Source organism: Globicephala melas, chromosome 17 (genome assembly GCF_963455315.2).
Source record: "Globicephala melas chromosome 17, mGloMel1.2, whole genome shotgun sequence".
NCBI lineage: Eukaryota > Metazoa > Chordata > Mammalia > Artiodactyla > Delphinidae > Globicephala > Globicephala melas.
In genome coordinates this window covers 58,556,695-58,628,783 of record NC_083330.1, presented here as the reverse complement: position 1 = coordinate 58,628,783, position 72,089 = coordinate 58,556,695, and the positions used below count along the sequence as shown (strand labels likewise).

The 72,089-nt window shown below is 38.8% G+C and overlaps 1 protein-coding gene across 1 annotated transcript; it reads left to right on the top strand.

Moving 5' to 3' along the window:
- The first annotated feature begins 17,124 nt into the window (after positions 1 to 17,124).
- On the top strand, positions 17,125 to 45,307 carry RAD21 (RAD21 cohesin complex component). Its single transcript, XM_030875649.3, has 14 exons — positions 17,125 to 17,336; positions 24,337 to 24,511; positions 29,244 to 29,373; positions 30,943 to 31,042; positions 33,002 to 33,108; positions 33,399 to 33,605; positions 34,068 to 34,193; positions 34,528 to 34,650; positions 36,417 to 36,640; positions 37,856 to 38,015; positions 38,444 to 38,589; positions 41,325 to 41,474; positions 42,835 to 42,918; positions 43,604 to 45,307. The coding sequence occupies exons 2-14, from the start codon at positions 24,368 to 24,370 to the stop codon at positions 43,793 to 43,795; spliced, it is 1,893 nt and encodes a 630-aa protein (XP_030731509.1). The 5' UTR covers positions 17,125 to 17,336; positions 24,337 to 24,367; the 3' UTR covers positions 43,796 to 45,307.
- Positions 45,308 to 72,089: the final 26,782 nt, after the last annotated feature.

Below are 72,089 nucleotides of genomic sequence, written 5' to 3'. Positions count from 1 at the left end.
TATCCAAAATATACAAAGAACTTTAAACTCAACAATAAGAAAACTACTCAATTAGAAAATGAGCCAAAGACCTTAACAGATACCTCACCAAAGAAGATATAGAGATGGCAAATAAGCATATGAAAAAATGGTCCACATCATATGTCATCAGGAAGATGCAAATTAAAACACCAGTGAGACACCACTACACGCCTATTAGAATGGCCAAAATCTACAACATTGACCTCACCAAATGCTGGTTAAGATGTGGAGCAACAGGAACTTTCATTGCTGATAGGAATGAAAATGGTACACCCACTTTGGAAGACAGTTTGGCAACTTCTTACAAAACTAAACACATTCTACCATATGATCCAGAAATCCTACTCCCCTGGTATTTACTCAAAAGAGTTAAAAACATGTCTACACAAAAACTTGTACACATGTTAAACTAATGATTATTACCAATAATTATTTAACTGGAGTTGCAAATCATACTAAAATTTCCTCTAAGATTTAATTTTAAATTCTTTGTGTCTCCGTTCAGTGAGTCCTTTTTTTTTTTTTTTTTTTTTTTTTTTGCGGTACGCGGGCCTCTCACTGCCGTGGCTTCTCCCGTTGTGGAGCACAGGCTCCGGATGCGCAGGCTCAGCGGCCATGACTCACGGGCCCAGCCGCTCCGCGGCATGTGGGATCCTCCTGGACCGGGGCACGAACCCGCGTCCCCTTTATCGGCAGGAGGACTCTCAACCACTGCGCCACCAGGGAAGCCCCAGTGAGTCCTTTTGTTCCCAGATCCGTAGGTGGAGCTGTCTCTTCCAGATTTCAAGCTCAGATCAGTTTTTTAAGTTGTTTCACTCTTCTGATTCTAAGTCAGTGGTCCTCAATCTGGAGACTTTTTGGGTTGTCACATAAGGAGGAGGAGGAGGGAGATATTACTAGTAGACAGAGGCCAGAGATGCTGCTAAATATCCTGGATACCAGACAGCTGCCACAAATGGCACAATGATAATTATGCCAAGTTTGAGAAACCGTGCTCTAGCACCTTCTGTCTCTTAGACGTCTTTTGTGTAGTTTTCTCCTCAGCCCACCTTCCATGTGTTCCTCTAAATCCCTAGGGTAACACCTGATTATAATGGCAGTGCAATGGTTTTTACAATAAGATCAGTTGTGTCTCAGACAAAAACCAGTATTCTTAGAATATGCAAATTATTTGTGAGGGTGAAGTATTTTGTCAAAGGAAGGTAAATGTAAGTTGCTATCTCCCACAGAAATGAGTTTATTTTGTTCACTTTTAGCCTTCCTTTGAAAAGAAGTATTTGTCAAAGCCAGCCTACTCATTATTCTCCATCCTTAAGATGTGTTTCAGTGATGCATCTGACAACTTATACTCTTTTGGATGTAATAGTTGTACTATAATAAAGATGAAACCTATTGTAAGAATCTTCCAAAATGTAGAATTCAATCATGTAACTCATTAACGCTTCACACAAACATGTTGCATCAAAGACAGATACGTGTTTTTAAATTTTTTATGATGATAAAAATCTAAAAAATATAAAGAAACAGTGCCAAACTAGATATGACATCTTTAATAGCACAGAATATTATTTGAAAGCAGTAGCTTCAAATATATTAGTATTAATAGATCTGTTCTTTCATTTCAAGAAGCATGTATTAGTTTAAATTCTATTCAAGTCTTTGAATATCCTAGTTCAAAATATATACATGGTCTATATAGCAAACCAAGGAATAAATTACTTAAGAAACCTCTTAAGAAATTTGTACTTTGGAATAAGTGTAATCTCTGAAAGAGGGCTCATCCCCTAACTGACTCCACTTCAGCCAAGCGGATCTCCTTTCTGTTCCTTGAAACTTCCAGGGAACCTCTTGTCTCAGAGCCTTTGTACTTTCTGTTCCCTCTCCCAGACACTTCTTCCCTAGGGACTCACAGGGCTCATCCTCTGGTTTCCTTCAGATCTTCACATAAATAGCATTTTCTCAGGGAGACTTCCTTCACCCCCTCAATACTCTCTACTCCCATCCTGTACACTATTTTTCTCCATGGCAGTTGTCACCTTCTAATGTACTATATATTTTACTCATTTGTTGTAATAAGACTCAGCAAATATGTGTTGTGTTCATTTAGTAAATAAAAGGAAGGAAAGGTGGGGATGCCAATAACTTGGTTTTGCTGGAGTGGATTTAGTAGGCATGGTCTGTCTCTGGAGCTCTAATGCTGGTGAACACTTCTAACACGGGTCCATAGCTAAGGTAGTGTGATTCTGGAACAAAGTGTACCAACAGTGCCTTCCTGATTCCCCAGCTTCCTGACAGTTGCAGAGGTAGCCCTTTCTTTAGAAGGTAGCTCTCAGTTATTCTGGGAGTCTCTCCTGGAGACCCAGAGAGAGTCAGCTCTTCTTCACAATCTATCTTATTCATCTTAGTTTACCCAAATGTTTCCTATTATCTACAACTGAGCCCTGAATATACCCCCATTTTACATCAAGAAAACTGATCACCAGGAACACTAGATGACAGCAGTAAGTCAAGCCTGAGTTTATATGATCCCACAAACTAAATGAACAATTCTAGATTCCTCTTCCAATGACTCAGAAACACCTACACAGTTCTAGAAATTTCTCCTCCTAATCCCTCAGAAAGATAGATTTCTGGAACTGATGAAAAAATATATTCTTTCCAGCCCAACCCTCTGCCTGGAATAGTTTGCACCTGGTACGGATGACTGTTAAGACTGCTCCCAAGAGGCAAGAAAATCTTGCATCTCAGTATTTGAGCATTTTGCATAATATATTCTGTATGATATTTTTGTGCAATTTTCAAGATATGTTGTACCGGGAAACTCAAATTAAGTCACAAAAAATCGGCTGTTTGGTTATAAACCGTCCATTGTGGGCTTACAGTGCATATTATGGATTCAAATCTTCTTTCAACTAAAAATGGCTTGTTTTCCTTTTCTGATTACTCAGTTGATGACTTGTGTGATTTGGGACAATCAGAGCCTGAGAATCTGGCTGCTGCTTCCTGTCTTTTGCACATTCTGTTGAAGCAGCTAAACTCTGTGTCTAGTTGGTTTTGGGGGGGGTTTTTTTGTCCATCTGTGGAGTTTGTTTTTGAAACTGAAAACATTTTTCAAAGAGAAAACCATCTCAGAAAAACATCATAGAGGGAAAATCCTCTCCATTATTTGTATAATATTATATAGGCAAGCCAAGGACAGGCTGCTCCTCTGAAAAGACAAACCTGGTAAGAGGAGATTCCATAATATAGAAAGCAAATGAAGCTGAAGGGATCAGAGGATGAAAAGGACCAACATATTTTCAGGGGTATGAAAGTTAGTAATACAAAACTGTTAAATAACCTGTGAGTTAATTAATATTATATATATATATATATATACTTTTTTTCTTTATATATTGCAGTTTTAACACACTGTGTTTTTTTTCCCATTTATTTAAAGAGTTATTCCATGAGTTTTTAAGAATTGGTTCCCAGGGAATTCCTGGGTGGTCCAGTGGTTAGGACTTGGCGCTTTCACTGCCAAGGGCCCAGGTTCAATCCCTGGTTGGGGAATTAAGAACCCACAAGCCACATGGTGTGGCCAAAAAAAAAAAAAAGAATTGGGTCCCAAAACGTACAGAAGGAACGGTCCCTTCCAAAGTTGTAAGTTCGATCATGAGAAATTGTCAGTATTATTGAAAGTTATTTTTAAAAATAGAGTTTCTCTCTTGGTTGTCAAAGTCAATACATTTCCCACTACTCAGACGGAAATCAGACCTTTACCACAAAGAGAATGCTCTTTAAAAATGGCAGTCTCTTGGGCTTCCTTGGTGGCGCAGTGGTTGAGAGTCCGCCTGCCGATGCAGGGAACACGGGTTCGTGCCCCAGTCCGGGAAGATCCCACATGCCGCGGAGCAGCTGGGCCCGTGAGCCGTGGCCGCTGAGCCTGCGCGTCTAGAGCCTGTGCTCCTCAACGGGAGAGGCCACAACAGTGAGAGGCCCGCGTACCGCAGAAACAAAAACAAAAAAAAAATGGCGGTCTCATAGCGTCTAACATAATAGCTTATTAGGTTTAAAAGAGAGAAGAAGAGAGAAAGAGGGAAAGAGAGAGAATAAATACCTTGGCTACCATCAATAAAAATTATATCTCTAAAAAAGGTTTTATATTAGAGAATTCTGTCGCAAAACACCGTTAGATAAAATATTATCCTAAACATATGATATTGTAAGTATAAATAAATAGGGTAACTCCCAGAATGTATCAGGTGGACTCAGGGCAGAGGAACTACAGCGAGTGTGCAGGAGTTGGAGAAAGATTCTCCTTTGTGAAGAGTCAGGCATGAGCATTATGGAAAAGGAAACCCTAGGAAGGAGAAGTCTCATATTTGAGTCTGTAGGATTTGCTAAAGGGCCCGGAATATACATTTTTTTAATTAATCATTAAATTCCACAGCCTGACACATTGCCACGCACGATGGTTCAATAAATATTTGTCAAGCAGTTTGATACCACTGATGTCTGTTGAGCACGTACGTAGATGTCAACTCCTTTCTTGCTTCTTCTTGTCTTAAATGGTGAAATGATACCTAGAGCAACAGGCGTCATGTTCCAACCATAAAGCCAGTATTCCAAGGATGATAGGGCAGGACGATGTAAAAAATGTTGGTCTTTGAGGTTATCAAGGAGCTGTTTCCTCCAGATGTTTTGTTATGTGAGTACTTAAATGTTTTATTCCCCCTTTTTTTTTTCCTTTTGAGTGCAAATTTATATTTGGGGTTTTTTTCCTCTTTTTTATTGAAGTATAGTTGCTGTACAATATTACATGTTACAGGTGTACAATATAGTGATTCACAAATTTTAAGGGTTATACTTCCTTTATAGTTATTATAGTTTTATATTATAAAACTATAGTTTTATAGTTTATAGTTTATATATTATAAAATACTGACTCTATTCCCTATGTTGTACAATATATCCTTGTAGCTTATTTTATACCTAACAGTTTGTGCCCCTTAATTCCCTACCCTGTATTGCCCCTCCCCTCTTCCCTCTCCCCATTGGTAAGCACTAGTTTGTTCTCTGTATTTGTGAATCTGCTTCTTTTTTATTATATTCACTATTTTGTTGTATTTTTTAGATTCCACATATAAGTGATATCACACAGTATTTATCTTTCTCTGAGTTATTTCACTTAGCATAAAGTCCATCCATGTTGCTGCGAATGGCAAAATTACATTCTTTTTTATGGCTGAGTAGTGTTCCATTGTGTGTGTGTGTGTGTGTGTGTGTATGACATCTTTTTATCCATTCATCTGTTGATGGACACTTAGGTTGCTTCCATATCTTGGCAATTATAAATAGTGCTGCTATGAACATTGGGGTGCATATATCTTTTTGAAATACTGTTTTTGTTTTTTTTGGATGTATACCCAGGAGTGGAATTGCTGAGTCATATGGTAGTTCTATTTTTAGTCTTTTAAGAAACCTCCATACTGTTTTTCACAGTGGCTGCACCAATTTACATTCCTACCAACATCATACAAGTTTTCCTTCTCCACATTCTCACCAACATTTGTAATTTGTAGACTTTTTTATGATAGCCATTCTGACAGGGATGATTTGATATCTCATTGTGATTTTGATTTGTATTTCCCTGCTAATTAGCAATGTTGAGCACCTTTTCATGTGCCTGTTAGCCATCTGCATTTCTTCTTTGGAAAAATATCTATTCAGTCCTTCTGCCCAATTTTTAATTGGGTTGTTTGTTTTTTTGTTGTTGAGCTGTATGAGCTGTGGAGGTAAAAGACCTGTACTCAGAAAACTGTAAGACACTGATGAAAGAAATTGAAGACGATACAAATAGATGGAAAGATATACCATGCTCTTGCACTGGAAGAATCAGTATTATTCAAATGACCATACTACCCAAGGCAATCTACAGATTCAGTGCAATCCCTATCAAAATACTAATGGCATTTTTCATAGAACTAGAACAAATAATCTTAAAATTTGTATGGAAACACAGAAGACCCCGAATAGCCAAAACAATCTTGGGAAAGCAGAACAGATCTGAAGAAATCACACTTCCTGGCTTCAGACTATACTACAAAACTACAGCAATCAAAACAGTATGGTACTAGAACAAAAACAAACACATAGATCAATGAAACAGGATAGAGAGCCCCCCAAAATAAACCCACACACTTATGGTCAATTAATCTATGACGAAGGAGGCAAGAATACACAATGGAGAAAAGACAGTCTCTTCAACAAGTGATGCTGGGAAAATGGGACAGCTACATGTAAAAGAATGAAATTAGAACATTCTATACCACCATATACAAAAATAAATTCAAAATGGATTAAAGACCTAAGTGTAAGACCAGATACTATAAAACTCCTAGAGGAAAACATAGGCAGAACACTCTTTGACATAAATTGTAGCAATATTTTTTTGGATCCATCTCTTAAAGCAAAGGAAATAAAAACAAAAATAAACAAATTGGACCTAATTAAACTTAAAAGATTTTATGCAACAAAGGAAACCATCAGCAAAATGAAAAGACAAACTACTGAATGGGAGAAAATATTTGCAAATGATATGACCCATAAGGGATTAATATCCAACATAAATGTTGGATATTCTTTTTCCCTGAAACCACTGTTATTTATTACTTGTAGGAAAAAAAAAAAGGTTATTTATTACTTGCAGAAAAAAGCATTCTTCATTGATACACCCCTAAAAGGAAAACTGTATCTTTTTTCCAGGTCCTGAAAAATAGGCCTGGTCTGATTTCACAGCAGCACCCCCAGATAAACAAACAAACAAACAAAATCACCTGTTTGCTGATGACTGCAATTCTTCATGCAACAGAACACTTTATCTAGAACATGTGATATTGACTCATACTTAATTGTATAGCACCTGCTTTTGGCATTATCTTTGGGTCTGCTCCAAGAGAGAATTTCCTGTTTTAGGAACTTCTGGGCTTGCAAATTCAGATAACCCTCAACATATCTATTTTTCGGTTATTACAGGTTTCCTGGTTCAGCCATTGCTAAGCTTTTGTTCTCAAACTAATCACTCTGCTTCTTTGTATTACATAAATAACCACCTCTAAAACTTCCCCTCATAAACCATAAACCTGGGTTCTTCCCTCAAATAGTCATAGATCACCATCTGTGCCAGTTATCAATTTATTGTCTCTGAGCTCCAAGTTCACCTTTGTTTTGCTTTGTGATACAGGAGCTGGACCATGCAAATATTTTCTCTTGTCAGCTAGTGCAATGTTAGGCTTTGTCAGCAGGGGGCGTGGAACAGAAAGCAGCATATGGGACACCCAGTGGCACTCATGCACCAACAAGTTTAGCCAGCACCATGCAGAATCTCACTAGCAGCTCAGAAAGTGACTTACCAGTGAGCCTCACCAGCATCCCAGAGGGCTGATTCCCAACTAGTTTTACTAGGGCCCCAACAGGTGGTTTCCAGCCAGACCTGGCTGGTGGCACTTCAGCAAATTCTCTGTTACTAAGTAGGCCACAGCCACACCCTCTCCAACAGGGTCTGGATAGCAGTGTTGGCCTCCTTCCAAGTCTTTTCCTTCCATGGGTATGAGACTCAGCTGAAGAAGTAGTAGCTCCTCCCTACCTCTGCTATTCTTGTGTTCTGCTGAGTTCACTTTATTGCTAAGCTGTAATCTCCTGTTATTTAGTTAACTATTAATTATTTATCCCTTAATAGTTACTCCCTGCTATTAGTTCATTATTAGATAATAATTCTTTATATTGAAATGGTCCACTCAATTTATTGAGCTATTTATGTCTCCTGGCTAGACCCTGACTGACACATGTTCTTTAGGTCATTCATAGGAATTCTGTATGGGCTATCTTTATTTTACAAAAATGTCAGGAGTCTACTGACTTCCAAAATAAATCAGCCTATCAGTTGTAATGTTAAACATGTAAGGCCAAATTTCCGAGCCTGGTAATCCAGTACATTAAAATTAAATAGTATATGTTATTTTGCAAAGGTCCAGGAATCAGGAAAGATTCAAAGACATTGAATTTCTGTTGTGGTAGCCTTCCTTAAACCCACTAACATTTATTTTAATTGTAGTTCCAAGGTAATATTTCAAATAGTCTGAGAACGAAATTGCACATGTAAATACTTCAATGTTTAGGGAAGTATTTGGGTATTAGAAATGGACTCTGGTATTGCCTACAATTCAAGGATTTGAAATTTTTTATCTCTACTAATAATGAGCCTATAGGCAAACTAAATTTTTAAAAAGCTATACTTTCAACCCACACAATTGAATATCAGAACATTTGAGATTTTTAGGTTCTGTGCTATCCTTTGTCAAGAATGACCCAAGTAGAGAAAATATTTACAAATAATATACCTGATAAGAGTCATGTCCATAATATATTAAGAATTCATACAAGTCAACAACATAAGGTAAACAACCCAATTAAAAGTGGACAAAGTATTTGAATACACATTCTCCAAAGAGGAGACATAAATGGCCAACAAGCGTATGAAAAAATGCTCAATGCCATTAAAGAAATACAAATCAAAACCACAATGAGATACCATTTCACACCCACTTGGATGGATAGAATTAAGAAATAATAATAACAGAAAATAACTAGTCGTGGTGAGGATCTAGAGAACTTGGAACCCTCATACATTGCTGGTAGGAATACAAAATAGCACAGACACTGGATAAAGAGTTTGGCTATTACTCAGTAATTACCAAATGACTCAGTAATTACCAAATGACTCAGTAATTCCACTCCTAGGTAAAAACCCCAAAGAATTGAAAACAGGTGTTCAAACAAATATCAGTATGCATATGTTCATAGCAACACTATTCACAATAGCCAAAAGGTTGAAACAACCCAAATGTCCATCAACTGATGAATGGTTAAACAAAATGTGGTATATCCATACAATGGAATATTATATATCCAGAAAAAAGGAATGAAGTACAGCTATACACTACATTGTGGATGAACCTAGAAAACATTATGCTAAGTTAAAGAATTAGGTACAAAAGGTCACATATTGCATAATTCCATTTATATAAAATATCCAGGGCTTCCCTGGTGGCTCAGTGGTTGAGAGTCTGCCTGCCGATGCAGGGATCACGGGTTCGTGCCCCGTTCTGGGAAGATCCCACATGCTGCAGAGTGGCTGGGCCCATGAGCCATGGCCACTGAGCCTGTGCATCCGGAGCCTGTGCTCCGCAACGGGAGAGGCCACAACAGTGAGAGGCCCGCGTACCACAAAAAAAAAAAAAAAAAAAAAAAAAATCCAGAACAGGAAAATCCAGAGATTAGTGATGTCCAGGGGCTGCAGGGAGGATGGAATAGGGAGAGATAGCTGAATGGGTATAAGTTTTCCTTTTTGGGTGATAAGAATGTTCTAGAATTAGATAATAGTGATAGTTGCACAACACTGTAAATATACTAAATGCCACTGAACTGTATACTTTAAAGTGGTTAAAATGGTGATTTCTGTATTATATATATTTTACTGCAATGAAAAGATTATGGAAGGGAAGGAACTGGAGGTAGAAAACATGAACAATTCTTTAAAGAAATTTTGCTGTAAAGGGTAGTTGAGAAGTGGTGCCGTAGCTGGAAGGGGATGTAGAGAGAAAGGAAAGTTTTTAAAATATTGAAAATAGTGTTATGTAATAATTATCAAATAGGTCCTTGGTGAATGGTAATGTGGTGTATGGTTACCAGACAGACATAGAGGGTGGCAGCATTGGATTAATAGCCATTGATCTGTTAGAACCTAAACAGAAGATACCATGACCCACCTTCGCCTCTGATACTCATGGTCTCACTGTGCGAAAGAAATGAGTGATGACAGTCGGGAAGCAAGATAAAATATGGAAGACCATAGAGACTAACTGATGTGTTGCTTAAAATATTAGATTTCACCTCAGTTTGTCTTTCCAAGTGTGGCTAAAGGTCACTGATTTTGTGCTACCAGTAAGATGTATGAATGAGAAATCCCATTTCCAATTGATTAATCATTGCCAAATAGAACAGATTGCCAAATAGAACAGATAGAACTTGGAGAATTGGATGGTTACATATAAATATACTTTATAAATTCCAAATGTTCTAGAATAAATGCTGGTTAAAAAAACGTTCTGTGAATCTTTGGAAATTTGCTTATTTAAGATTAAAATTAGGGCTTCCCTGGTGGCGCAGTGGTTGAGAGTCCGCCTGCCGATGCAGGGGACACGGGTTCGTGCCCCGGTCCGGGAAGATCCCACGTGCCGCGGAGCGGCTGGGCCCGTGAGCCATGGCCGCTGAGCCTGCGTGTCCACAGCCTGTGCTCCGCAATGGGAGAGGCCACAACGGTGAGAGGCCCGCGTACCGCAAAAAAAAAAAAAAAAAAAAAAAGATTAAAATTATTCTTCATGTCTTGATTTCATTAAAAAAAATTCTTTTATGTTTTCTTTTGGAAAATTTCAAACATATGCAGAGGTAGAGAGAGTGATTTCCTCATGTACACTTCACCCACCTTCAACAATTGTCAACTCACTGCTAATCCTGTTTCTATCCCCTCACCCACTCCTCTTTCCACTTCTTGAGGATTATTTTATAATACATCCCAAACATCTTATGTTTTAACCTGTGAATATTTTAGTATGAATCTCTAAAGGATAGTGGCACTCTTTTAAAATATAACCACAATACCATTTCACACCTAAAATAAACAATTCCTTGGTATCATCTTTTTGAACCCTACCTTCCATTAGCTAGTGGATAAAGAGTTTGTCCAGTTGGAAAACGCTGCTCTTTTTAAGAAATCTAGGAATGCCCACATAACACTGAGCAAGACATATTAACCTGGCCACACCTAGATGCATAGGAGGTTGGTAAATGTCATCTTTTAGCTGGGTGCCATATGCCAATCTAAAGAATAAGGGAAAGATATTGGGAAGTAATACACAGTTTTTGTCATGGAACTCAATATAGAATAAAGATCAACAGTAAAGGAGAAAATCAGCAGATCTCAGGAGAAATGAATGGGGAATAAGGAAAATAAGTATGTCATTAGATATCCAAATATCACTAATAGTAACTACAATAATATTAAAAGAATAACTACTATTTACTGAGCTCAAACAATGTGCCAAGCACCATTCTAGATGGTCTAGATATGTCATCTCATGTAATGAGCACCACAGCCGCGAAGGTGTAGATATAAGTAGCCTGATTTTACAGATGAAAAAACTGAGCCTCATGAAGTTAAGCAACTTACTCAAGGTCACACAGCTACTAAATGGAAAGAGCCATGATGCAAACCCAGGTCTACCTGGTTCCAAAGTCTGTTCTCTAAAAATCCTTTCCGCTTGCTGTGGTCCACGTACCAACAGCTTCTGAATTACCTGGAAGCTTGCTAAAGGAAGGGAAAAAAAAAAAAAAGCAAATTCTTGGGCCCCATCCCAAGCAGCTGAATGCAAATCTGCAATTTAACAGAATACCGGGATGAGTTTTAAACCCATTAAAAGTGGAAAATCACTCTCTTCCACCCTACTATGAATATATCAGGCCTCACTGATAATAAAACATCAACTCTAGTCTTAGGGAAAGAATTTTGATCTATTTTGTTACAGTGTGAGTTTCTATAATAATATTAATTCCTCACTTACAGTTAGCAGATAGGGGAATGATTTCCAAATGACACAGAAGTTACATTAGGTCAGATGTGATTTCTTTTTTCCCTAACACATTAATTTTTTGCCCCCATCAAGTTAATGCAAAGCCCATTAACACGGGACTGTACATGATGCCCATTTCCTTCCACTCAGCTCTTGGCTCCATTGAGCCCCGCACTGTGTCTTTCAAGTGCTTACTGCAGGAGTTTCCCTTATCTCATAACCTAGCAGCTTCTACCTTTCTTTACACCTTTTCCATCAAGCTACTTCCACCTACTTTTTTTCGTGGGCCTCTCACTGTTGTGGCCTCTCCAGTTGCGGAGCACAGGCTCCGGACGCGCAGGCTCAGCAGCCATGGCTCACGGGCCCAGCCGCTCCACGGCATGTGGGATCTTCCCGGACCGGGGCACGAACCCGTGTCCCCTGCATCGGCAGGCAGACTCTCAACCACTGCGCCACCAGGGAAGCCCTCACCTAATTTTTATACTGTATCTACTATATTACTTCCTTGATTAGTGGTAATTTAACATCTTTGAAGTTTGCAAGGATTTTTTAATTAAGATGTTACCATTTTTGTTCTCTGCATTGGTTTTAAGAGCTCTACCCCAGCCCTATTTTCCTGCAGTTTGCCCTACTATTTTTAGTAAGCAATTTGCAGGATGAAAAGAACAATGTATATTATGTTATAACAAAAACACCGGCATTCTGGAATGACTGGAGGGGTTCAGAGGAAACACTATCCATCTGCTTTTGGGTAAGCACCCATTATTGTCAAAGATGTCTCTTTTTTTTTTTTTTTTTTTTTTGCGGTACGTGGGCCTCTCACCGTTGTGGCCTCTCCCGTTGCGGAGCACAGGCTCCGGACGCGCAGGCTCAGCGGCCGTGGCACACGGACCCAGCCGCTCCGTGGCATGTGGGATCTTCCCGGACAGGGGCACAAACCCATGTCCCCTGCATCGGCAGGCGGACTCTCAACCACCGCGCCACCAGGGAAGCCCAAAGATGCCTCATTATTACAGAAGAGATCATGGGCTTAAAAGTAGAGGAAATGCATCAAAACAGTCAAGGACAAAAACGTCCAGCTAAGGAGTTAAAAGTGCTCCCAGCATGGAAATGTTGTTAGCATAATGAAATTTTCTAAGAAAAGTCAAAGTGATTATCATAGACCCTGACCCAGCTTCTGCCTCTGCAGCTTCCACTGGCCTCAACCTCAGTCATTGACAAATTCACATTCCCATGAGGCCCAGAGAACTGCACATCCCTGAGGCCACTCCTGGCCCCTAGTAATTTTTCTTTGCTGACACCTACCTGTCTGAACAGACCGTGCAGCCTTGACAGGGATGTTTGCAGCCCCTCTCCAGAGCAGAATCCTGATTCAAAATGACATGCCTCAAGCTGAGCATGTGACTATGAATGAAATCTACCATTTCTATGTTTTATAAAACCCTCTCTCACACATGCCGTTATCACTAACTTATTTAATATCTAGAATATTAAGAATTGAATACCAATGTTTTGTCTTTAATCCCGCCGCTTCTTAAATATAATGCATCTGATTATAACATTTTTGACTATGACTGTTGTCCTTAAAATGTGTTCCCTTTTTGATCAAAATATTACCATCCTTTTTAGGGATAAAAAAAATATTGTTGACAGTAGAAGAAAAGCAAGAATCTACAATTTTTTTCAGTCATTTTCTGTCCATTTTTCTCTATTTAGCCCACAATCTGAAAGGGGCTAGTCACTCTTTCTGGACTTTAATGAACTTTAGAAACCACAGGCAACAAATATTTTATACTTTGATTTTTCTTTATTTAAATAATTTTTAAATTCTGGTGCAACATACTTAATACTCATCCATTATTAATATTGAAATACTCCTGAAAATCTATCCATTTGCCTTATTCCTCTCTTAATCTAACCCCTCCTACTTACGATATATTTTTTAATGTCATAGAGCATTATGTTTTGAAAGTTTAGCAATTCAGAGAAACAAATCTATGAAATTGTGTTTAAACCTTAACTCTGTTACTATGTGTTGATCATCTATTTCTGTAACAGTTTTTATCTCATGAAAAGTCTCAGTTGTGTGAATGTGTGTGTGTGTTCCTGAAATAATAAGCCATAGAACACAGCTGCTTTATAAACATGCTTAAGACAGAGGCAGCATCCAGTTCTTCAGACAGTGATTATCCCAAATCATACAAGTCATTAACTGAGGAAGCAGGAAAGGAAAGCAGAGTATTCCAACTGGAGGAAGATTAGATCTGCAATTTAAATCTGTCCTGCCATGGTTTTAGTCAAACAAATTCACAATATTAAAATTGCAAATTTTACATTGCAAAATTGCACACTCACCAAATAAGTATTTCCAGGTAAAGGAGATATTAACTGCAGCTAAGTTCTGTAGCAAGAAAAATTAACTAGCTCAACGTTGTGTGTAAGGAAATGAATGAATATGTTGATAGGATGGGACTTCAAGCCAGAACAGAATATATACCTTGTTCAAAAGAATCAAATCCACAGATTTAGGGAATTAGGGTTATATGTGAAGAAAATATTAAAGAAATCCATGAAAGGGAAAGTGGGCTCCAGTGGAGAGCTACTGGGTAAGAATAAATGGTTCAAGAGAAAAGAAGTGATAGTGCCTTGGGAGTTCAGTACTGGAGAGAAAGAGACATTACAATTGTAATCAAATAAGGATTACAAAATGGGCACAGAGCAAAGTATAGTTAAGAGGGGCATTTAGAGTATTAGGTATTTGCTGATGTTCTTAAAAGCTGAATATTTGATAAATGTTTGCCATACCTTGCCAGCTATTTCATTACTCAGAAGCTAGAAGGTTCAAGAGTAATAGTCACAATTTATTGAGTAATTACTCAGTTTCAGCCACTATGCTAAGTATTTCATATATATGATCTTATTTAATTCTTTCATCAGTCATAAAGAGTATGGCCTCCATTTTTGTAGATAAAGAAATCAAAACCCAGAGAAGTATAATAAATTGCATATGGTAAAACAGCTGGGAAGTAGAAGAGATGGATTTGAACCCAAAGCCCATATTCATAACCATCCTTCAAAGATAGAGGGAAAAAAGTCTTAGATAAAAAAATAAGCTGTTGATTTAAACGTTAGATTTGTTATTAGAAATTAGTAAAACAGAATTGTTTTTATTCAAATTAAGAGGAAATGTATGTGGTCCCACTGACAAAAACTCTAAAAACTAATGTAATATAAGAAAGACAGGAAGTGGCAATGCATATTCATCTGAACATATTTTGAAATGGAGACAGATTTAAACTGAAATTTAATATTAACAATGAAGAAGGATTCACCATGCAATGTAGTCTTATCCATGTAATCCTTAACCTGACTCAAGACTCTTCCCAGGCGATTAGTTTTAGATCACTTTGTAGCTGATACGCTTAAATTATTTCGAAGTGTTGAAGTAAATCGTTCACTGGCAGAAATTGAATTTTTCTGTTGTAAAGAGTTTGTTAATGAGTGAGTCTGTGTTTTTGTTTGGTTGGTTGGTTGGTTGGGTTTTTGTTTGTTTGTTTTTTGGGGGGTGGGTTTTTGGTTTTGGTTTTGTTTTTTGGAGATGATGACACAATTGCCAGAGTTGAGTTTATGAAAAGCCACACCAGCAGGAAGGATTTAAATGTTTTAAACATTTAATCTGTATTGGTTGAGGGAAGTCACAATGAAAATAATAAAAGTGCTTGCACCCCTTCCCTACTTAGCTTGGGATTTCAACAACTATCCTTAATGGCAGCCTCTTAAAGTCCCCATTAAAAAAACAAAGGGGGCTTCCCTGGTGGCGCAGTGGTTGAGAGTCCGCCTGCCGATGCAGGGGACACGGGTTCGTGCCCCGGTCCGGGAAGATCCCACATGCCGTGGAGCGGCTAGGCCCGTGAGCCATGGCTGCTGAGCCTGCGCGTCCGGAGCCTGTGCTCCGCAACTGGAGAGGCCACAACAGTGACAGGCCCGCGTACCGCAAAAAAAAAAAAAAAAAAAAACACAAAGAAAAGAACAAATAAACAAACAAAAAATTGCCCAATTAAAATAGGATAGTCACTTGATGAAGCTTTGAGTTCCAGCTGCCATGACCACTTGGCTAACGGACTCCAGCCTGTGAGTTAAACCCTGCCCCAAGCAAAAATCAGGTGACACAGAATAAGTGGAGCACAAGGCTGCCCACTTTCTTATCCACCTGTTGCTACAACATAGGAAGGTTAAAAGTGAGTTGTGTTGTATAGTGTTAAAACCCTCGAAGGGTCCAGGGCAGTTGAAAAACTAGCATACACCTGGGCTGGATTAAAACTGCTAGGTGTCCACATCAAACGATGGTAATCTTATCCTCTACTCTGGCTAGGAGCATTTTGTCTAGCTCAGGGTGCCATTCTTAAGGGGAAAAAAAAAATTTATAGGGGAGAATAATTGTGATAATGACAATGAAGATAGTAATAAAAATAACTTAGATTACTTGTAACATGCCATGCACCATTCCAAATGCTTCTACACGTATTCATGAATCCTCACAACAATCCTCAGGTGAGAAACCGAAAGCACAGAGAGGCTGTTACTCATGGTCATAAAGGCAGAAATTGGCAGGGCCGTTTTGTAAAGCCCTTAAGTTTGGGGCGGGATGGGGACCTTTTTTTTTTTTACATTAGTAGTGTTATCCTAAATATCAATAATACAGAGGATCAGGGAAGACTCTCTTGTGGAAGTGACTTTTGAGCTAAGAGTGTAAGATTAAGAATTAGACAAAAGGAGACGGGATGGAAATGCAAGACTATTCTAAGCACAGAGAACAGTGAGTGCAAAACTCTTGAGCTCTCTTGGTTTGATGACTGGAGCACAGTGAGGAAGAGAGAGGCAAAAGGGTCAGGAGACAGGGGCTGGATCATTGTATCATCTTAAGTACTTTGGGTAATAGCACATAGGCAGATACTATCTCACTATATCGTCATTATATCCCAGACCCTAGCTATCTTAGTATGTGGTTCAGAGAAGACAGTCTATAAATATAGGTTGACTGAATGAATGAACCCCTACATTTTAGAGAACTTATTTAAGGGATTTATGTTACATTCGTTGCTACAGAAACATTTAAATGAATTTTTATGTAAGGGGCACACAAAACTACACAAAGGTTTTTTTCCCTTTAAAACAAGCCCAAGAATAAAGTTACATCCAATCAGCGCTTCCTTGGCAAGCACTGCGCGCGCGCCGCTTGCCAGTTCCGCGACGCTAGAAGACCCTCTAGCAAGAGAATCACCTTTGCGCTTGCTCAGTTCGGGACTGCTCAACCAGAAGGCGGGTTCCAAAGAAAAGGAAATGGTCGCTGCGCCTGCGTTGCTCCTTCTGGGTCTTAGGCTGGCTGCGCAGGCGCACAGGTACCATTTTGACCGTAAACATCCTGCCGATTTGAACCGAGGATTTGGGCGGCAGGAAGAGCCGCGGCGTAACGGCAGCCATCTTGTTTGTTTGAGTGAATCGGGAAGGAGGCGGCGGCCGTGGCGGCGGCGGGAGCAGCTCCGAAGCTACACCTCACAAGGGCTCCCCCCCTTTCCCCGCCCCCTCCCCCGACCCTTTTCCCCTCCCCAGGCCACCCAGCCCGCCCAACTCCCGGCGGAGAACAAGGTAAGATAGTCGGCCGACCCCTTCTTTTCCTCTGGCTCTCTTCCCCCCACCCGTTCCCTGCCGTCTTGCCGTCGGGGAGCCGGACTCCGGAGGAGGGGCGGGGGGGGGAGGGCGAGGGAGACGTCGGCACTGCCTGCGCCCCGGGTCGGGGCAGTGCTGCCACCCTCCGAGCTCCCGAACCGCTGCGCCGCCGCCCAGGCCCCTTGCCCAGGTGCCCACCCTCAGCCGGGACCCGCGCAGCCTGGGCCCGCATCATTGTCTATTGGGTAACAAATGGTTCAGGTCTATTCCAAGGCCAAAGAAGCAGTTACTCGGTCGGTCTCTCGGGGAGACGCGGCTCTGGGCACCGGAGGGCGAGGAGGAGGTTTGAACGAGCGCGCTCTGGGTACCGGGCCGCCTACTCTTCGGGTGAAAATGGCTGTCTGGGAAGACGCGGGATTCGGGGCGGGAGACGGCGGCGGGGTGGCCGCCCGCGACGCCAGCTCCGAGGGGCCGCAGCCGTCCGCCGAGCGTGGGTGCGGGGGTAGGAGACACGCGGGCCCTGCCCTCGCGGCCACGGTGGGGCCGGAGAACGGGGCGGGCCCCTCGCCAGGGACCAGTGTTGCTCCCCCTTCCCCGTTTTTTTTTTTTTTTTTTAAAGGAAAATGGTTACGCTGGAGATATTAAATATTGGCCAGACCCATAGAAAACGCGATCAAGGGAAGTTGCCTCTGATTCTTAGGAAATTAGCATAATTGGTTTTCCTCCCTGGCTTTCCTAGCGATTGAGGATATTGAGTGTTGTATTTGGTGCGGGGGGGGGCGTTTCTGACAAATGCCTTGTGTCTCCTTCCTCGCTGAGAAAGGCTTTGAGAATGATCTGCTGTGATAGTGTGGGGTGACACTGTCGAGCTGTGCTGCTGCCAGACTTAGCGGCCTTCTTCAAATTTGAAAGAGGGAAACGCTGGAGGGTTTGGCCACCTTACGATTTGTTAGGCTTTCAGTGTTCAAAAACGCGCTTGAGTTTTTAAGGGTTTCTGGTAAAGGCTACTGTTCATCGGCTTCCCTTTGCAAGCGAAAGTTAACATCTGCTCTCCGTATATTGTTTAGAATGATCATTGAATTCCAGAAACAAATTCCCATTTTCTTCCAACGAATGTAAATGCCAGGGAGCTGTGTGGTTGTGCGGAATGTTGAAGACAGGCTGCAGAAGCTTTCCTAAGTTGTAGCGTCACTAAATTACTTTGTTTCATGTTGGAAGCAACTAATCAATTACTTTTAAAAAGGCATTGATGAGGATGTATGCCATACCCAATGATTAAATTATTACCAGTTTGTAGATGAGGTGACAGCAGTGCATAACTCAGTGGACATAATACCTTTTTGTATACAAGTCAGAATTACATTGATAGAGCATAGCTTTTACCTTTCTTGTGTTTATAGAGGCAACGCATTAGTACAATGTAGGATTAACTTTTCTTAAGGATGAGAATTTCTTTCCTGGTGAGTTCCTATTTATTGGAACATAAAGATTCTGAGAAGTTTTATCTTTATAGTTTGGTACAGAAGGGAAATTTCTAATATCAGAAATAAAGATTTTGTGGTTTTTGTTTAAATGTTGTGATGTCAGAATTGTTAGGCATGATCATGATAGCTGGTATGTGCTCTGTGGGAGATTTTTTTTCCAAAGTAACTATTTGTGTCTGTAGTGGCATTGTGTTGGGTATGATGTTCTGTTTAATTCTCATAATACTGTTCGGGAAACATCCCCATTTTATAGATGAGAAGGCTAAGACTCAGATGTTAATTCACTTTTAACCCGTACAAAACAACTGTGGAGGGAGCTGAGTTTGAACCTAGGACTGTCCGATTGTAAAACTCTTCTTCAAAGAACATTAGTATCAAAAGGGAGGGGAGCTCTAGGGTGCAGGGTTGGAAATACCTTCTGTCCCTGAGACACTCCCCAAGCACCCCCAAAGAGATGGTTCCGTTCTTATCTGAGTTCGATGTTGATGTTTTCTAAGGTTAGTTATCACTGAATTTCCACCTTCCAGTTTTTTATAGTTAGGGGAAGTGAACTACACAGATTAAGCAGCTTAACATGCTAGTTACTGGCAAAGCACTCCCAAAATAATTGTTTTTACTTTGAATAGATGACGTTTGTGTGTGCCATAAGTTACAAAAGAAAAGAAGTCCAACAGTACAGAAGGGTAGTCTTCACTTTCTCACTGGGCACAGGTTTCAAAGGTGACCGGTGTCATCAGTTTTGTTTGCACTCCATAGATACTTTTTGCTCATGCAAGTGCGTGTTTGTATACATGTATAGAGAGAGCTCTCTTTTATCATTGTTTAAGAGTGCATGGGAATTCTATTGTATGATTGTATTAATTTGCTAAAAGTCACTTATTAAGGGCTAGGTAGGTTATTTCTAATACTTTGCTATTAAAAGTCATGCTGGCAAGGCAACATAGTGTTTAGTTAGACTTGTGGGCTCTGAAGTTCAAGTTCCACTCGCATTAAATGCTGGTGACCTTTGCCACATTCCTTATCCTCTCCTTTTCTCCTTTTCCTGGTTTGTAAAATGGGCCAGTATTTATCTTCTAAGACTATCACGAAGAGGATGGACACCTAAAATACTTAGAGCTTAGTAAGTTTTTGGGGTTTTTTTTAATTGTTATTATACATCCTCAAATATACTTTTGGTTTATTACTGGAAGTGCAGTTTCTTGCTGGAAAGTATGAGATGTTGCCACATTGCCCTTCAAAGAGGTCATACCAATTTATGCAACCAGTATCCTGCCCTGCTTTTTAACAGATGAGTGAAGTATTATAATGATTTAACATCATTGTAGAAACATGAGCTGTAATTTGACTTTGGTTTTTTAGAAACATCTTAAAAGAAATCGCCGTTTTTGCGTTCCTGAATATGTTCTAAATTATCAGTCTGTCATTTCACATCAGATTTAAATTACTTTTTAGGATCAATTTTTAAAAGTTGTTTGCTGCTTTAGAAAAAAATTGAGCAGTCATGAAATTGGTAAGCTGTGCTTTTTGACCAAATGCAGACTTTCTGCTAAGATCTTTTGTAAAGAATTAGCAAAATTTAGAATCTTTAAAACTTTGAACCAATCTTCTTTAAAGATTGGTTAAAGGTTTGGTATTACTAAGGGAAAAAAATGGTTTAAAAGGCAACAATGATTACACTTTATTCTTATTTAGGTACAAGCCAATAGTTGACCCACTGCTGTACATCAGGCTTCCTTTAGTTATTAAGGTGATTTCCTCTTGCTAATTGTTTCCCAGATTAATTTTAGCACCACTCTGCTTTAGTTACTCCCCATCCAATGCCAAGAAAGCATCCGTTTAGGAATCTCTGCCTGGGCATAGCTGGGATATTTTAGGCATGGTACTCTTGACTAGCAGCTGAAGTGCTGGCCATGAACTGCTGACACCTGTTGAGACGTGCCAGTTTCAATTTCTAAAATTTCCAGAATTTTTTACATGTATCAATTATGAGATCACTTGGTGTATTTCATTTCCTTGTTCATTAAACACTTATTTAGTAGTTGACATGCAGCAGGGAGTATTCTAGGAGCCAAATAGTAAGAGTTTTTTTTACTTATTTGGAACATGACTATCTTCTATAGTGATACTTGGAGCTTATTGTGTATGACAGTGATTGTATTTCTGAGAACATAGAGCTATATTGGATTTCTACAAAATCCTGTAGATTATATTTATAATGCTGTAGAGGCAGCTTAATTTTTATGCTAACAAACTTTAAGGCTTGAAGTAGAAGCGCTGCAACATAGGAGGCTCTCTTTGATTATAGGAAGCAAATTTTGATCTGCTAAGTGGAATAGAAGGTGCACTTGAGGTGTTGTTATTTAATGCTTTTACCTTAGAGCATTTGATCCGAATTCTTCCTAGTTTAGTATTCCTTAGTTCTTTTCTTAACTCCACATTTGAGAGAAAAAGTTCACATCATTAGGCCGTTGATGAAGCCTATTTTATTTTTTTCTTCAGAGAAAATTTTCCTAATGTGAATTAATGATCCCCTGGAAGCATCTGATTCAGAGATTGAAAATTTCATTAAGTGATGGAAACTGGAGATGAGGCAAACCTGACTGAATTACTCTTGCACCACCCTCCCAAACATTTTTTTTTTTTTTTTTTTTTTTTTGCGGTACGCGGGCCTCTCACTGTTGTGGCCTTTCCCGTTGCGGAGCACAGGCTCTGGACGCGCAGGCTTAGCAGCCATGGCTCACGGGCCCAGCCGCTCTGCGGCATGTGGGATCTTCCCGGACCGGGGCCTGAACCCGTGTCCCCTGCATCGGCAGGCGGACTCTCAACCACTGCGCCACCAGGGAAGCCCCCTCCCAAACATTTTTGACAGGCATAAAATCTCTTGCCTGGGATACATTAACTAATATGTATGTATTTTCTGTACCTTATTGGAAAGAATGAGTATAGTTTTTAATTGAAAGTACAATAAGCAAACTCCTTGTTTAAAATTTACAGTCCCTTTGTAAAAACATGAAAATTCAAGTTAACTTACTCTGGATCTTTTTTCTTAAGCTAATTCAAAAGAAATTGTGCATTCCCAATAGCAGTGTATGAGAAATGGCAGCGTCTCTGTATCCCCACCAGCATTTGCTTCCTGTTGCCATTATGTTCTATTTTAGCTCCTATAAGAGGTGTGCAGTGATATCTTATTGGGTCTTAATTTGCATTTTCCTAATGACTAGTGATGCTGAGCATCTTTCTTGTTTTTAATTTGCCATCGGTATATTCTCTTCCTTGAAATGTCCTTTTTTTTTTTTGCCCATTTCTAGTTGGATTTTTTTTTTTTAACTCTTTTAGTTTTGACAGTTCTTTATATATTTTGGATCCAGGTCCTTTTCAGATATGTGGTTTGCAAATATTTTTTCCATCTTCTGTCTTGTCTTTGCATCCTCAGTGGACTCCTTCATGTTAGGTTCTTTTCCTTTATAGGACATGTTTTTGGTACAATATCTAAAAATTCTTACCAAGCTTTAGATATCAAAGGTGTTCCTTTGTGGTTTTCTCCTTAAAATTTTATAGTTTTACATTTAAGTCTGCGATTTATTTTGACTTAATTTTTATATAATGTGTGAGGTTTGGATTGAGGTCTTCTTTTTTTTTTTTGGCCTATGGGTGATGTCTGATCACTCAAGCGCCATTTGTCAAAGACTAAACGACTACCTTCCTTCTTTGAATTGCTTCTGCATCTTTGTGAAAAATCAGTTGGACTTAATTGTGTGGATCTATTTCTGGGTTCTCTGCTCCATTGATCTGTGATTGATCTGTGTATCTTTCTCTTCACACAGTATTGACTGTTGTAGCTATATAATAAGTCTTAAAATTGGGTAGACTGATTCTTCCCACTTTATTTTTCTTTTTCAAAATACTTTTAGCTATTCTGGGTCTTTTGCCTTCCCTTATGAGTTTTAGAAAAATCTTGTCAGTAGCTATTAAAAAACCTCATTAGAGTTTTGATAGGAGCAGTGTTAAAGTTTCTTTAAAAGCTAAAGGAACACTTATCATGCTGTCCAATAACACCACAGAACATTTGTCTTGGAAAAATGAAAAATTAACATTCACCAAGTCTGTGTACACTAATATTTACAGTAGCTTTATTTGAAATAGCGAAAAACTGGAAACAACCGAATGTCCTTCAATAGGTAAATGGCTAAGCAAATTGTGGTACTATAACCACCCCCATGGAATGCTGCTCAGCAATGAAAGGGAACATACTGTTAAGACATGCAACAAACACTTGGATGAATTTGTATCATGATGCTGAATCCAAGAAGCTGTCCCAGAAAGTCACATACTGTATGATTCCATTTATATAACATTCTCAAAATGCTAAAATTTGAGTAAAGAACAGAGCGGTGGTTGCCAGGACTTAGGAATGGTAGGGAGCAAGGGATAGGTCTGACATAAGTTTTAAAAGTTTTTAAATTTTAATTAGTTTTCATGTGTTTTGGGTGTGCTTGAGTTTCTTTCTGTAAAAGCATGACTTACCTTTTTTTAGTGTTACGGACATTTCAGAAAAAATTCAGTTGGCAAAATAGATTTTCTAAAGTTTTCTGTGGAAAAGGGAAAATACATGATATAAGGGAAATTATCTTTTTACACCGTTCACATGCTCTCCAAGCTGGAGTTTTGCAGGCTGCCTTTTTTTTTTCTTAGATATTAATACATTAGGAAAATAAAAGGAAAATAAAAGAATAACATACTTGTGTTTCTACTAAGACTGTTTCAGTCATGAGTTAAATTGTATACTGTATCATTGTCCTGAATTTAGTGATCAAGTGCTTTCCAGATTCCTGAGTTGAGAAAACTATACAATGCTTATCTTTTTAAGGCTCAGCTTTTGAAAACTGCTTACCTGTAAAATGGGGCCAACCCACTTACTTATCTGCTTGGTGAAATATGAAATGCTTGTCATGAGGTAGCAATTATTATATAATGCATTTAGCTAAGAATCTCAGTTTTTAATGGGGTTCTAAACATGGAAATTTCCTCATTGATTAATATCTGTGCCTGAGTGTTTTTCTTCTTGGACATTCTTTTCTTGTCATGAAGAATATATTTTCTGGCTTTTGGCCAGAAGCAGACTTATTTTTACAGTTAGTAATCAGGATAGGAATGGAATTAACACTTGATGGAACTTCAAAAAGAAGAGTTTTCTGAAGACAGTTTTTACTTAAAGGAAAAAAACCAAACTAGCACTTTTAAGATGACAGTAGGGCATGGAAGTGACCTGACTTGTCCCCTTACCTTTCAGCTTAGCATTTGGGGGGATCTTTTCTTACCTTCTCAAAATTAAACAATAGATTGTTTTTTATATGCATACTATACTTCACTCAAGCCTTTCATAGTTTTCATATTTAGAAGAATAGGAGACTTTTATTTTCAGGTTTCTTGTATGTCTTGTTAAATAATTCAGTTCTCGTGTGGTGTTGTTTGCATTAACTTTTTGTCCCCTTCAGGTTTCCTCCTGTTTCATAGTCAACCAGAACAATGTTCTACGCACATTTTGTCCTCAGTAAAAGAGGGCCTCTGGCCAAAATTTGGCTAGCGGCCCACTGGGATAAGAAGCTAACCAAAGCCCATGTGTTTGAGTGTAATTTAGAGAGCAGTGTGGAGAGTATCATCTCACCGAAGGTATGTTTGATGTTGATATTTTTATTCACTTCGTTGATTGTTCATTGATGTGTGAAATAGAATTCTATAAAAACAGCTTCTTAGGTAGGCACCGACGTATACTGGAGGTAAAGAAAATCCATAGCCAGAGTTTCAATTTGATACTTTCTTCTCTTTAAAAATTCTGTTGAGTACACATATCTTCATTTGCCTCTTTCAGTGGCAGATAAGCATGGTCGGGCAGTACCCAAATACTTTCTATTTAACTTTCTAGATGTTTTTTATACTAAATATGTGTATAGGTATTCCTGATTGAGGAATTTACAAAGTTTTCAAAATAAGGACCCATTAGTTAGAAAATGTTGCAGGGGCCAGATCTAACTATTGATACTTTATCCACGTAGTAAATAGTATCCAGAACACTTGCTCCACCTCAGCTTCCCAGGCCTACTTGCCGTTTCTTGAAGATACCAGAACTTTTCCCCATCGTAGAACTTTTGTACTTGGCCATCTTTCCCTAAATATTTAATTACTGTGTTCCCCTAGAATGGAAGCCTTATGAATGTCCTTACCTTATCTGCCTTGCTTACTACTCTGTTTCTAGAGGAGATTTTATTGATATCCTCTGAAACTTCTGAAGCAGTGGTTTCCACCCTTGTATTTCACAAATAGTATGACTTAATATGTGTTTTTTGTGTTGCCAAGGAAAGACCATTCAAACAAACAGTCACAATTATAGCTACTAACATCATGAGCATTTCATTGAGGAACAGACAGGTTGACTTTAAAAATGTATGAAGGGTTAATCTCAAAATAAAGGTATAGTCCTTGAATATAATTTTTATATATCCACATACACACACATATCACATCTGTGTTTTAAAGGTCCTTTCCTGGGCTTTGTATTTATGCATATGCATACACACATACATGTACCAGTTTTCCTATTTTGAAAGCATTCCAGGTTGCAGCTCCCTGGATCAGCTTTGGGAGCTCCTCTTAGAATTAACAGTTTGGACAATGCTGGTATAGTGTGTTAAATAAGAGTAGTTCTTTACTGCTGAAGGAGCAAGGGCATCCCAGGAACAAAGGTGGGATGTAGCAGAGACTTGTTCAGAAAAGTTTTCTGGGAAAATAAATGTTTTACAGGAGAGAAGTGAAAGTTTGTATTTGGAATTAGATTAAATTATAAAATTTCTATCTGTATATGGAAATTCAACTGGTCTTAGAGTTATAGTGTAGAATTTATTGGTGTTAAAGATGTTTCTATTATGTTATTTCTAAGACAATACTAATTAGAAAACTTTACAAACAGGGGAAAATAAGTGACCTGTAGTTCTACCACCTAGAGAAACCTTTAGTATTTTGCTATGTCTTCTAGACTTTTATGGGTGCATTGTTATACATGTAATTTTTCTCCTTTCTTATGCATGTATAAAAAAACTGCACTGTAAGTTTTGTAACAGGACTGCATTCAGGAAAAGCTCTGTCATAACTCTGCCATCATTTTTAATGGTTGCATTGTACATTGTCATAGTCTTTTACCCACAGAACTTAAATACACAGAAAAACCCAGAAACACAACTTGACCAAAACTGAAGTGAGGTTATTTGTGTTTTCATAAATTCTAATGCGTATGGTTATGGGGAGCTGCTGCAGACACTCTTGGGAATGTTTTAATAAACGGCATGTGCATTACCTTTAATAAACTGCATTACCTTTTAATATTCAAAAAGCTCTGAATTCCAAAACACATTTGGCCCCTAGGACTTAATATAAAGGATTATGGACCTGAAATTTATCATTTTGATTGTGTATGATTTGTTTGACCAGCTTCTTTTGGGAGGGAGGGAAATAATCCATATTTTTTCCAAATTTTTTGAATTTAATTCCTCTGGTCTGTATAATGCAACCATTAAAAATTATGATAATGCTATGAACAGAGCTTATCCTGGCTGCAGGCTCATTACAAAACAATATAATACAGTTTTTTGTGTACACATGCACACAAAAAGAAAAATTGTGTTTATGCATATATAAAAGCCTAGAAGGCATATTAAAATATTACTAAAGGTTTCTCTAGGTGGTAGGATTACAAGTTTTTGTTTTCCTCTTTTTAAAAAACAGCCATTTAGTAACTGTTACTTGTAAAATCTTTTGTTCTCTGTCTTTCCTTAATGTTGATGTTTAGGAATATAATTATTGGAGCAGGTGATATACTTATTTTAAGATTTCTGATGTGCATTAACAATTGTTCTGTGGGGAAATTGCACCAGTGTGCACTGCTGGTCGAATTGTTTGAGAAGATGATATTTTCTTTTTATAGGTCTGTTTACTGAGTTAGGTGAATGGAGAAAGGAGAAATTGAACTCTTTTCTTAAAATTGATAAGTGTGGCTAACTTTAACATCCATAAGCAAGTATTGAGGGTGATTTGGCTTAAAAGGATAACAAACTTTTTCATAATATGTGCAGAGTACTTTGTACTCCATTAGGGACACTACAACTTTAGAAAACCATTTCTAAGCGTGTTTTTATTTGATTGATTGATTTTGTTTTATTGTGATAGAATATATCACAATAGATATCTCCACAGGGTGAACTGACCTGAAAATTTCTAATGTCTGCTTTTGTTGTGCAGTTCTTGTGGGTGAAATGTTGGTTTAGTCGTTTAGAACAAGTGGCAGACAAATTGCTCCTTGCAGCTGCATGCGTTCTCTCTCCCCCCTTCCCCTCTCCGTCTCTGGTTGGAACAGCCCCTCTTAAATCTCTGCAGATCAGAGTTTTCCTTGGATGTATAGCCTGTGTTCTTGATTATACCTCCACTCTTAACATGAGCTAGTTCAACAGCAAAAATGCCACACCTCATTTTACCTATTCTGGGACTGAACTCTGAACCAAACTAATCCAGAAAGAAAGACTTGGCCCAAACACCACCTTTTTATTTAATGAGGTGACTACTTTATTATCTGCATTTTTAAGAAATTTACTTTGAGGTAACATTGATTTATAACATTATATAGGTTTTATATTTCTACTTCTGTATACCCCACAGTGTGCTCACCACCAAAAATTTAGTTTTCATCCATTACCATACAGTTGATCCCCTTTAGCCATTTTGCCTTTCCCCCACCCCTTCTCCTAAGGTAACCGCTACTCTCTTCTCTGTATCTCCATGTTTTTGTTTAAACACCACCTTTTAAAAGTTGCTAATTCTGGACAAGGTAATGGCATGCCAAGATTGGGGGTTTTTTCCCTCCTTTTTTCTTAGGTGAAGGTGCAGTCAGCAGTAATTTTAAATTTCCTAAGACTACACCATAAAGGGAGATTCTCATTTTCCATTATGAGCAGTATTTTAATTGGGTATTATTTTTCATATCAGGGATTTATCATCAGATAAGTCCTAGATTTAGTTATAAATTTATTACAGTTTTAGATACTTAAGAATTTATAACACTAAACTTCATAATTTATGCTGTTACGAGATGTGACCATAAATATAGAGCCCGAGAGTTACTGTAAATAGGATTCTGGACTGCTATAGAGAGTACCCATATTAAATAAGACAACACATTGTATTTGTAAGTTATAAGTAACATAGTGTACTAAGCATAATTTAAACTTTAAGCAAATATTTAACAGCTTTCTTTGCTACTTAAAAATTTGATGTTTTTATGGTGTTATCTGGAAAACAATCTGGTAAAGTTGAGCTCATGTTTTCTTGTTCTTAAAAAAAAAATTCTTATTATAACCAGAGGAATTTTGAATCATTCTATTTAGATTGGGTATTTACTTCTCTCATTCTTTTCCAACTACTCTGTCTCATCCCACATACTGGATCCCCCTAAGCACTGATCAAGATCTACCTTGATAAAATACAGGCTGAGGAATGTATTTTCTTGTGAAGAAAGATGGATACCATTATCCTTTATCAGTTAGTATGCTTTCGAGTCAGGTAATAAAAACTCAGTGAAAAGTGGCTTAAACAATAAGGAAATTAACAGTCTTATTTAACTAGAAGTTTAGAAATAGGAAGATCTAGGTTCAGCAGTTCAAAGATGTCATCCAAGGACTTACCTTTCTTAGTTTAGTGGCTTCTTGTCCTCATGCAGACAGCCTTGCAGTTACGGGGGTACTGCAGGCAGCTACAGGCCCCACCTACTCACAGTGCAGGAAGGGGAGAAGAAGGGGAGGGGTGTTCGTTGTTTTGTTTTGTTTTAATTGGGAAAATCTTTCTCAGAAATTCTCTGACCTACTTGACTGAGAAGTTGGCTCAGTCAAGCCAACTTCTCGTTGGCTGAACTGGGTTACATGCCCACTCAAAAACGAGCACCAGCAGAGAAGAATGAGACAGTCATCCTTCAAGACTGGGGACATTTCACTTCCCAAATAAAATCAGAGTTCAGTTAGCCAGCAAGGAGCAATGACTCTAGATTGGCAACCAAAAGTGCCACATACTTCTTAATGTGCTAATGACAACAGTTCATGGATTGCCTTAATACTTGCTTCATAGCTACCTTCACATCTATATTCATTCATGAATTTCTGCCAGTCTATTCTTTGGGTATACTCAGGAAGTTTACGGGTAAAGGCAGTGAGAAATAAAATATACATGATTGTGAGGTAACTTCAAATAAATGGTTAAAAGTATGGAGAGATATAAATTGCCTATGAATTGCACAACATACAAGCTTTGAAGTAGTCTCTAAATCCAGAAAATTAACTTTATAAATTAGAGTAATGTTAATTCACAGGTGAAGATGGCACTCCGAACGTCAGGACATCTCTTACTGGGAGTAGTTCGAATCTATCACAGAAAAGCCAAATATCTCCTGGCAGACTGTAATGAAGCATTCATTAAGATAAAGATGGCTTTTCGGCCAGGTATTGTTGACTTTTTTGTTTTGTTTTTAACTTTGGAGTTAATCGTGTTTAGTTTAAAAACTGCTAAGCAAATATGCTAGATGAGCGTAGTTTGTTTTGTTTTAATTGCAGTACAGGGAACCCCTTAAAAACGGGGCAGAGCTTAGAGAGGCAGTGTTTCAAGGGAGAAAACCGATTTTATTTTTGTTCTACATATGGAATTATGACAGTTACACCTTTTTTGTTAATCCTTTGGAGTTGCCTTTTTCTTTTAACGCCTTTTTCAGCAATCATCAGAGGTTGAAGTGTGGAAAACTAATGTTCTGTGATTTTTAAAAAGCTCAGGAAAGAAAATATTAGACTTCTAATTTTTTCCTGAATAATTTTAGTGTTTTTTTTTTTTTTTTGGTGGCACGCAGGCCTCTCACCGTTGTGGCCTCTCCCGTTGCGGAGCACAGGCTCCGGACGCGCAGGCTCAGCGGCCATGGCTCACGGGCCTAGCTGCTCCGTGGCATGTGAGATCTTCCCAGACCGGGGCACGAACCCATGTCCCCTGCATCGGCAGGCAGACTCTCAACCACTGCGCCACCAGGGAAGCCCTTAGTGTAGTCTTAAAATCAAATTCACTTTTAGCTTAAGTTGTTGAGACTTTATTAAATGTTCTCTATAGTTCTTCATTGTTGTTTTGTTTTAGGTAATAGTTGATTCTAAATTGGACTCTAGCAACCAAACTTGCATCTGCATAGATAATTACTATTGTATAATTTTTTAAAGCATTGACAAAATTTTATTCTGATTAAAATAATCTCAATGTGTAGGAGAGATGCCTTATACCGTAATTTCTACTGTTGTTATATTCTTATACTTCCATTTATTTTAATATATAAATAGTGAAATCTTTGAGATCTAAGATTTGGTTAAAAGTAAAATATTTAGGCGGGGGCCGATGATTTCTTATATGTGGCTACTAAGTGTATTTTGCTTAAATAACATGTTTTGTTTCTTTTTATCTTGTAAAGCAATGCATTTTTATTATAGACCACTTGAAAAATATAGGGGAAAATGTAAAGAAAATTGAAATAATTTAATCCCACTTTCCTAAAATAACCAGTTCCTCTTAACATTTGGGGTATTTTTTTGCAGTCATTCCTTTTCCTCATAAATTTCATGCTTATTTAGAAAACTGTTATTAATATTTATTGTTGATACGTCCTTTTAAAGACTTCTCAGTTTAATGCATAATTAGTGCTTTGACCTCTTGTAACACAAGTAATGTGGCTAATGATTATTAAAAAAACAAAAGTACTTGAGCTTCAGTGGTACTTTGCAAATATTATCAACCCTTCTGGAAAATAACCTTAAGAAATTATACTGACTTTTTTTTTAACATCTTTATTGGAGTATAATTGCTTTACAATGGTGTGTTTGTTTCTGCTTTATAACAGAGTGAATTAGTTATACATATAGATATGTCCCCATATCTCTTCCCTTTTGTGTCTCCCTCCCTCCCTATACTGACTTTACGTTCGTTGACCCCTTGATAATCTTTGGTGTAGCCACAGGTCTTCAAGCTTACCGTTTCTTTTCCAGGTGTTGTTGACCTGCCTGAGGAAAATCGAGAAGCTGCTTACAATGCTATTACTTTACCTGAAGAATTTCATGATTTTGATCAGCCATTGCCTGACTTAGAGTATGTCTCTCTCTCTCTGTCTCCTCTTCTTTTTTTTTTTGACTTGGTGTGCAAAAAACATTATTGGCTTACCAAATGCATAGTTTTCTTGGGATGTTTTGACATTGCGTTAACATGTAGCTAGAATGCATGTGCTTTCATTTAGCGTATAAATATGAAACACATAACCTAGAAGTGTTTCTTCTATAAGATCATGTAGAAGATGCCAGCTTTAACACAGCTAAGAGAATTCTGATTTGCTTAGGCCATTGTGTAAACTGAACAGCAGTCCAGCTGTTTGCTTTACATAATGATATCAGTAAAACTTGAACTGTTGCTTCATGATTTTTTTCAGAGGTATATAGTAAAGTCATCTACCAGTTTATCATCTTGGCCAAGCTATACTCAGCCACAATTTTTGTTCTTTTCTTTTTTTAATAAACATATGAGATAACTTTCTATAAAGAGCAAGAAAGGGTCATTGTCACACAACATTTAAGACGAGAAAGTTGTACAGAGATGGCCATTACAGCAGAATACTGTGGTATGTTGTTTCCCTCTTCTCAAGTCTTCAGAATTCAGCTATGATTACCATGACAGGGAAGTGACTGTCACTTTCCAAGTGATTGAGTAGCACAGTTATCCGAGAAACCCTCTACACCAATCCCCATTTATTTTTTGACAAATTTGTCTGCTCTTTTAAAAAATGATCTTTGACTTTTAATTATAGGAGTAAATTTATGATTTATTTTGCATTTATTGTGTTAATTAGTGCTAGGCACTATTTGGCTGCTTTACTTTTTCCTCCCTTTCTTTATACTCCTATTTTATTTTTAAACTATTTTTATGGTGGAATTTTTTAACATAGCTAAACAAACAGTAGAGAGATTAGTAAATATTATGAACCCCAGGTACTGATCATCCAGCTTCTTTCATTATCAATATATTGCCAGTTTTATTTCATGTGTACCATTGGCCCTTAGACAGGTTTCACCTGGGAGGGTCTACTTATGTGCAGATATTTTTTCACTAAATACGTGCTACAGTACTACACAGTCTGAGGTTGGTTGAATTAGTGGATGCAGAACCACAGTTACAGAGGGCTGTCTGTAAAGTTATATGTGGATTTTTGACTTCAGGGTCAAAATTCCTAAATCCCACATTGCTCAAGGTCTCAGCTGTATTTCTCCAATTGACCTTCTAACAACGGATTATTTTAAAGCAAATAACAAATATTTTATTTCATCTGTAAATACCTTGGAATGTATCTCTTTAGAGGCAAGGAATTTTTAAAACAAAGCCATAACACTACCACAGTTTTTTTTAAATTACAATAATTCTTTAATATAATATACAATCAGCAGTCAAATGCCCCCAGTTGACGCTTAGGCTCCCCCCGCCCTGCTTTGTTTCAGCTACGGTCTATACAGAGTTTCCAGCCTGCATTTGGTTGATATGTCTCAGAAGTCTCTCGTAAGAACCTGTAACAGAGCTACATGTTTTTTGTGTGTTTGTCTTTGCCATTTATTTGCTGAACAAACCTGGTGATTTGTTTGGAAGTATTTACATTCTGAATTTGGTCGATGGTGTTCCACATTTGTACTAAACAGTCTCAGAAAAGCCAGTAACTTCAGTGTTCACATAGCCTGTAAGTTGCAGGGCCCTGATGAAAACCCATGCCTATCTAGCCCATGCATCTCTTAAGTTTTTGCACTGTATACCATGTTGCATTATGTAGTGATTTCAGCATATTATATTTTGCTTGCTAGTCATTAACAGTTTTAAAATTTAAATACAAATTAACTTCCACATCATTTAGATTCTTGGATTGTATTTATTTAATATTAAATATTTAGGCTCCATAGGTTGTATGTATGTTTTTTTTTTTTCTTGCTTATATAAAGAATTGAGATGTGTGTTCCCTTATAAATACATTACAATGAGACTTGAGACTACATTGTATTTGAAATTCTCTTAAAGTGACATCGATGTGGCCCAGCAGTTCAGCCTGAACCAGAGTAGAGTGGAAGAGATAACCATGAGAGAAGAAGTTGGAAACATCAGTATTCTACAAGAAAATGATTTTGGTAATAGAGAAACAAATCATTAGCCACTAGCTATAATGTTAAAATTATGTAATATATTTAGGGTAACCTAAATTTGGATCTTATATTTGAATTTTCTCATGCACCAGAATCAGTTTATGAAATATAATAAAGATTTAAAGTTTAAACTAGATGTTTTAATATTCAAAGATAAATAAGACTTCAGTAAGCAAATGTGACATTATAATTAAAATAAATCATTAGCCATTTTCTTTTGATTCGGTGATGTTTCTAACTTTTTTTCAACTAATGACCAACTAAAATTTGTTTAGGTGACTTTGGAATGGATGATCGTGAAATAATGAGAGAAGGTAGCGCTTTCGAGGATGATGACATGTTAGTGAGCACTGGTGCTTCTAACCTCCTATTAGAGCCTGAACAGAGCACCAGCAATCTGAATGAGAAGATTAACCATTTAGAATATGAAGACCAATATAAGGATGACAATTTTGGAGAAGGAAATGATGGTGGTATATTAGGTAAGTCACAACAAGGTGATTATTCTAACATAATTTCTTTATTTAGTTGCGGGGTTTTAGAGCAGTTGCTAATTCTTAGTCTTGAGCATCTCTCTAGGTATATATGTGTGAATTGTCACCAGTTGGTTCAGTAAAAGTTTTCTGTAAACCTGTAGCCTAAAACTGTTTTAACAATACCTAATTTTGTTTAAAACTGCTTGTCTTGGAGTTTTAAGTTTTACTAATTCTTCGAAGTACTCTATTTGTATTTAAGTAAATATATGTTTTAAAAATAAGAGATTTTTTTTCATATGTTAAGTGTTTTATACTTTTGTGTACTACCTTGAAGAGAACAGATGCATAATGAATACAGATTTAAATTTTTTAATTTAATCCATTTTAACATTATTTTTCCAGTGATTGGCTATTGTTCTTTTAGCATTTCTTTTTCAAATTGTAACTAAATTACATTCCGTATTTCAGATGACAAACTTATTAGTAATAATGACGGCGGTATCTTTGACGATCCCCCTGCCCTGTCGGAGGCGGGGGTGATGTTGCCAGAACAGCCTGCGCATGATGACATGGATGAGGATGATAACGTATCAAGTAAGCATTTCATGTTCAGTGATCCTGGGCGTGACGTATGGCATCCAAAAAGATATTCACTGTAGAAGACCAAAAACGAAAAGTTTCAGCTTTTAATGAGCTGTAAATCTCCTTAAAAACAGTGCTTGTGATTGAGTCTCTTTAACCCTGTGTTCCGCCCCCTTTTTTGGGCAATAGGTCAACTGGAGAGACCTCCTTATAACTAGAAAGGTGTTTTTTCTTTGGAACCCGTGGGTTTCTTTCAGTTACTCAAAGGGATTTTTTTCCCCCTCATTTGCTGGATATATATTATTAAATAGCCAAGCCTTTTGTGACCAAATTTCTGCTTTTACAGTGGGTGGGCCTGATAGTCCTGATTCAGTGGATCCTGTCGAACCGATGCCAACTATGACTGATCAAACAACACTTGTTCCAAATGAGGAAGAAGCGTTTGCTTTGGAACCTATTGATATCACTGGTGAGCAAACAAACTTTTTGACTTAGAACTTTTTCTAGTTCTGGCTCATGTCCACTAATCTGCTGCTCATCTTAAATATAACTAAACTTTTCTCCTTTGTTAGTCATCTATTATGGAAACTTTAATTCACTTATAATTCGAATATCTTAACAGAGTATCTTTACAAGTTGCTGTGAAATAAAAGTATGGAACAAGCTTTCTGCTAATAAATATCGTAGTCTTCGGGGGTTACAAAAATGCCAACAGGTCACATGTGTAACAGAAAGCATTGCAAGGCTTTTTTCAGTAAAGTACAAGATGACTGATCAGTTATCTTCCAAAATTCTAGATTTCTGTGTATGGTTTGGGCTACAATCTGGGAAAATCTAAAAATACTTTTAACTGGAAATATCAAAGGTTCTAAAATCAGTATTTTTCTTATACTGGTTATTAAGAAGCACAGCAAAGCATATTTAATTGGGGGTGCTGCTTCTGAGTAAAAGAGGCAGTATGTAATTTGGATGTGAAACTTTAAAATTTCTAGACGGTGTATGGGTACAATGGGGTGGAATACTTTAAGTCATTTACAGTATAATTCAAGTTACTGTTATTACTTCTAAGTAAAACAAGATTAACTTTTTAGGTTTCCTACTTAGAATCTGATCACCAAAAATTCTGATTTGGGCTTCTGGTTTAAAAAGAGTACTTACTGTGTAGCTATATTTAGGAACTAAAAATATAAAAATGAACAAGTCTTTATCCTTGTGGAACTTAAATAATACGGGAACATGGGTAATTAAGTAAATTATATACTATATTATTGACAGATATTACAGAGATCTATAAACAAGGTAAGAGGGACATATACTGCAGTGTTTAAAATAGGATAATTGAGCTTAGCCAGCTGTTACAAAAACTTGAACTTTTTAATTTCAAGGAAGGGAACTCAGTAGCTGGAGGACAGGGCCTGGACAGAGGCTGTCACTGTATAACATCTTTTTGAATCTTGAATTTTGAACCACATGAATATTTTTAAAACCTATGGGGTATATAACATGTATGACAATGAAATCTTGAGGAATTTATTTAATACCATGAGCTTTTCTGTATCTTAAGAAATTGAGATAATGTTACCTCTTTGTAAGAGTTTAGTAAGGATTAGAAATGAGGATACAAAAAGTGTACAGGATGGAGTTCTGGGTTCATCTGACTGGGTTTGGGCTTGTTTCACTTTATCAAGCTGCTTGTGCAGCTGCCATACATGAATTGTAACTTTTCCAATAAAAATCATGGTAGTTGCAACCTTTTATAGAGTCCTCAATCTATGTCAGACATCATACTAAATATTTTACAATCCCCTATAAGTGGTTGGCCATATTTCAAATGAGAAAATGAAGAGGTTAGCAAAATGAAGTTAACTTTTCTTAATGGTCACTCACTTAATAAGTGGCAGAACCTAGGACTTGAGCCCAACTCTGAACCAAGTGTGATGTGTTTACAATATAAAGCTACACGGGCAAAAATGAATTGGCTCTTGCCATTATTTTGCCCATTTTGTGCTAAAAGTCAACATTCATTCATTCAGCAAATTTTTATTGAACACCTATTGTACGCTAGCCTCTATATGGTACTTGGGAAACATCACTTAAAACAGATTCTACCCTCATGAAAGCTTAACTTCTCCTCTAGGTGTTAGAAAAGCAGGAATATAATGAGACCAAATCTGGTAGTTGTATGTTTCATGCTGGCCTCAGAAAAAATGACCTTATTTTCTTATATCATGCTAGTCAAAGAAACAAAAGCCAAGAGGAAGAGGAAGCTAATTGTTGACAGTGTCAAAGAGTTGGATAGCAAGACGATTAGAGCCCAGCTTAGTGATTACTCCGATATTGTTACTACTTTGGATCTGGCGCCACCCACCAAGAAGTTGATGATGTGGAAAGAGACCGGGGGAGTGGAAAAACTTTTCTCTTTACCTGCTCAGCCTTTGTGGAATAACAGACTACTGAAGGTAATATAGTTTGCAGAATTTTAAATTTCATATAGATTTTGATCATTTTTTAAAATAAACTTTAAAAACTTTAGTTTGAATCATTTTTGATCAGGTATTGCTCAGTGATATAGCATCGTCTCTTTTTTTTCCTCCCTTACACAACAGTATACTGAACATAAACCTGATCTGAAAGATCATGATAAGTGACACCTGCATTTCTAAAAGATGTAGAACTAATCTTCACTATTCTAAAAAGCCACTGATGTCTTTAATAACAGTTCTCTCTCCTCAACTTTCTATGATACATTACCACTTCTGTTGCCTTGGTGTGTACTGTGGTTCCAGTCTGCAATCTTTAGATGTTGCTTTCTGGCTAAAACAAGGGGTCGTTCTACTCTTCCCACAGTACAGAAATCTGGCTTTATGAGAGTTTTTTTTTCACTTACAGGCCCTTTCTGCTCACTTTAGGTTCCAGACTATTCTAAAGCAAAGGTCTGAGGCATCATAGAACCAATTGATTTTTACTATGAAGTGTTTAAAGCAGCAAGGCTTTGGTAAAACTGCTGTATATTGGAAGCACAATCGTAGAATCATTTGGAAGAAGGTTTTGAAGTGGGTTTTTTTTTTGACTCAGTGGTCTCATTGTCAGGAATTTTTCTTAAGGAGTAATTCAAAATATGGAAAAAGCCACTTCTATAAAGATGTCCATTAATTATTATTTACAGTTAAAAGAAACTTAAAATAGTGAAGAATCATTCAAGTGTGGCATATATATATACACACATATATATATTTACTTCCACTCAGTGGAATATTCAATCATTAAAAATACTAGAAATGATAGTTCATGAAATTACTGTACAATATTAAGTGAAAAAGGCACTATGCAAAGCTGTTGGGTATGATTTCAGTTAGGTTGTTTTAAGTGTATGAATATGAAAATAAACAGGTAAATTTAGAACATTAGCGTTATCTCCAAGTTATGAGACAATGGTTAAAAATTTCATCCTCAACTTTTCTAAAATTGCAAGTGAAAATAATTTTTACATAGAGGATTTCAAATTATAAAGTAGAATGAAGCATGACTATAGCATTAAGTAGAAATCATGCTAAATTATATATACAGATAGTTAAAACATACTTATGGAAAATAGTAATGCCAGTGGTAGGTTTTCGGTTCATGTGATTTATAGTAGAGATTTTATAATTGATATTTATTTCTTTATTTAATAGCTGTTTACACGCTGTCTTACACCACTAGTACCAGAAGATCTTAGAAAAAGGAGGAAAGGAGGAGAGGCTGATAATTTGGATGAATTCCTCAAAGAATTTGAAAATCCGGAGGTTCCCAGAGAGGACCAGCAGCCTCAGCAGCAGCAGCGTGACGTCATCGGTCTGTTCCACTGGAATAGTTCCCTGATACGATTGCAGTGAACGTTGGCTTAGAATTTACCTATATATTGCCAGAGTAAAAGAAATCAGGAACAAAGACGTATTCTCAAACTTTTGGACAGGGAAATACATGCCTTATATTCTCTGATTCCTTTGTTAGCTGGGAAGTTTTCAGAAAGGTCTGAGGCCTAGGACTTGGCCGAGTGATAGTCTACTAAAGGATTCTCCTGCCTTGGACTGGAGGTGGGACATGTCCTTTTAAAAACCTCTTCCCACCTTTAAATGTATTATAAATTTAGTAACCTTTGTGGAGGTAAAATTTTATTCAGCCTTCTTCATTAGGGAAAGTCTTAGCATATTAGTATTAAATGGTTCTAGAATGTTGAGGACTGTATGACCGTTGTCCCCTCTTCATATGATCGATTGCAGATGAGCCCATTTTGGAAGAGCCAAGCCGCCTCCAGGAGTCAATGGAGACCAGCAGAACAAACCTGGATGAGTCAGCCATGCCTCCACCACCACCTCAGGGAGTTAAGCGAAAAGTGGGACAGATGGACCCAGAACCCATGATCCCTGTAAGCACAGCTCTCCAAGATGTTTGGGGTGTGGGTGTGCGGGCAATGTTTTAGATCCCTAGTAACAGCAAGTGTTATTTAAGGAGACCTTTTGAAGTGTCTTGGTTTGGGCAGAAAATAGTAAGGAATGGGTCCAGAAAGAATGACAGCTGAGGATCAAAACACAATGTCCTGTAAGTGGGAGGTGTTCTTAGGAGTTTTTCTGACTCTGCTTCACAGTGGACTAAAGTGAGCATCCTTGGCTAATGTGGACTCCTTGACTCTGAACTTGGTTCTGGTTTTTACTTTACTTCTCAAACATTAGCCCATATTAGCCCACGGTGAATCTGACAGTCTAGATAGAAAAGTAAAGCAGCATATGGAACCTGTTAAGTACGTTGTGAGTAAAATGAAACAAACTTCCTGCTAATGGAACATTTTTTCTCTGGTTTTATTGATATAATTGACATATAAATTGTATTAGTTTTGGGTGTGCAATAGATAATGATTTGATAGATGTATATATTGTGAAATGATTATTACCATGGTAAGTTCAGTTAACATCCATCACCTCACAGAATTAGATTTTTTTCTTGTCACGAGAACTTTTAAGATCTACTCTTAGCACCTTTCAAGTACATAGTATATAGTTGAACCTCCTTATCCATGGATGTATACTGAGGGCTGTCTGCAGTACGAGACTTGAGCATCTGTAAATTTTAGTATTCACAGGGGATCCTGAAACCAATCCCCTGTAGATACTGAGGGACACCTGTATTGTTAAGTGTAATCATCATACTGTGTATTAGATCCCCAAAACTGACTGTGACCAGTATCTACTCGTTTCCCCCACCCCCTAGTAACCACCATTCTACTCTCTGCTTCTGTGAGTGTGAGCTTTTTAAGATACTTAAGATTCCACATGTAAGTGATATATCTATCATGCAGGATTGAGCGTTCTCTCATTTATTTCACTTAGCATAATGCCTTCAGGGTCCATCCATGTTGTCACAAAAGGCAGAATTTCCTTCTTACGGTGAATGATATTTCGTTGTGCACGTATATCATATTTTCTTTATCCATTTATGTGTTGATGGATACTTAGGTTGTTTCCATAGCTTAGCTATTATAAATAATGCAGTGAACATTGAAGTGCAGATATTTTTCAGATAGCAATTTTATTTCCTTTGGATAAATAGTGGCTGCACCAATATACATTCCCACCAACAGTGCAAGAGGATTCCCCTTTTCTCCTCATCCTTGCCAACACTTGTTATCTCCTGTTTTTTGGGTGATGCTTTATTGTGGTTCTTATTTACGTGCCCCTGATTAGAGATGTTGAGCACCTTTTCATGTACCTGTTGGCCATCAGTATTGCTGTCTTCGGGAAAATGTCTGTTCAGATCCTCTGCCCATTTTAATCAGTTTGTTTTGCTCTTAAGTTGTGTTGCATTCTTTATATATTTTGGATATTAATCTCTGATTTGCAGATATATTTAGTTTGATGAAGTCCTACTTGTTTATTTTTGCCTTTGGTGTCAAATCCAAAGTCGTCAGGACCAATGTTTTCTTCTAGGATTTTTATGGTTTCAGGTCTTAGATTCAAGTCGTTAATCCATTTTAGTCTTTTGCATGCGTCTGTCCAGTTTTCCCAACACCATTTATTGAAGAGATTGTCCTTTCCTCATTGTATGCTGCTTTGTGCTAAATTAATTGACCATATATGCAGAGGTTTATTCCTAGACTCTATTCTCTTCCGTGTTCTGGTTTATTCCTTATAAATATTCCTGTATATCTTTAATACTAAGCAGTTTTAGGCTCTCTTATATACTCATCCAGTTGCTGAAAAAAGGTAAAGCAACGTCTTGCTACTTCATTTAGACTGGCTACCATTAAGTTCACTTCGTGTTCCTATCCTGAGTATAAAGGAAGGAGGTGGTCTGGTTTAAGGCTTCCCAAGCTTAAGTCTATAGAATAAATTAACTCTGGGCAAAGGGAGGCTTTTCGGTACCTTAGGCTCTTGGTTCAGCCTCCATCATCAAGACATTGGCAAAAGAATATTCTTTGCCAATTTTAACAACTAGTTCTCTATGCCCTCGGATGGTAAGGAGTTGTTAAAAAAAAGCGTTTTTGAGTTCAGGAACGGGAACAAGTAATTAGTGGGTTACTCTAGTACCACTCTCCGGGTAGTTGTTCCCTTGTCACTCTTTTAATGTTCTCATGTGTTTGTTAGTATTAAGTCCAAGAAGAAAGAAATTCAAGAAATGGACCCAGAAAAATAGTCTCCTCCTTCCTAATATTTGCTGCTGGAAGAGCACAAAGGCTCTTATTTCGAGCTCAGGCTGAGTTGCAGTAGCCCTTATACAGCAATGGTCGACAGTACCAGGCTAATTAATGTTCGAGCCTTTTTGCGTTGCCCTGGAGTCAGTGGGTTCTGTTCAGTCCTAAAATGCTAATACAGAAAGTGTTGTTGAGGGTTTTTTCTTGTTTGCAAATTCCTAACATAGAATTAAACAAAACACTTTTGTTCTAAGATAATGAATGGATTAATTTCCTTTGTAAAGTACTTTAATGTTGTGGCTTTACAGTAAAAGAACAAGATGTGTAATCAGGTTTTGATTGATTATGAGGAAGTGTGAAGATAAAGTATTTCTTTCCATTTTGAAAACTGCAGCAACTACATGCATGTTTGCATAGTTAAGAGAAGCTACCCTGGAAATGTGCATCTGAACTTGCCTTATCTTTATTGCTTTAAGCCTCAGCAGGTAGAGCAGATGGAAATACCTCCTGTAGAGCTGCCCCCAGAAGAGCCTCCAAATATTTGTCAATTAATTCCAGAGTTAGAACTTTTACCAGAAAAAGAAAAGGAGAAAGAGAAGGAGAAAGAAGATGATGAAGAGGAGGAGGTAAGAAAACGTTGTAAAAAAAGATCTGATGAATAAATTCCCATTCTAGGTTTAGCGAAAGTCTTCAACCAGCTCTTACTATTTTTCACCTTGGAGCTGAGTTCATTGTGGTGGAGCATCAGAGTGATGAAAAAATTTTGAATATAAGCAGAACTTAGCCAAATTCTTAGTGATCTAGACCATCATTAAGAACTTCAGATGTGCTGTGTTCTCTCTCATTTGTCCCTTGGGGGCTTTTCAAGGACATGGGACTTGCCCTTTCACTGATTTCTTGACTTCTGAATTGTTTGTGAGCTGCTTTTGTTATTGTGTGGTCAGCTATTAGCATCTGCCTCTAATCTATTTGTGTGGATTTTGCTTTTTCATTAGACTGGAGTGGTTTGTCCTGGGGCATGCTTTGGCTGTTCAAGTTTTTTCTTTCCCTCTTTTCCTGGATCTTTAAGGTTGTATATTAGAATGTGTATTCTTCTATTTGATGTTCTGTCAAATATTTTAAAGTTTCTTCCAATTTTCATTACCGTCTGGTCGTGTTTGTAATTTATGCCAGCATAGACTTCATAACCATTTAGTGCTTAACATGAGCCTTATACTGTTTTAAAGTCAGAATGTAGCCCCGAAGCTCTTCCAGCCTGTGTGCTAGAGTATCTCAGCCTTAGTGTTCAATTAGCATTTAAAATTATACTTTCTATGTTAAGCTGTTATTAACTCCTGGTTCTTTGGATGTGGTGATAGTTGCAGCATAGCCTGGAAGCATCTCAGCTGTTGCCCCATGCCAACTTAAGACAGTCTTGTAGGTGGCAGGTGACTGGCAGCCACGCCACTCCAGTTAAATATATATTTATAGCCCATTGCTTTTAAAACACTGTATGGAACAGTATTACTTACTCATCTTTGCTAGCCTGCAGGCTCTTTGGTAGTGGTCCATAGTGAGATCAGGAATTTTCTGGAATACCATCGTCCAGAAAATCATGCTACAAAAAAAATACATAAATATACATAAATATACATTCAGTTAAAATAAACAGTATGCTTAGTGACATAGTTGGTTTATTTCCTTGCTTAAGTTTCTTACCTTAGCAAGGGCCGGTAATGCATAGCTCGCCAACCAGCGATAGTCCATGGACCAGACCGTGTAGATCACACACTTATAGACCAGTATAGAGTCATATATTCAGTTAACTGCTTGCAGGTACAGAGGATTTTCTTTTGTAATTTAAGAAGGATGTCGAACTAGATGCTAAGTGATTTTTCCATTGGTCAAAATGCACACAATTTAGAGCTTTCAGGAGATACGGAAATGCTTCATTTTGTAGCAGTTTTGGCAGTTTTTTGTTTTTGTGTGGGGGTCATTTTCACTCAGGATGAAGATGCCTCAGGGGGTGATCAGGATCAAGAGGAAAGAAGATGGAACAAAAGGACTCAGCAGATGCTTCATGGTCTTCAGGTAAAGTCTTAGAGAAAAAATTGCATCAAAGGCTTTTGGCAGTGTTTCCTTAAAAAAAAAAAAAAAATTTAACCAGAAAACCTTTTGTGAAACTTTCTGCAAAACCACACACCTTAAACTATTTTAATACATAAGCTGTTGGGCTAAGAGTAAGCCTGGAAAGCATCCAGGTGAACACTTTCCCGTGGTTACCCTGCAAAGCAGAGCTCCTTTGTGTGTGCACATTTTCTTACTTTTGGTTGAGCAAATTTAATGGGTTGAATCACTAAATTTGTCAAATCATTGTACAGTGTCATTTATCCTTGGGCCTTAATGTGTCTGTCAGATACAGAGGAGATACCTTGAGTGTCTATGAAATACCAGGCAAGGTGCTCAGGTCTCCTAAAATAAATTCAAAGGAGAGTTGACAGTTTTCAGAACTGTAAGTGCTAGATGAAATTGATAGATGAACTGATTTTATTAATTAGAAAAAATGAATCATCTGTATTAGGTTGCCCCAACAAATGTTAACTTTGCCCCCTTGCCTTTTTTAATGTGAGAAACACCCTGGTACTGTTCAAAAATCTACTCCTAGCCCCCAACAGAATATACAGTATACTTTTTTCAGTATCCAAAAGTAGTATCCTTTTAAAATTACTACTTCATTGTGTAGATTATTTTCATTTAATTCTTCCTTTCATTTCAGCGAGCTCTCGCTAAAACTGGAGCTGAGTCTATCAGTTTGCTTGAGTTGTGTCGAAACACGAACAGAAAGCAGGCTGCAGCAAAGTTCTACAGCTTCCTGGTTCTTAAAAAGCAGCAGGCTATTGAGCTGACACAGGAAGAACCGTACAGCGATATCATTGCAACCCCCGGACCAAGGTTCCACATCATTTGAGCAGCTAGAAGCATTATAGCTAGTGTTCATTTCACTAGTGTGTACAAATTGCCCCCATGTGTAGGGCACACAGAACCCTTCAGAACCCTTCAAGAAAATTTAGATTTTTGTGTGTACAAAGTCCCTGCCTCTTTCTTCATGTTTTCTGGTATTTTAAATTTATCAATTAAGGGAAACTGCTTGTATGGTGTTTGTGCTCTGATGGAGAAAACAAGTACCCCAAGTTTATTTTAACAGTCCAGAACAGATTTGTGCAATATTGGCGCATATAATACTGTTGAGTAGCAGTGGAAAGTCAGGGTTTTTATCTTAGTTCTCCATTAATGCATTGTAAAGGAGAACTTTTCAGGAAAAAATGCCTGACAGTTAATAACTATAGTGTGAATCGTCTTTTCCCACCAGCACCGGGCAGTCTTCTTCGTAACCATTGTGCTTTAGGGATGGTGCCCAAAGCAGAGATTGTCCTCTTAGGTTTTAAAGTATAATTCCACACTTGATCATGGGGTTGTGTGAAATTGTACTGTAACTAATCCCTTTCAGCTACAGAAAAATAGGACTTGGTTTAAAGTGCCCTATTTTTTGTAAATCATTCCATTTGAACCTTTTTAATGAATCTTACTATCCTGAAACCTCTTGTTTTAGTGAGGCTCTAAAATGAGCAGAAATAGACTTTTTAGCGTAGAATGAATATAAAAAGCATTTACAACTTTCCAGGAGCTATAAATCAAAGTTTTAAAAAGATGTTTGGATATATTTGAGTATTCAGATCATGAAAATAGAAATTGCTATGCCAACTGAAAGGACAAACTGATGGGAAATCGTACAACTGGTTGACTTAACCTTTAAGCAGACAGTGCTGTAAAAACTAATGGCTTCTCTGATATTTATTATGTTTTAGTACTGATCATTTTTTCCAGTGCTTGCACACTCCTGTGTTTGGAACTCTAATAGCTTTGCAACAGAAATCCAGTATCCGGTTTCCTATAATTTAAGTGAAGAAAAACACATCCAAATAAAGGCTTTAATATTAACAGATCAGATAGCACCAGGAATTATGTGACTGTTACGATTATCAATACATGTCTTAACAAACATTTTAGGGCAAAATTACACACTGAAAAGTTCTAGCTTTTAAGTGTTGGCACTTTTGTGGAAAACAAAAATCACTCAGACTTCAGTGTATACCCAATAATTTTAAATTATGTGAGATGTTTTAAATTTGTGAACTCGTAATTACTGTTTTGATGATTCAGTTTCTTGAGAATGGTAATTGTATAAAATTGCTGTTGCCGCTTTATTTTCAATATGATGTGCCTGTAAACCATGGTTTTTTCTCCCTTTGTATAAAGACATTGTAGATAATTGAATGATTATAGAAAGGTCATTAGTTTCTTGTTACACATTTTGTTAGTCTGGTTTTTGTTGCTTATCAGGTTTAATATTGTTCTTGAAAATAGTTGATGCTATGTTATGTATAACTTTTCTAATAAAAGTTGTGTTATAAGCTGTAAATTTTGAGGTATTGGTATTCAGTTGGTGGCACTCCCCAAGAAAACATCGCTTCATCTTTTTTGCCCTATCTTGAATAATTATCCATACAAATAGTAAGTGAACTTTTCAAGAGGTCTTAGAGTAAAAAACAAATCGTTAACAATGGCTGGTACTGAGGAATCTCTGGGGCATAGATCAGGCCTGTAACTGCTAAGTACATAACAAATTACGACATGCCTATGGTTCTTGGCGCCCTAAACAATTGTAGCCCATGGGCAACGTCCTGGAGATTTTCTGGGGCCATCTGAGAAGCCTACCTTAGCCAGGGCTTTCGGTAGGTAACTTGGAATGTATCCACCTTTGCATTCAAGCATCTGACTTGTCCTGCCACCAGCTGTGAGCTTTAAGACATTCAAGACTTTATGGTTTAAGTAAGCCGTGCTGTATCTTCCGCATAAATACTTTAATACTGTTTATAATAGAAAAACCAATGTTTACTAAACACCAATTAGCCTCAACCCGAAGATGCTTTAATTTGAGGCTCACCACCTGTGGTCAAGACAGCCTAGTAAAGAATTGCAGCCTAATATGTAAGTCATGGGAGCCTAGAATACAGCATGCCAAAGTACCTGCAGATAGTCCAACGAGAAAAAGCTTTTGCTAAGATTTGAAAGATAACTCAGTGTGGTAATGGTTTTATTATCAGGTATAGCAGAACCATGAGTATTCAACTTGGGACTAAAAAGCCTAGGTAGAGATGTGAGAGTGGAATCCTGCCCCTTGACTTCCTTCCTCAACTTAGAGCTAACAAAAAGGGTGCAGTAGGGCTTTCCTGGTGGCACAGTGGTTCACCTGCCGATGCAGGGGACACAGGTTCAAGCCCTGCTCCGGGAAGATCCCACGTGCTGCGGAGCTCCTAAGCCCGTGCGCCACAACTGCTGAACCTGTGCTCTAGAGCCCGCGTGCCACAACTACTGAGCTCGTGTGCCTAGAGCCCATGCTCCGCAACAAGAGAAGCCACTGCAATGAGAAGCACATGCACCACAACGAAGAGTCGCCCCCGCTCACCGCAACTAGAGAAAGCCCGCATGCAGCAACAAAGACCCAGCACAGCCAAAAATTAATTAATTTTTAAAAAGGGGGGGTGCAGTAGAGCCATGGGCCAGGGGTGTAGAAACTCAGCTTCAAAATCTTAATTTGATTATGGAGCCTAAAGCCCAAGAAGCTTTATTCTCTATCTGGGCCAGATCGTATACAAGCAGAGGTTCTCAACCTCGCTGCCCTTTGTGGTCACCTGAGGAGCTTTAGAAAATACTAGATGTCTGGGTCCTGTTTCCTGCAGAATGTTTTTCTGGATTGCTAATGCCCACTGAATACAAAATAACTGAATGGATGGAAGGAAATAAAGTAATAGATCTCCCACAACAATCTGAGTCAACATTAGTGCGCCTGCAAGGCATATCTTATTTACTGTGTGGTTTGGAGTAATGCCTGACATGCTGCCACCAGTCGCAGAATTTGAGAAAAATCCGTCAAGTGAAAAGTAAACTGGTATTTACAGTTAAATAGCCCAGGGTTGCCTTGAGACTCCATTTCCTCAACCATCAATCTGGGTGGTTGGTACAGAACTTGCAGAGTATTGGCGAAGGGTCCCTAAAAGTGGGCACTCAGTAAATTGTGGCGGTTGTAAAAATGTTTAAAGCAAGGGATTCATATTAGAAAATGGAGTTTTCAAGATATGAATCTGAAAGAGTGGGATGCAAGAAAGGATTATGAAGAGACTAAAGGTCTTTGTAAACACTAGGGAATCTGAGTAAGATGCCAGAAGGAACCTAGGAGATGGTCTGTCTCTGAACATTCCCTCCCTTTCAGCACATTACCTTCCTTCTGCCTTCAGTGCCCTATGACATGAGCAATCCTGGCTGCAAAGATGGTGACATAGGAGGCTCCTGAACTCCCCTCCTCCCATGGACATACCAAATGTACAGCTGCACATGGAGCAGTTTCCTTTGAAAGAAATCCAGAAACCCTAAGCGACTCCTATACATTGGGTAAAACCAGAGCATACCCACGTCAAAGTGGGTAGGAAAGGCTGAGACGTGCTTGACATAAACCTCACGCCCAGCACAGCAATATATAATCAGGAGAGAACTCCAATTCCAACTTCTCCCTGAAGAGTGGAGGACTTGGACCCCACATTCACCACCACAACTCTTAAGACCCCACCCAAGGGACAGGCTCCCAAAATACCTAATTCTAAAAGCCAATGGGGCTTGCATCCAGGAGACCCACAAGACTAGCAAACGTTTTTAACAGGTGTGCGAGCACTCGCCACAGCTATCCTCCCAGGGTTCAATGCAAAGGGAGCAAAGAAAGGCTCTTATTTGTGTACTTTAAAAGCTGATTCCTGGGCTTTCCTGGTGGCGCAGTGGTTGAGAGTCCGCCTGCCGATGCAGGGGACACGGGTTCGTGCCCCAGTCCGGGAAGATCCCACATGCCACGGAGCGGCTGGGCCCGTGAGCCATGGCTGCTGAGCCTGCGCGTCCGGAGCCTGTGCTCCGCAACGGGAGAGGCCACAGCAGTGAGGGCCTGCGTACCGGAAAAAAAAAAAAAAAAAAGCTGATTCCTAAGGGTCAGGTTTCTAATTGAGCACACTTACAGGGGCTGACTGCAATCCTCCTCAGACTAGGGAAACCAGCAGACGCCTCCCCCCGCTCTCTCCCTCTAGCTTGCTTCAAGTCACCAGTATATCCCTGAAAGGAGCTTTCACAAGTGTCTTATGCCCCAGCTTTTACGGCTGCTGCCTGAGGGAAAGACCCTTGGATCACCTGACTCTGAGAGCCAACAGGGTTCACAAGTTGACATTCACAAGTCCCACAGAACTGTAGCAAACAACAAAGGAGTTCTTAGCTTAGACTCAGAAGCACGCACACGCGCACACACACCCCACTGCCATAGACCCAGGCCCAAATCAGAGGGAGCAGGCAAAACACCCACCTGGAAGGTCTAAATACTTTAACCAGCTGCTGCCTAAAGGTCCAGCTTCCAACCAGCCTGTATCTATGTGCTGATTGCAGTCCTTCCCTTTGGGACATTGTCATATCTGGGTACACCCTCAACTACTGAGAGCCAGTAGGAACAAAGAAAGCAGCCTGGACAATCACAAAGGCTTGAGAAACAACTAGGAGCAAGGGCTAGGCTTACTGCTGAGGCTCATCTCTTACACAAGACCACTTTGTCAGGACTGGGAGAGGTGACTGTTCTGTCTAAGCACAGACACCAACACAGTCAAAGAAAATGAAGCAACAGAGAAATACGTTACAAACAAAAGAACAAGACAAATATCCAGAAACAGATCCTAATGAAACAGATATAAGTGATGACCCAATAGACATTTCAAAATAATATATAGATGTTCACTGAAGTCAGGAAAACATTGCATGAACAAAGTGAGAATTTCCATAAAGAGAAAAAATATTTTAAAGTACCAAATAGGAATCACAGAGTGTACGAATACAATAACTGTACTGAAAAATTCAATAGAGGGGTTCAACAGCAGACTAGTCAAGCAGAAGGATCAGCTAACTCAAATCCAGGGAGTAGAATTCATCCGGGCTGGGGAACAGAAAGAGAAAGAGAGACAATAGTGTGAGGGACTTACGGGAAATCATTAAGAGGATCAATATACATATGATAGGGGTCCCAAAAAAGAAGAGAGAGAGAGAGAGGCAGAAAGCTTGTTCAAAGAAGTCATGGCTGAAAACTTCCCTAACCTGGTCCCGCTGGACTGTATACATTTGAATACTTTCAAAGCTGCTGCCTGAGTTTCTGGCTTCCAGTCAGCCTAAATCCAGATGCTGACTGAGATTCTCCTCTTTCGGACACTTACAGGTCTTGGCACACTCTCAACTACTGGGAGCCACTAAAAATAAATCTTCTTGGACAATCACAAAAGTTTGAAAGACAACAAAGAGCTAAACAGGGTTAAATGATAAGGTTCCTGTCCTACATGAGGCCACTTCTTCAAGACTAGGAGAAGTGACTCTTCTACCTAATGCACAGAAACCAACACAGAAAGTCAAGGAAAATGAAGAAAAAGAGAACTATGTTCCAAATGAAAGAACAAGATAAAATCTCAGGAAAATATCCTTAATGAGACAAAAATAAGTGATTTATCTGATAAAGAGTTTAAAGTAATGGTCATAAAGGTGCTCACTGAACTCAGGAGAAGAATGGATGAACCCAGTGAGAACTTAAAAAAAAAAAAAAAAGACAAAATCCTGTATAAAAAAGTACCAAAGGGCTTCCCTGGTGGCGCAGTGGTTGAGAGTCCCTCTGCTAATGCTGCCGATGCAGAGGATGCGAGTTCATGCCCCGGTCCGGGAATATCCCACATGCCACGGAGCGGCTGGGCCCGTGAGCCATGGCCGCTGAGCCTGCGCGTCTGGAGCCTGTGCTCCACAACGGAAGAGGCCACAATAGTGAGAGGCCTGCGTACCGCAAAAAAAAAAAAAAAAAAAAAGGTACCAAACATAAGTCATATTAATGAAGAATACAATAACTGAACTGGAAAAAATGTACTATAGTACATTAACAGAGCAGGAAAAAAAAAGAAAAAATAAATGAAGGTAGTTTAAGGGACTTATGGGACAACATCAAGCAGACCAACGTTTGTATTATAGAGGTCTCAGTAGGGAAGAGAAAGAAAAAGTGACAGAAAATGTATTTGGAGAAGTAATGGCTGAAAAATTTCCTAACCTAGTAGTGAAGGTTAAAAGACAAAAGTTTTAGTAAAAAAACAATTATAACTACAATAATTAAGGGATACAAAAGATAAAAAGATGTAAAATGTGACATCAAAAATACAAAATTTGGAGGTGGGGGAGACAATAAAAATGTAGAGCTTTTAGAATGCACTCAAACTTGTTATCAAATTAAAATAGACTGCTATAGATATAAGCTGTTATATGTAAGGCTCATGGTAACCACAAAGCAAAAGTCTATAGCAGATACAAAAAAGATAAAGAGAAAGGAATTGAAGAATACTACTAAAGAAAATCAAACCACAAAGGAAGAGAACAAGAGAAAAAGAAAGGAACAGAGGAACTACAAAACAGAAAACAATTACCACACAATAAACACACACATATCAATAATTTCTTCAAATGTAAATGGACTAAATTCTCCAGTAAAAAGAAATAGGTCTCTCTCTTTTTTTTTTAAATCCATTCAGCCACCCTATCTCTACAGTGCCTATAGGAGACTCCAGATATAAGGACACACACAGACTAAAAGTAAAGGGATGGGAAAAGATATTCCATGCAAATGGAAACCAGAATAAAGCTGAGATAGCTATACTTATATCAGACAAAATAGACTTTAAAATAAACACTTCATTAAGAGACAAAAAGGACATTACATAATGACAGAGGTCAATCCAACAAGAAGACAAAACATTTGTAAATATTTATGCACCCAAGATAGGAGTACCTAAATATATAAGACAAATTAATTGAACTAAAAGGAGAAATAGACAGCAAAACAATAAAGGTAGGGACTTTAATACCCCGCTTGCATAAATAAATGGAAAGATATTTCATGCTCATGGATTGGAATAATTAATAGTTAAAATGTCCATACTACCCAAAGCAATCTACAGATTCAATGCAATCCCTATCAAAATTCTGCTGCTTTTTTTTTTTTAACAGAAATAGAACAAACAATCCTAAAATTTGCATGGAACCACAAAAACCCTGAAAAGCCAAAGCAATCTTGATAAAGAATAAAGCTGGAGGCATCACACTCTGTGATTTCAAACTATATTACAAAGCTATAGTAATCAAAGCAGTATGGTATTGTCATAACAACAGACACATAGATCAATGGAACAGGATAGAGAGCCCAAAATTAAACCCATGCATATATGGCCAATTAACTTATGACAAAGGAGCCAAGAATATACAATTGGGAAAGGACAGTGTCTTCAAAAATGGTATTGGGAAAACTGAACAACCACATGCAAAAGAATGAAGCTGGAAATTACATGATAATTAACTATAAATCAATTAAAGTTTGAGTGTAAGACCTGAAACCATAAAACTCCTGGAAGAAAACATAGGTGATAAGCACCTTGACATCAGTCTTGGCTAAGATTTTTTAGAGCTGACCTTAAAAGCAAAGGCAACAAGCAATACTAACAAGGAGGACTACATCAAATCAAAAGCCTTCTGCACAGCAAAGGAAACCATCAACAAAATGAAAAGAAAACAAAAAGAATGGGAGAAAATATTTGCAAAATATATATCTGATAAGGGATTAATATCTGAAACATGAAGAAATCATACAACTCAATATCAAAACAAACAATCTAATTTAAAAATGGGCAGAGTGTCTGAGTAGACATTTTTCCAAAAAAGAAATACAGATGGCCAACAGGTACATGAAAATATGCTCATCATCACTAATGATCAGGGGAATGAAAATCAAAACCACAGTGAGATACCACCTCACACCTGTCAGAATGGCTATTATCAAAAAGACAAGAAATAACAAATGTTGGTGAAGATGTGGAGAAAAGGGAATACTTTGTACACTGTTAGTGAGAATGTGAATTGGTGCAGCCACTATGAAAAACAGTATGGAGGTTCCTAAGAAAATTAAAAACAGAGTTTCCATATGATCCAGCAAGTCTGCCTCTGGGTATTTATTTCTGTGAAGAAATCGAAAACATTAACTCAAGAAGATACACATTTCCAAATTCACTGCAGCACTATTTACAATAGCCAACATATGGGAACAACCTAAGTGTCTATGATGGATGAATAGATAAAGAAGATATGGTGTGTACATGTATATTTTATACACAAACACACACAGTGGAATATTATTCTGCCATAAAGAAACAAATGACATGAAATTTCTCCATTTGCGAAAACACGGATGGAACTTGAGAACATTATGCTAAATGAAATAAGTCAGAGAAAATCAAATACCATGTGACATCACTTATATGTGGAATCTAAACAGATAAGCAAACAAAACCCCTCAAATTCACAGATACAGGGAACAGATTAGTGGTTGCCAGAGGTAGGTGGAGGGGAGGGGTTGGTAAAATGGGTGAAGGAGGTCAAAATGTACAAACTTTGAGTTATAAAATAAATAAGTCATGGGGATGTAACGTACAGCACGGTGACTATAGTTGTTAATACTGTATCGCATAATTGAAAGTTGCTAAGAGAGTATATCTTAAAAGTTCTCATCACAAGAAAAAAATTTGTAACTGCATATGGTGACAGATGTTAACTTGTGGTGATCATTTTGCAATATATACAAATATCAAATCATTATGTTGTACACCTGAAACTAATACAAAGATATATGTCAATTATACTTCAATTTAAAATAAAGAAATAATAGCTGAGAACTTTCCAAACCTGGGGAGAGAATTATACATCCAAGTTCACAAAGCTAATATAACGCTGTTATCTCAGTGCAAATAAAACCTTATCCAAGACACATTATAATGAACCTGTCAAAAATCAAAAATAAAGAGATGGGGCTTCCCTGGTGGCGCAGTGGTTGAGAGTCCGCCTGCCGATGCAGGGGACACGGGTTCGTGCCCCGGTCCGGGAAGATCCCACATGCCGCGGAGCGGCTAGGCCCGTGAGCCATGGCCGCTGAGCCTGCGCGTCCGGAGCCTGTGCTCCGCAACGGGAGAGGCCACAACAGTGAGAGGCCCGCGTACCACACAAAAAAAAGAGATAATCCTAACAGCCAAGGTAAAAAAGATAGTAACCTATAAAGAAAGTCCCATTAGGCCTGCTCTCAGAAGATTTCTCAGCTAAAACTCTAGGTCAGGAGAGAAGCAATAATATATTCAAAGTGTTGAAAGAAAAAAATTGCCAGCCCAAAATATTCCATCCAGCAAAGTTATCCTTCAGATATAGATAGGAAGGAGACATAAAGATTTTCCTAGAGCAGAAAAACGAAATCTGAAGGAGTTCATCACCACTAGACCTACTTTGCAAGACATGCTAAAAGGGGTTTTTTCAAGCTGAAATTTAAAGATGCCAATTAGTAACATGAAAGCATACAAAAGTATACAGCATACGGGTAAAAGTAAATATTCAAACTTAAAAAACTAATTCTGTACTAGGATGGTGTGTTAACCACTTAACTACAGTATAAACATCAAAAGAAAACAGTATTAAAAATAATTATAGGGCTTCCCTGGTGGCGCAGTGGTTGGGAGTCTGCCAGTCGGTGCAGGGGACACGGGTTCGTGCCCCAGTCCGGGAGGATCCCGCGTGCCGCGGAGCGGCTGGGCCCGTGAGCCGTGGCCGCTGATCCTGCGCGTCCGGAGCCTGTGCTCCGCGGCGGGAGGGGCCACAGCAGTGAGAGGCCCGCGTACCGCAAAAAAAAAAAAAAAAAAAAAAATTATAGCTACTATAATTTGTTAATGAATACTCAATATAAAAAGTAAATAATGCATCAAAATCTTAAAAGAGGGAAAGTAAAAGGGGGAAGGTCTTGTTGAAAATTGAAGTTGCTATCAGCTTAAAATAGACTGTTTTATCTATCAGATATCTTATGTAAGCATCATAATAACCACAAGGCAAAAACCTATAGTAAAAGCACAAAAGATACAGAAAGGGGAAACAGAATATACTATCATAAAAAATCACCAATTTATAAAGGTAGCCAGAAACAGAGGTTAAAAATAAACAATGGAAATATAAAACAAACAGAGAACTATTAATAAGACTGCATTAGTTAAGTCCTTACGTATCGGTAATAAGTCTAAATATGTGTGGGTTGAATTCACCAATGAAAAGACCCAGAATGGCTGGATGGATTAAAATCAAGACCCCACTATATGCTGCCTACAAGAGACTCACTTCAGGTTTAAGGACACACATAGGCTCAGAGTGAAGGGATGGAAAAATATATTCCTTGCCAGTGGAAACAAAAAGTATGTGGGGGTAGCTACACTTGTATCAAACACAATAGACTTTAAGCCGAAAACATTAATAAGAGACGAAGAAGGTCAAAATATAAGGATAAAGGGGCTCGATTCATCAAGAAGATATAGCAATCATAAATACACATATACCCAACATCAAAGCATCCAAATATATATATTGCTATATAGCAAATATAAACATCTCTGAAGGGAGAAAGAGACAGTAATAGTAGGGAGCTTTAGTACCCCACATTCAACATTGGATAGATCATCTAGACCAAAATTCAAAAATGAAACATTGGACTTAAGCTATACATTAGACCAGATGGACTTAGACATTTACAGAACATTCCATCCAAAAGCAGAATACACATTCTTCTCAAATACACATGGAACATTCTTCAAGGATAGCTATATATTAGGCCATTAAACAAGTCAATAAATTTAAGAAGACTGAAATCGTATCAATCATCTTTTCTGACCACAGTGGCATGAAACTAGAAATCCATTACAAGAGGAAAACTACAATATGCACAAATACGTGGAGATAAAGCAAAATGCTCCTAAGCAATCAATGGGTTGAAAAAGAAATTGAAAGAGAAATCAAAAATATCTTGGGGCAAATAAAAATTGGAAATACAACATACCAAAACTTTCAGGATGCAGCAGAAGCAGTTATAAGAGGGAATTTTACAGCAGTAAACACTTACATAAAGAAAAAAGAAAGGGCTTCCCTGGTGGCGCAGTGGTTAAGAATCTGCCTGCCAATGCAGGGGACACGGGTTCGATCCCTGGCCCAGGAAGATCCCACACGCTGCGGAGCAACTAAGCCTGTGCGCCACAACTACTGAGCCCATGTGCCACAACTACTGAAGCCCACATGCCTAGAGCCCATGCTCTTCACCAAGAGAAGCCATGACAATGCAAAGCCTGCACACTGCAACAAAGAGTAGTCCTCACTCTCTGCAACTAGAGAAAGCCTGCGCACAGCAACAAAGACCCAACACAGCCAAAACTAAATACAAATAAATTAATTAATTTTTAAAAAAAAGAAAAAAGAAAGATCTCAAATAGCCAACCTAACTTTACACATTAAGGAACTATAAAAAAGAAAAAACTAAATGTAAGTTTAGTAGAAGGAAGGAAATAACAAATTCAAGTGGAAATCAATGAAATAGAAACTAAAAAAGACATTAGGAAAAAAATCAATGAACTTAAGACCTGTTTTTTGAAAAGATAAATAAAATAGACAAACCTTTAGGCAGGCTAACTAATAAAGAACTTATTAGAAATAATATTAGAAATGAAAGGGGAGATATTACAATTGATAACACAGAAATACAAAGTATTATAAGAGAATATTATGAATAATAAATACATGCCAACTTAGAATAGTAGATAAATTTCTACAACCTACCAAGACTGAATTATGAATAAATAGAAAATCTGAACAGAAAAATCATGAGTGGTGAGATTGAGTCAGTAATCAAAAACCATCCAATAACAAAAAAAGCCCAGGAGCAAATAGATTCACTGGTGAATTCCACCAAACATTTGAAGAGGAATTAAAACCAATCTTTCTCAACCTTTCCAAAAAATAGAAGAGGAGGGAACACATGCAAATTCATCTTACCAGGCCAGCATTACCCTGATACCAAAACCAGACAAGGATACTATAAGAAAACTATAGACCAATAACCCTGAGGAACATAAACACAAAAATCCTCAACAAAATATTAGCAAACTGATTATAACAGCATATTAAAAGGATCATATGCCATAATCAAGTGAGATTTATCCAGGGACGTAAGGATGGATCCACATCTGCAAATCAATTAATGTGATACACTTCATTAACAAAAGGATAAAAATCAATAGATGCAGAGGATGCATTTGACAAAATTCAACATCTTTCACTATAAAAACTCTCAACAAAATGGCTATAGAGGCAATGTACCTCAACACAATAAAGGCCATATATGACAAGCCCACAGCTAACATCATACTAAATGGTGAAAGGCTGGAAACTTTTTTCTCTAAGATCAGGAACAAAGCAAGAATGCCCTTACTTTAATTACTTACTTAACTTACTTACTTTGCTTACTTAACTTATTTTACTTCCTTCCTTTACTTACTTTACTTCCTTCCTTTACTTACTTCCCTTCCTTCCTTTTTCCTTCTTTCCTTCCCTCCTTTTTCCTTCCTTCCTCCCTCCCTCCCTCCCTCCTTCCTTCCTGCATTGGGTCTTCATTACCATGCGCGGGCTTTCTCTAGTTGCAGTGAGCAGGGGCTACTCTTCGTTGCAATGGCCAGGCTTCTCATTGCAGTGGCTTCTCTTGTTGCAGAGCACAGGCTCTAGGCACATGGGCTTCAGTAGTTGTGGCTCATGGGCTCTAGAGCGCAGGCTCAGTAGTTGTGGCACATGGGCTTAGTTGCTCTGCAGCATGTGGGATCTTCCCGGACCAGGTCTCGAACCCATGCCCCCTGCATTGGCAGGTGGATTCTTAACTGCTGCACCACCAGAGAAGCCCTCTTTTTTTAAAAAAATTTATTTTTATTTTATTTTTGGCTGCATTGGATCTTCGTTGCTGTGCATGGGCTTTCTCTAGTTGTGGCTAATGGGGGCTACTCTTCACTGTGCGGGCTTCTCATTGCGGTGGCTTCTCCTGTTGCAGAGCACGGGCTCTAGGCGTGTGGGCTTCAGCAGTTGCAGTGCGCAGGCTCAGTAGTTGTGGCTCGGGGGCTCTAGAGCGCAGGCTCAGTAGTTGTGGCACATGGGCTTAGATGCTCCACAGCATGTGGGATCTTCCCAGACCAGGGCTTGAACCCGTGTCCCCCACATTGGCAGGCGGATTCTTAACCACTGTGGCACCAGGGAAGCCCTCTTTAAACTTTTATTAAAAATAGTACTAGAAGTCCTACCCAGGGCATTTAGGCAAGAAAAGGAAAGAAAAGGCATCCAAATCAAAATAAGAAGTAAAGTTTTATCTATTTACAGGTGACATGATATTATATATAGAAAACCCTACAGATTCTCCCCCCAAAAAATTGTGAGAATAAACAAATTTAGTAAAGTTGCAGGATACAAAATCAGCTGTGTTTCAACACACTAACAATGAACTATTGGAATGAGAAATTAAGAAAACAATCTGATTTACAATTGCATCAAAAAGAATAAAATACCTAGGAATAAATTTTACCAAGGAGGTGAAAGACCTATACATTGAAAACTATACAATACTGATGAAAGAAATTGAAGAAGACATGAAAAATGGAAAGATACTCTGAGCATATGAATTAGAAGAATATTGTTAAATATCCATACTACCCAATGCAAAATACAGATTCAATGTAATCCTTATCAAAATTCCAACAGAAATAAAACAATCCTAAAATTTGTATGGAATGACAAAAGACCCTGAATAGCCAAAGCAGTTTTGAGAAAGAGCAAAGCTGGAGGCATCACACTTCCTGATTTCAAACTATATTACAGAGCTCTAGTAATTAAAACAGCACAGGGTTGACATGAAAACAGATGCACAGATCAATGAACTAGAACAGGGAGATCAGAGATAAACCAACTCATATACAGTCATTTGATTTACAACAAAGGCACCAAGAATACTCAATAGGGAAAGGATAGTCTCAATAAATGGCATTGGGATAATTGGGTAGCACCTGCAAAAGAATGAAAATGGACCCCTATCTTATACCATACACAAAAATTAACTCAAAATGGATTAATGACTTGAATGTAAGACTTCAAACTGTGAAACTCCTAGAAGAAAACATAGAGTATAAACTCCTCAACATTGGTCTTGGAAATGATTTTTTGGATTTGACACCAAAAGCAAAAATAAGTGAGACTACATCAAAGAAAAAACCTTCTGCACAAAGGAAACCATCAAAAAAGTGAAAAGGCAACCTACAGAATGGGAGAAAATATTTGTAAATCATCTATTTGATAAGAGGTTAATATTCAAATTATACAAAGCACTGATACAACTCAAGGGCAAAAAAAATTTTTTTTTAAAAAAGGACAGAGGAACTGAATGGACATTTTTTTCAAAAAAGACATACAAATGGCCAAAGGTACATAAAAAGGTGTTCAGCATCTGTAACTATCAGGGAAATGTAAATCAAAACCACGATGAGATATCACCTCACAACAGCTAGAATGGCTATCATCAAAGAATAAGCCAAGATATGAAAACAACTTAAGTGTTTGTCAATAAATGGGTAAAGAAAATGTGGTAAATACACAACACACACAGTGGAATATTATTCAGTCATGAGAAGGAGGAAATCCTGCTGCTTGCCATAACATGGATGGACCTTGAGGGCATTATACTAAGTGAAATAAGTGTCAGAGAAAGACAAATACTGTATGATATCACTTACCCGTGGAATCTAAAAGAACTGAACTCACAGAAGCAGAGAGTAGGCTGGTAGGACCAGGGGCTGAGAGGTGGGGGAAAAGGGGAGATGTTGGGTCAGAGTATAAACTTTCAGTTATTAGATGAATCTGGGAATCTAATGTATACGATGGTGATTATTGTTAATAATATTTTATTATATTCTTGAAAGTTGCTGAGAGTGTAGATATTAAATGTTCTCCCCACAAAAAAGAAATGGTAATTATGTGAAGAGATGGAGGTGTTAGCTAACACTATGGTGGTAATAATTGTGTAATAGATAAGTGTATCAAATCAACGTGCTGTGCACTTTAAATTATACAATGTTATATGTCAATATTATCTCAATAAAGCTAGGGGAAAATAAAACTAAAAATGAATGAAGTGAAATGAATGAATGTATAGTTAATTGGCAAAACTTTCCCTCTTTCTTCTAAAGAAATTGCAGGCTTTAATATACATTCTTTTAAGGATCTTTCTCCAAAAAAATTAAACTATATAGTGCTAAATAATTGAAAAATAATCACAATTTTTTAGAAGTCAGAAGGGGTCACCTGTGATAGTCCTAACCCAAAGGCAGGTAAACATTCACACCATTTAGAAAAATGCTGTTAAATTTCTAAGGTGGCATGACCTACTGCTTAGTATAATACAATCCAATAAGTACCATTATATATGTCTCCTGTCATAACATGTCTCTTGAAACCATGTAAAACATGAGAAAATATCACATGACATCCCCGGGTAGAAAAATTGCTAACTTCACAATCAGGCACAGTTGGATTTAAAGCCCAGCTCTGTCACTTACCACTAGTGTGCCTTGGGCAAACCTCTTCCCTTCTCTGAACCTCAGTTTCCTCATCCATAAGGTTGGGTAGCAAGACCTACCTCATGGGGTTTGTGAGGATCAAATGTAATACTCTATGAATGCAACAGGCATCCAGCCAGGCTGGTACCTAGAAAGTATCAGGAAGTATTTAGCTACATCCATCCAAGCATTTCTTTCTTTTGTCACTATATACACATTATCACAAAAGGCAATTAATTTCTACAAGTCTCTAAGCTTCTCCTATAAAAGTAATTTAAGAATTTATCGCCCTGGAGGCTAAGGGCATACACAGACAAATAGCTCTGTTCCATAAAAATAGGAAGCAGTCCCTGGACATGACCTCCCAGGTGGAGCTGGGGGCCCTGGGGCATTAGTAGGTATCTGGAGCCACTTATTTTGACTATCTTCTTCTTTTTATATTACCTTTTTAAAAAATTTTTACTGGAGTATAGTTGATTTACAATGTTGTGTTAGTTTCAGGTATACAGCAAAGTGAATCAGTTACACATATACATATATCCACTCTTTTTTAGATTCTTTTCCCATATAGGCCATTGCAGAGTATTGAGTTCCCTGTGCTATACAGCAGGTTCTTAGTAAAGTTATCTATTTTATATATAGTAGTGTGTATATGTCAATCCCAATCTCCCAATTTATCCCTCCCCTTCCCTTTCCCCCCTGGTAACCGTAAGTTTGTTTTCTACATCTGTGACTCTATTTCTGTTTTGTAGATAAGTTCATTTGTACCCTTTTTTTAGATTCCACATGTAAGTGATATCACTCTGTTCCTGCCTTATAGTCTTGCTTGCATGCTGTTTCCTCTAAACATTCTTAAGTTATTGTCAACTAGTAAATCAACATAGGAATTTAAAATGGTGGCAGGACAGGGAGGCTTTTATATCAAGAACATGCTTCCTTCCAGGAGCGTCTGCTTCCTGTTCAGTATTCCTCCTGCTTCTCTCCCAGCTGTGCTTCTGTCAGGAGTGCAAATGCTTAGCCTCTGCAGGTAATGGAAATGAGTGAAGTGGCCCGGTGTTGGATAAACAGAGGTGGGAGGGGTGGGCGGTGTCTGCTAAAGTCTCACCAACTGCTGGTTCAGAAAAGACCCAGCATTGCCACATTTAGGGGTTTATCAAGAGAGGCCAGGAATCCAGATTCTTATGTGAATACTCCTGATTTTTTTTTTTTTTTTTTTTTTTTTGCGGTACGCGGGCCTCTCACTGTTGCGGCCTCTCCCGTTGCGGAGCACAGGCTCCGGACGCGCAGGCTCAGTGGCCATGGCTCACGGGCCCAGCTGCTCCGCGGCATGTGGGATCTTCCCGGACTGGGGCACGAACCCGTGGTCCCCTGCATCGGCAGGCGGACTCTCAACCACTGCGCCACCAGGGAAGCCCCTACTCCTGATTTTCAAATGTGATGTATTATCCAAAATTGTTTTCAACCTCACGCAGACCCAGCCCATTACCCTCAGGTTTGTGGCTTCTGTTGAGCTGTGTGAAGGCTGTAAGGAAAGCGATTTTGAGCCACTAAAGCAAAGCTTACAGAGCTCTTTTCTCTGTCACAGCTTCAAAGACCACAGGTTGGCTGCTGCTTCTTCAAAGTACACTGTCTTCATTTTTCCCAAGGCCTTTATTCGATTCTTTAGGCCCAGAGGGAGAATTCTTACTTGACTTTATGCTTCAGCTTATGGCCTGCTACTACCTTGTGTGATAACCACTGTGTAACCATTATATGAGCACATAACCTAATGGAAACCTCTTCTTAGAAGCAGGGCTAGAAAAAAATTAAACCTAGGGACACAAGTCTCATCCTGTCAAATTTCCCAAAGCCCAACGAGGCAGTGATTCTCAGATGTTACGAATGAAGGAGTCATGGGGGAGACTGTGAATCTGCAGCCCTGAAATTTGGCCCAGGTATCTGCCTTTTTAACGAGCATTCCTGTGGTTCTGAGGCAGGCAATTCCCAGATGACATTTTTAGATACAATTTAGCCTCATCCTCAGAGTTGCCTTTGGAACACTTGGCCAGCATCTGGAGCCCCAACTGGAGGGAGGAGGAACCCTCTGTGATCACTTATTATTTATGCTCTAGGACTAATTAGGTCTCAGTTGGCCAACAGCTGCTCAGTGGGAAATTCCCATACATTTCAAAGATGGAATGAAGCTCCCCAAGTCCAGCAAACGGATACAGGGTTATTTCCAGAGGGCATCTGGTCAAAGGGGTTCTCAAGTCCCACTCTAATTATCCCAGCTGCTGGCGGTCTCCTACATGCTAGGTGAATGAGTGAGAGAGCCAGTGGATGGAAAATAATCACGTCAACGGCAATCATCAAAACGTCGAGAGGTATACTAAGTGAAGTCAGAGAAAAATATCATATGATATCACTCATATGTGGAATCTATTTTTTTAAAATGATACAAATGAATTTAATTACAAAACAGAAACAGACTGACAGATTTCAAAAATAAACTTATGGTTACCAAAGGGGAAACATAGTGGGAAGGAGGATAAATTAGGAGCTTGGGATTGACATATACACACTACTATACATAAAATAGATAACCAACGAGGACCTACTATATAGCACAGAGAACTCTACTCAGTATTCTGTAATAGCCTATATGGAAAAAGAATCTGAAAAAGAATGAATATATGTATATGTGTAACTGAATCACTTTACTGTACACCTGAAATTAATACAACATTGTAAATCAACTATACACCAATAAGACTTTTTAAAAATTGATAGATTCTCTTTATTGAGTTTGGCCTAGCGGAGGGCATGGGATTGGAATAAGCAGAAGGTGGGTTGAATAAAAGCTCTGTCTCTAACTAGAAACCATGGGGACCACCTTAACTTCTCTACGTCTTGCTTCTCTACTGCAAAATCTCATAAGGATCCCATGAGGATTAAATAATATAATGCAAACAAAAGCACTTATCATAGTGCTTGGCCTGTGGTCACTGCTCTTAATCTATTAGCTGTTGTTCAGGCTACAAATATTTGAGGGCTTTACTCTGAGCAAGGCATGATTCTCGCTGCCTGGTATACTGACATGAACAAAATAAACATGGTTCCTGGCCTCATAGAGCTACGTTTCTGGTAAGTTCAAGGGAATCAGGACAGCTTCTCCAAAGAAATAAATCCTTCTTTGATTCCCCCAAAGGAATTATTTCCCCTGTCTTCTGTTTCCACTATATTTTATTTATACCTTTTTTTTTTTTCATTGCACCAGGACTTAGTTGCAGCTCGCGGGCTCCTTAGTTGCAGCAGGTGGACTCTTAGTTTTGGCATGCATGTGGGATCTAGTTTCCTGACCAGGGATCTAACCCAGGCCCCCTGCACTGGGAGCACGCAGTCTTAACCACTGCGCCACCAGGGAAGTCCCTATACCTCTTTTATGAAACATCACAATATACTGTAATTTACCTGCTTACTTGTCCTTCTTCTGACTACTTGACATGAACTTCTGGAGGACTTGTCTGTAATCGCAGAACTCCCCAGCCCGGTGAGTCACTCTGAGCGGGATGTGATCGTTTTTATTGTATTCAGCATCACCAGTGGCAAAGGATGAAAATAAAGTAACTCATCAAGCCAATGTCTGTAGATATTGGTCTTAAGAGTAGAATATGAATTCTTATGGTTTTTAAAGACTCATAATCTTGCCTTAAAAAATAAGGAAAGAAGAAAAACTAACAGGAAGGAAGAATAATTTATCTGCCAGCTTCCATCTCCCAGTGGGCAAAGGTTTGCTCCATGGGATATTAACTACCCATCCCTTCTGGGAAACGCCCCAAGGCAGGAGGCTGAAGGCTCTGGTAGGGTTTGCGCCTGTAAGGCTGGTGTAAAGCCCACCTAGCAGAGGTAGCTGGACCAGAACAAACAGCCAAAGGCCCAAGATTCAGGTAATACTTTTTTTTTTTTTTTAACATCTTTATTGGGGTATAATTACTTTACAATGGTGTGTTAGTTTCTGCTTTATAACAAAGTGAATCAGTTATACATATACATATGTTCCCATATCTCTTCCCTCTTGCATCTCCCTCCCTCCCACCCTCCCTATCCCACCCCTCCAGGCTGTCACAAAGCACCGAGCCGATATCCCTGTGCCATGCGGCTGCTTCCCACTCAGGTAATACTTTTACCAGTTTAGAAGAGAGCCCTTCGGAGTTTAAATAAGTGGTCAGATACAGAAGAATACTTGACTTGGGATTCTAAGTCCCCACAATAATTTTTTGTGGGGGACAAATGTGCTGAGTACACTGGATGGGAAAACAGAGCAATTCCGGTGCTCAACCAGGAGAGGGGTGGCAAGATGAACAAGGAATCCACCTTGCCCGCTTCCAGAACAATGTTTCCCAGGCCCCCCGCTGAGTAGACCAGACCTCTAATGTCTACACAGTCTTGACAACCCCAGGTCACAGTGACAGCCATCAGGGTGCCAGAGAGAGGCTTTCTCCTTGACAAACATAGACTCCCAGCACCTTGGGCCATGCGGATGGGTGCCCAGAAGGTCAGCGCACACAAGGACTTCTTGAAAAAGACTGACTCCATTTTTTACAAGTTGTTTTACAGACATCAAAACAGTCCAAAAAGTGATTTATAATTTTTTTTGCATCATAAAATAAAGATGCTGTGTAATGAAAAAAACAAAAGAAGCTTTGCCTTCTAGGAAACAACAGTGTCACTTTCTTCATGCTGTTTGAAATGCAATAGCAGGTCGTAAATCCTGAGTTTCTTACCCAAGCAATCCCAAATGTGTTCAGATTGACTCTGCTGAAATAACAGAGATGGCCATATTTGCTTGATTATAAAAGCTGCATATGAAATGTTATCCCTCACTTTACCAAGCCCCCTGATCATGATGGGCACTAAATGAGGTTACGTATGTGCACAGACTTTGCTATCTGGAGAGCTCCACAAACGTAGTTAATAACACAGCTTCCTCAGGAAGAAGAGCGAGCATATTAGGTGAAGATGAGGTTAGGTCTTAATCTACAAGTCAGTTTCACAGATGGTAAGAGGATACCACATAATTAAGGTTGATTTCTTGGGCAACTGTTGCAAGTTTTATAAACATAACAGTTTGGGGGAATTTCAGCACGTAATGCTTTTCCTGATGAGACTCTGGGGAAGAAACAACTTTCCACAAACTTTTTGAAACTTTGACACAGTCAATGGCTTCCAAAAAAACATACACTAAAGGATAAAATTAACAAAGAGGGAGATTTTCAACTTGACACACATTTACTGAACATCAGACACTGCTAATAGCATACAAAAACATAATCCTTGCAATTACCTCTTCAAAGGTGTCAAGGAAGTAGTGAGTGGCACTTGAACCAGACCTTGAAGAATGAGTGTGATTTCATTTGGCAGGTGGAATACAGAAGCCAGAAGGGCAGGGTGTTCCAGGAAGAAAGAATAGCACAGGCAAAGGCGTGGAGGTAAAAAGGAGGAGGGTTGATTTGGGAGCCAAATGTAAGGAGGCAAAGCCAAGGTAGCAGGCAGTGGACAGGATCAACTCTCAGGCTAAGCAGTCTTGCTGGACTTTCTAGAGAGTCTAGGCTGAAGGACCACCTGGCATTTTTCCTTCCTTCTCCGCATTCCTATATTTACCAACAAATAGGGCCTCTCAACAGACCTTTCTGCTTTTAACCAGGTCACGTAGGAACTTCATACCTTGAACCACCAGATAGAAAATAGAAAGCTGAAAAACATTTCCAGACAAGAGCGAGTCCGCTTATTGAGTATGACCATTTTTCTAAGTCCTTCTGGTTCCACTGTTTACATGGGAGCCTTGCTGCCGGGAAAACTGAGCTGTCCCAGCAGCCTCCCGTGTCTCACACTCTTAGAGCCTGGATGTGTAGGAATCATTCTGGGCCCAGGAAGATCATTTAGGAGGAGAAAGAGCTGAAAGCTTCCAATGTCTTCAGACTTCCTCCTGGGTTGCTGACAGAGGCATTCATGGCCAGGAGTATTGGCAAAAGGGGTAGGCCAGGGGTAGAGGGTAAAGAGAAGCCTCGTCAAATTCCAGTTTTCCTGGAATTTTTTTTGTCAGTGGCCCTTGTCTTGATCCTGAGCCGAAGTTCAGGGCAGAATGACTTTGTAACGGCCCAAAGGTGACAAATGGTTTAGAGCTTCGGCAAAATCACTCTTGCTTTTAGGAGAATCATAAAATGACGATAATAAGAATAATAATAGTACAATTTGTTGCCCACTTAATAATACATTTATCATGGCTAGAATTTGTCCAACATTTGCTAGGAGTCAGGCTCTACATTAAGCGTGTCACCTGCATTACCTCATTTAATCCTCCTAACATCTCTGTGAGATAAATAATAGTATTATTATGATGAGATAATAGTATCTCTATGATAATAATAATAGTATTATTATTAACCTTATCAACAGATGTAGAAACTGAGTGTGACGTAGACTACAATGGTCAGTGAAGATTTCATTTGTTTCTCTACATTTCACGGCTCCGATGGTAGTTAGGTGAGGTCATGTAACTAGCTGTGACCAACGGGCTCTAAGCAGAAACAAAGCACAGTTCTTCAGAACTGAGGCAGTGAAAAGCCCATATGAACTTTTCTCCCCTTTCTTCTCGTCCCCCAAGCTCAGGGACTAAGGAGGGTGGGAGTGCCACAGAAGCTCCTAGCTGGGAGAATCTCCATCAGCTCCAACAGGCTGATCCCTGAGCAACTGAGGGGAGCAGAGCCTGTTCATTAACTTGGGATAAACGTATACCAGGAGCAAGGGATAAGCCTTTGTTGTGTTAAGCCACTGAGACTTCAAAGTTAATTTATTAACAGCTGCATAATCTAACCTATCCTGATAGTACACTGAGGCCCTAAGAAGTTTAGTAACTTACCTTAAATAATAGATCTAATTAAGTGATTGAGTTAGAACCGGAACCAAAACTTTCTGGTTTCCAGGCAAGTCTTTCTCCTGCACAAATTCCAATCTGACTGAGATAAGGGCCATAGTTTCTATTGCACCATTCACCATGTGTGTGGCAATGACTCCAAAAACCTATGCATGAAAGACCCAGCCCATATGGGACATCTCTTAAAGACAGCTGATAGAGTAGCTCTGACAGGGCAGGCTGGTTAGACGCAGATGTGAGGACAGAATTCCCAAGCAGACCCTGCACGTGACAAAGCTAAAAAGTCACTAAAAGCAGATACAAGCAGAGGGATTGCCAAATCACCTCACAAGGTCACATGAATTTACTACAGTCCAAGGCCTGGCCCTCAGTCTTACCCGATCTGCTCAGCAGACCCAAAGCAGAATCATTGCTCGGAGTCCAACTTGGAGTATCCAACTCACAGAAGACTTAAACCAGAAATCCAGTTTGTCATTTTGTTCGCAGAAACATGATCATCACATGATAATGATTTTGTTGTCCTAATTAGTGCATTCTCTCATTTGATCTCTGGGTTCATCCTTGAAATACGTTCTGACCTGGCTTCTGGGATATTTGCTCTCTCAGCTGTTTGTTTTTCCCACCTCGCTACAAGCTCGTTCTCAGATTTCTTTGTTGAGTCCCCATCTCCCTGTCCTTAACACTGGAACGCCCCAAGGCTCAGTCCTTGAAAGGTTTTTTCCTATGTGCACATTCCCTTGGTAATTTCTTCCAGTTGCATTGCTTTAAATAGCATCCACGTGCTGATAACTCAACTCTATACCTCCAGCTGACTTCAATCTTGAACTCGGGCTGCCCTCTTGATCTGTCCCCTGGGATACGTACTGAACATCTCAAATTTAACACGTCCAGAGCTGAGCTTCTGATCTTCACCTACAAACGAGCTCCTCCTGTAACTTCACCATCGTAGTCAGTGGAACTACCATTTCCTCAAACCCACAACCTTGGAGTCCCCCTTGACTCAATTTCTCTCACACACCCTACTTCTTACCCTCCAACAAATCCTGCTGCTTTGTCTTCAAAATATAGCCAGAATTCAACCACTTTTTACTACCTTGATTGCTACCATCCAAGTTACCATCATCTCTTTCCCTGGATCACTGCCTCTCAACTGGTTTCCCTTTCACGTTAGCCAACTCCCTCCTTCAAACTCTCCCCAACGCAGAAGCCAGAGGGATCATGTTAAAACCTTTGTCAGATCACATGACTCCTCTGTTCACTACCTTCCAAAGGCTTCCCATCTCACTCAGAGTAAACACCAGTCATTACAATGGCATTGGCCCCGGGTCAAATTCACTCTCCTCCACTACCTCTTTGATCACATTTCCTACTTCCTTTCCCCTTGCTCATTGCACTCAGTCACTGGCTTCCTTGCTATGCCTGGAACAAGCTAGGCCCATCATACTTCACGATTATTATACTGGTAACTTCCTTTGTCTGGAATGATCTTCCCTTAGATGTCCATGTGGTTCGCTCCCTCACCTTCCTCAGAAATTTGGGCTTGATTCAGTTAGGATGGCTCACTGCTACTCCATGTGGTGTCATCTTTGCTCACTCATGTTTTTGCGGTGAGCTGGTGGTCCATGTCTAGTATTTGGTTGTCTGTTGGTAGGAATGATGGATATATCTAGGCCGTGTGCTATTCATAGTCCAGCTGGCTAACCCAGGCTTAACAGGGTTCTCAAGAGCAGCAGGTGAGGGCATGCCCCAATGCCCACGTTTCAAGCTTCTGTTTTGTATCATGTGTATTATTGTCCCACCGGCCAAAACAAGTCAAACCGCCAAGCCCAGAGTCAGTGTGGGAGAGGACTACTCAACCAGTGTGGATTGAGAGAGGGAGATTATATCAGACTTTTTTCTTTAAAATCTAATATGGTATTGTTTTAGGGAAAAAAAACAAATGAACAAACTTGTAGTTGGGAACCCCTGTACTATAATAGTATACTTCTTCTCTTCAAAGTTAATTTTTTAATTGTAAGGGTAACTACAGAGGAAGAGATTTCGTCCTTGTGTAATTATGCAGGAAAAAAAATTTTTTTGTTTTTATTCTGCAGTGCTTATACACTGTTTTTATCATCCTAGCATCCTTTCAAGAGCCACTCTTCTGCCTGTTGATGGTTCTGGTGGGGTTGTGAGTGCCATATCCTAGTCCCTTCCACCCCATGCCCTCATGACACATGACTAATCAGAATCACTCAGATGCCCTCCCTGGGAATGCTATATGGATCTGGGGTTGGAGGGGGTGGGCAGGAAAGAAAGGAAGCCCTTTGTCTGCTGGAAGATATGAATCTGGAGCTAAAAGTCAGTAGCCGTATTTCCCAGCACATAGGGGAAACCTACCTGCAGAAAGAAACATCAAAAAACAAAAAAAAAGTGGAGAAAAGGGAGGCAGTGACCTAGTGGCACTGAATTCACTAAATTCTGATTCTAGTTTGTGAAGTCCAGGTTCCTACGGTAATTCCTCCCACCCTGCTTTTCCTCTTCTGATATGTGAACCAATAAATTCCCTTTTCCTTAAGCTGAGTTGATTTTCCATCACTGACTGCCAAGAACTCTAATGTGAAACCCTGGGATTGCTGTTCAATAAACTCATCTTCTCATTCCAGCTCCATCACCATCTTCAGCTGCCAACTCTTGAAACGCTTCAAAACGTCACTAGCGAAAGTGCTGTCAGGAACGGGGTGTGGAGGAGGAAGGAAAGGGAGCCTAAAGAAAATGAATGGATCACTGGAATAAGGAAACAGGATGAAAAATGACCACTCAGAATGGCTGGACAGAAGAAAGAGGAGACAGATAAATGGGAGCCGTTTGGCAGCCAAGAAAGCAAATGGAAGGATAAGAAAGATGACATGGGTGCTAAGAACAGTATTACCTGAAACACTCATAGGAGTCAGAACTCAGAACAGTGGCTTTGGGGTTGTCAGTGGTTGTCTTTTGGAAAAATAGACTTAGGGTCGTCACGAGAGAGAAAAAAGAGTGATGAGCAAGCCACCGTACAGCACATTAAAATGAAAAGTGGATTATGAGGAGAATTACTTCTTGATAGAAGCACAGCTCTGTTACTTTTAAAGGTTGGTATTCTATCAAAAATCCATGAAGATGATACAGGCTTATCCTCACACAGAAACTGTATTATATGCAGCTTGCCTACAGGATCACATTGTAAAGTATAATCTAGGGCAATTACGTTCCAACTCTCCATTCCCTTTGGCATATAACTAAATTCCTTTTCAAATTACCTTGTTTTCTAACCCCACCCTCAATTATTTTCTCCCCAACTTTTACATTTGACGATGTTTCCCATGATCTCAGTACCCTCACGCTCATCCACCAACCAGGTCCAGACCAACTTTTTTACTTTTGCCACCACAACCTTGGTCCCACACCATGCCACTTCCACAACGATCCTCACATAATGTCAGTACTCTAGCAAACTTATTTTTACTATGAATACTATTAAGTGATCTTTTAAAATATTATTATTTTTTTCTCCCATCATTCCTCTCTTTTTAAATTTTTTGGCTGCACCATGTGGCATGTGGGATCTTAGTTCCCCAACCAGGGATTGAACCCACACCCCTGCAGTGGAAGCGTGGAGTCTTAACCACTGGACTGCCAGGGAAGTCCCTATTAAGTGATTTTTCTTTCTTTTTTTTTTTTACAATGTTTTAGTAGAGAGGAAGTGGTTCTTGAGAGGCTAAGGGGAGCAGAGCATACAGCAGCTATTAACAATCCCTGACCCACTGGAAGTACAGAATCTCTGCTTATGCTAGCTATAGTACACATACCTGAGCATGAAATAAAAACCATATATACAAAATTGCTTTGGAAATTAACTCCAAAATGAAATGAGTCATAATTATTCATTGTAAGATACCTCCTACCTTTGTTTACTAGGTGTAGTTTATTTCCAAGGTATATGGGAGTGTTTCATGACCAGTGACCCTCTAGATTATGGCACAAGGGTCTCACCTGATCTGTCCACAGGAGGTGAACTCTAACATCATGGAGACGTGTCCAGCACACCTGCCCCAGCCCAGCAGCCTCCGTGTGGCAGTTCCCGGCAGGTGCCCCCAGCATCTGGAGCTAAGTCCCTCCAGTCATACTCTCCTCACATTAACTGCACCCCACACACTGGCTCTAACCTCAGGAGACCTGACCTGGACAAGGTCTTTATTCAAGGAAATATTAAGAAAAGAAGTATTATGGGAACCAACACTGGAATCAGTATCAACTTGGGGCCCAAGGGAGAAATGGAAGAAAGTCCTAGAAAAACAGAAAAGTGGGCTTCCCTGGTGGCGCAGTGGTTGAGAGTCCGCCTGCCGATGCAGGGGACACGGGTTCGTGCCCTGGTCCGGAAAGATCCCACATGCCACGGAGCGGCTGGGCCCGTGAGCCATGGCCGCTGAGCCTGCGCGTCTGGAGCCTGTGTTCCGCAATGGGAGAGGCCACAACAGTGAGAGGTCTGCGTACCGCAAAAACAAACAAAACAAAACAAAAAACAAACAAACAAAAAAAAGAAAAACAGAAAAGTTTCTCAGAGCTGGCGAAATGCATGGGTTTGAGAATCAGAAAGTCGGATTTAAATACTAGCTCTGCTGCTTATGTGCTCTCTGACCCAGCACGTGATCGCTGCTCAATAAATAGAGGTTGAATGAATAAACAAAGTTAACTTAATTTGCAGAGCTCCAATTCCTCATATCTAAAACATGGAAGTAAACACCTGCTGCTGGGGTTTTTTGTAAAGATTAAATAAGGTAATATACAGAAAATGAATAGGAGACTGTGTGACTCAGAATTATTGCTCAATAAAGAGTATCTACTATTGCTACCAATATTATTATCCAAAAAGGAAGGAAAGAAAACATATCCCTGATTCCCTTAAATAGCTGGACCAGACAACAGGGTATCCAACATTATAACTGATTCATCCTTGATATAAGAAAAGTGGTAGCAAATAAATTACAAGAAACTCCCAATGTTCCATGTTTACCTCAGGACAAAAGAGAAATATTAATCCAACGTAGGCCATCATGATCTTGTTTAAAAAAAATTCTCAAACTACAATCCTGCAGCCTGTGGAACAAAAACCACATTAACAGAAAGACAGACAAGATGAAAAGGCAGAGGGCTATGTACCGGATGAAGGAACAAGATAAAACCCCAGAAAAACAACTGAATGAAGTGGAGATAGGCAACCTTCCAGAAAAAGAATTCAGAATAATGATAGTGAAGAGGATCCAGAACCTCGGAAAAAGAATGGAGGCAAAGATCGAGACGATGCAAGAAATGTTTAACAAAGACCTAGAAGAATAAAACAACAAACAAACAGAGATGAATAATACAATAACTGAAATAAAAACTACACTAGAAGGAATCAATAGCAGAATAACTAAGGCAGAAGAACGGATAAATGACCTGGAAGACAGAATGGTGGAATTCACTGCTGTGGAACAGAATAAAAAAGAATGAAAAGAAATGAAGACAGCCTAAGAGACCTCTGGGACAACATTAAACACAACAACATTCACATTATAGGGGCCCCAGAAAGAGAAGAGAGAGAGAGAAAGGACCCAAGAAAATATTTGAAGAGATTATAGTTGAAAACTTCCCTACCACGGGAATGGAAATAGCCACCCAAGTTCACAAAGTGCACAGAGTTCCAT

Bases quoted from the DNA above. Each gene is read 5' to 3' on its own strand.
- RAD21 (XM_030875649.3), top strand. From the start codon at position 24,368: ATGTTCTACGCACATTTTGTCCTCAGTAAAAGAGGGCCTCTGGCCAAA. The intron at 24,512-29,243 runs GTATGTTTGATG...GTTAATTCACAG, and splicing joins AGAGTATCATCTCACCGAAG to GTGAAGATGGCACTCCGAAC. The intron at 36,641-37,855 runs GTAATATAGTTT...TTTATTTAATAG, and splicing joins GGAATAACAGACTACTGAAG to CTGTTTACACGCTGTCTTAC.